Source organism: Oryzias latipes, chromosome 18 (genome assembly GCF_002234675.1).
Source record: "Oryzias latipes chromosome 18, ASM223467v1".
In the NCBI taxonomy this organism is placed as follows: Eukaryota; Metazoa; Chordata; class Actinopteri; order Beloniformes; family Adrianichthyidae; genus Oryzias; species Oryzias latipes.
Genome location: NC_019876.2, coordinates 8,529,268 through 8,601,356, shown reverse-complemented (window position 1 = coordinate 8,601,356; position 72,089 = coordinate 8,529,268). Strand labels below are relative to the sequence as shown.

General features: G+C 41.7%; 1 long non-coding RNA gene across 1 annotated transcript; it reads right to left on the bottom strand.

Moving 5' to 3' along the window:
- Positions 1 to 34,807: 34,807 nt before the first annotated feature.
- Positions 34,808 to 42,290, bottom strand: LOC110017026. The gene is made up of 3 exons (XR_002292323.1): positions 41,773 to 42,290; positions 36,298 to 36,400; positions 34,808 to 35,109 (listed from the first exon to the last, which is right to left on the bottom strand). It is a non-coding gene; the product is annotated as an uncharacterized LOC110017026 (long non-coding RNA).
- Between the last annotated feature and the right edge of the window lie 29,799 nt (positions 42,291 to 72,089).

Here is a 72,089-nt window from a genome sequence, read left to right as displayed (position 1 = left end):
AATCAAAGAATCACCTGGACCATGTCATGAATGGTTTTAAATGATGACCTCTCACGGAGCTTGAAGTCCTCTAGTATTGACCTCTGAGCGGAGCTTCCTTCACTCATGAGGATCTTCCAAAGAGCATCAGGGCTGCAGAGACCGCTCGTGTTTTTTTAAGAGAAAACACTGACATTTAAGCCATAGTCACAAGTAACCGTATGACCGGTTGACCAGTACCGTGTTGCCGGTTTTTGGGTTGTCCGTGCCCATGAAGGGTCATAGAAAATGGGAGAGCTGGTATACAATATATAGACAATTTTATTTGTCCACTTTTATTTTGAGCAATACCCTCAGTTCTAGCAACAATCGCAACACCCTGTAAGGCTGATTTAAATAAATTACAGAAGTATCAATAAAAGAAAATGTTTTTGTGTCATCAAAAAGACTTCCTGTGGTACTGCTGTGCCCTAGTATTTACTTTGAAGGGCTCCCATTTGACACAATGTTTAAAAACAACCATATACTACCATCTGCTCTTATTATAGATTTATTCCCAAAAGCTACAATTAGAATGAAGAAGGGGTAAATAAGGTTTGGATGAAATCAAACTAGTGGTAAATGCACTGGAAGCTTTTTTTGGTTGCAGGAATACACTTGCATTAATTGTATTTGTCTAAGTAGATAAATCATATATATTGAGCTTGTCTCTCACGCTTTGTCAATGTTTCAGGCCTGATTCAATTTACCATTTTCGGGCGCAGCCAAGGAAACAATGCTTATACCAAGAATTTTCTGAAGGTTGAACCCTTTCAGCATTTTAATTAGCCCGAACAGAGCTCCTCTCATTTGTAGTTTTCAGCTGGTTGAACTGCAACCCAAAGAAATATTATTTTTCATCCGTTTAATTACATTTCGGATCCTTTTGTCACTTGAGTGTTGCTTTTAGGTTTCAGAAACACTTCAGTCTGGAGTATTTGTTTGATTGATAATCCTTTTTTTTTTCCTCTTGAAGGTTTGACCATGCCCTTTCAAACCGATCAGCGAAGATATCTAGACGCTTTAGTTAAAGGACGCTGCTGAAAAGCTTGTGCAAATTTGTTGGGTTTGAAGGGTTCAAGTTTGCCAGATGGGAGATCAATTGTGTTCGAGTCACTCTTCTGGTGCTCTGCAAAAGGGTTGGAGGGGCGGGTGTCATGTCTGACAAGTGGAGAGAAGCAAAGGATGATGACGGATAAGGCATTTGTGCCCACGATTGAAAGCTATATACTTTTTTTTAAACTGTTGCTATTCAACCAAATTGCTTTTGTGCGTCGGGGTTGGCTTTTTAAATAATGCAATCTGTTAAAAGCTCTCTGTAAATGCTATGCTTGTGCAGCGTGGGCGCCTGGAATGGAATTGAGTGCATTTTTAGGGAAGAAGGTTATAATTTATGCACCATTGAAATACAGCCACTCTATTTTTTTTTTTTTTTTTAACCCTGACTTTGGTTCAATAGGGTTCAACATGTACGTGAACCGTCTGAAGATCAGTTCAGATCCAGACACCCTTTGGTCTCATGCCTTTTAATTAAACAAGTCATTTGAATTGGACCGGGCTGTTTGGATGGAGGAGTTTTTAAGGGCATTATGATATAATGAAAACACGCCTTTGTTCCATTTAGCTCCCCTTTCCCTTTAAACACAACTCAAACCACTAGTAATGCGCTGTGCGCTTCGGGAGTTTGCATAATATTGTGGATGAGAGCTGCTCATGAGCCCCCCACCACCACCCCCACCTCCGCTCGTATGTTGCAATTAAAAGCTATAAGTGGCAGTTGTTAGCAGGCACCTTAATTCATCAGGGGGGTGTACGTTGTTGACCCCTACCTAAACACTTCTACAGCTCACTGTATACCCTGTGGACATCCACTGACATGAAAATGACGGATCGGTTCTTTCATTATGGGTTGTTGATGCCCTTGCCCCCCAAAGTGAATATTGGCATTTGCCACTCAAACTACTGCATCCTTGGGCTCCATAATTGCTGATTAGCCTATAGAGGTCTATGTGCGATTATCCTGGCCTTCTTGCATGATGGGGCAAAAAACAAAATTTCCAGTAATCCTCAAAAACTTACCAAGATTTGCAGACACCTAGTACCTGGTAAGAAAAGGAGTAACCGTCAAAAACCAAAATAGATGAGGCCAAAAATCTTTCAGCTCGGGAAAAAAAAAATCAAAATCAAGTAATAAAACTAATATGGGGATATCCAAAGGAAATTTCAAAATGTTCATGGGATGGTCACAGGTAGGTAGGCTAATACTACAATAACTATAGGATTAGCCTACCAACTTTTATTTCAAGACTATCCAGTATCCCATTTATATTTTGCAATGCAAAAAAACTCAGTGCGGTCAAATTTTCATAAATTTCTGCTTGATAGCCTGTTAGCAAAAATTCCACAGACTTTTGAAATTAATGCTAAAAGATGGAATTTTCCACTTGGAAGATGAGACATTTTAGATAATTAGAAATGGGTTCATTCAAAGTTGTCATTTGTGGACACCTGGAGATTAATTGCTTTTGCTTAAATGTAAAGCTTTTAGTTTGTAATGACAGGTAAATTAATCAGCATTTTGTTTGTCCCTTAAAATTATACTAGTTAATTTAGTGGCAATGTCCAGCTGGTGACCAGAATTGGATGATTTTCTGCTTGAGCAGCATGACCGGTGATTGGCAAAGCAGGCGCTTAGAAAACCAATATTTCTCTGGTCAAGGGATAAATAGCAGCTCAGAGCTTCACTTTGCTTTGGTATGCCATGGCCTTTGTGCAAGTTTTAACAGAAATTAGAAAGGAAAAAGGGGCCAGAATAAGCAGAAAGCAGTATTGAGCAGTCCAACGAGCGTTGGCCACGAGATAGCAGAAGTTGTCTACTGAAAATACCCTGACCATTGCTTGAACTTTAAGGGTTTATTTTTAACTACAGCATTTTTAGATTTACGTCATCACTCATAGAGGCTCCTAGCTGATGATAGATTTTTTTGTATTCAGCCAAGAACAAACTCCAGGAAACATTTTCAGGATTTTTTAGCATCTTAGTAAAAAATTCATTTATATATATTTTTCTGCCAGAATGACAATTTGAGGATGAAGTTCTCTGTGTATGTTGATGAAAACATATAAACTAGTTTTCTACACAACACTGAGGATCTCTTGAAATGTCTTGGTGCAAAAAAGTACTTTTCCAAAGAGAAAATATGAAAACATTTGTTGTAAATGAAGAATTATACTGATTGTGTTGTGTAAAAAAAACACCAATGCCTCTTCTAATTACTTTACATGACGTTAGTGAGTGAACGTGACTACATTTTCTTTATGGGCCTCATTGTCTTCACAGCAGAGCCTTCCATGCCGGTGTAGTTTCTGAATTAAAAGTAATGTGATCAAGCAAAGCATGCAGTCACTTTGTAAGAACTTTGTAAAAAAGAGAAAAGGTCACTGCGTTTTAATTTTTTGCATAAAAGTGAGCATGCTGTAATGCTTCTATGGAGGTGTATTTTAAGTAAACGTCTCTGCCCAGAACACTTTTTATTTCAATTTCCAGAGAAACAAGCCCCTCTATAATTTGCTACAAGACAAAAGAAGAAAAAAAAGGAAAGCAACATCTTCTGAGTTTTGTCTTATAATTGCAGCTGACAACTTCTTGTGGTGCCATAAGTTTGATTTCCCAATAGATTTGATTCCGTTCAAAAGCAGGGAGGCTTAGAGGCGGAGCAGAAAAGTCCACTACGGGTGCTATTTACAAAAATTAAAAGGGGAGAACTATGTCTCTACATCAGTTTGAGACCCGTTTTCATTAAAATATCGTTGTGTTAAAAATTAGCTCATCAGATACTATTAGGACTAAAGACACAACTCTTTATTTATAAAAAAAAAACATGACAGCAGCACGTCTAAAATATGAGAACAATATTTTTAATCCAGTTGACCTAAGACTGATGGAGTTCAATTGTAGTAGGAACAGGCTTTTAGATGTTTTGATTTTTGGCTCATTGACTGTATATTCAGAACTGCACCCCCTCATGTTTCAAACAGGAAGTACCCGCTGGTTCCAAGAAGCTATTAAATCTCTATAGAGAAATAAACAGCTATTACTCAGTCATTCTGTTTGTTTGAATAACCGGTCTTGCTGTGCTACCTTTTTTATTTATTATTTTGTTGCTAATCTTTTTTTTACATCTGCAGTCCAAGTTATAAACTGACCAATTAGATGCCCCAGTGTACTGTAAGTATGTGGTGCACACTGGCCCTCGTACACAGATTTAGCCCATGTTCAAGTGGTAGGGGTGTGGCCTTTCAACAAGTTCAATCCTGATTGATGCTGCAAAAAAAAATCGCGACTTAATTGACTACTTTTCGTTGAAGTTGGAAGTAATCTGTTTTCTTGTATGTAGTCAGGCCTGGCTCCAGGGTGGTCCCTGTGAATATATCAGTAAGTGGTTGTTCTTTGTTGCAATGCTTACAAATCGCCTAGCTTTGGAGGTCTCTGAAGACAAGTAACTGAAACGGGTTATCTTCATAGGCTGAGGAGGCACCCTCTAAAAAATCGAGTGAGGGGCTCAGTCACCTGGAGGGAGCTTGGAGTGGACTCACTGCTCCTCCACATCGAGAAAAACAAGCCGAGGTGGCTCAGGCATCTGGTTCAGATCCTTGTGGACACCTCCCTGGAGAGGTGTTCATGGTGTGTCCCACTGGGGAGAGGTGAGACACACTGGAGATACTAGATTCCTGGCTAGCCTGGAGAAGCTAGAGGCTGGGGAGAAGAAAATTTGGGCAACTTCGCTTAGACTCCTGGCCTAGAACATAGAATAATATGACAGGAAGTACAACAAACAAAAGAAATTAGACTACATTTTCCAGTGCTGTTGTGATATGCTTTATTTACTTCACTCTGGACACACTCACAATAATGTAGACTTATGCAATTAAGTCTGCGTGTAACCCTTGTGCTATCCTAGGCACTTTAACATTGGGAGTGGGTCATCTAGACCCACTAGACAGTGATCTGAACCTTTTTTCTTCAATGATTTGTGATCTTCACCGGTGTCCATGGATTACATGAAATCTTTCCACCTTTATCCACCTTTGTCATGGTAGGGAGAACACGTCAATGCAAGGGTGGGGTCATCTAAGATAGCACAAGGGTTAAAATACTCAAAAGTACATTATTTGTAAGGGTTTATCAAATTTCAAAACTTTATTAAAGTAAATAAACTACTTTTTTTTTGCTACCATGAGCGGGAGAATGAAAAGCCTGTAAGAGCACTAGGTATGTAATTTTCACATACAGCTCAAAGAAAATTGCATGTTCTATTTAACAGGAGCTTGTCATGCAGGGATACTAAAGATTTTTGTGAATTTATCCCTGTATTTATCCCTGTTCTATTCCTCTTTACTGTAACCCTTCTGATGTACACCCTTCTAAATGAACATTTCTCTAATTTTGAGATATCCCCTTTGTTCCGATAGTGAATGACATCTCCCTTTTATGATTGTGGAGCAACACAAACTCATAAAAATGGTATAGATTCAATGAAACAAAATAAGGGAAACTCAGCCCTGCTTATAATCTCAACACTGGACCCTGAAGCCTGTTTGAATGACTCGCAGGCATGTTAGAATTGGGTGGACTATTTTTCATTTCGAAGTAATGAAATATTTAAGAGTCCAACAGAAGCCAGTACTACGAGCTTGACCTTCAACGTCCCAACTGTGCCCAGTTATTACAGTATTTATACGGCTGCACTCACCCGTGTGAGGAGCCATATAAAAATATTTAATTACTCAATTAACTGAGGTGGAATGTGACCCTGTAGAAAACAGATGAGTGAGGGAATAGTGTCCACGGTTCGACCATAAATTCCTGCAGCAAAGAGGAATGTGCCTTTTCAGGTGTTTTGTTTGGGTGAAGTCATGCACTGACATGGAGTTAAACCGACCACAGGTGTGAATTTCCTTGGGTGGAGAAACTTCTGTTACTTTCTTAAACCTGAGAGAGTAACGCCTTATTTATAGTGGTCAATCTGTGGCCCGTCTTCCTTGCTTTGTTCGTCTTGTGACCGAAAATCGAGCTTTGTTTTTGCTGAGTGATGGGGTTTGGTTCGGTCTGGTATTTTGAGCGTCACCATTATGAAATGAACTCATTAAGCTGGGCAAAACTGTGCAATTTAGGCCACCACTGGTTGTAGGTCCATAGAAAAATGGAACAGACTGGTTAGGGCTGGTTGATTGGCAGGTCATTCCTTCAAAAGAAGGCGCCAATTTAGCACCAGCCTATTCCTCTTCACCCTTCGCATTCTTCTCTTAAACAACATGAAATGACTTATATATATACAAAGTACCAAAGGTCAAGCCCCAAAAAGAAAGACCTGCGTGATGACACCCATTGTTGTTATTGATAGCTTCACCTTTGCTCTAGTGGCACTGCCATGATGCAAAGCTAGGTCTACACATGTGCCATGAAGGTGAGTGGAAACACCCGCCTGAATTGCCTGGACCATTCTAAATCGTACCGTGCCGTACTTTATGAAGCTTTAGTGTACACTGTCTCAGTTGTGTCTCCGGTCCGCCCTGCCTGGCTTCTGGAGGAGTAGTTTATCCTTCCACCCCTGTTGTAGTTTGTCTACCTCCCTTCGCTCATGGCCGTCTAAGCTCAATGCTGCTTTGTCAACGGATTTTTTTCCTTTTACTAATCAATTTGTGCAAAATGTTGTCGTATTAAAATCCAAAACTTTGGCAATCTCCTTCGTCACTGAGTCTTTGTAAAATACATAATTTCCTAAAGTTTTGCTGACCACGGCAAAAATGGACGTTGGTGTTGAGATGTGCTATCCTGTTGGTACGTCACCTTGAACATAAAATTAAATTTTACAAATTTTTATTTTGAAAGTACAACAGAAGTTTTTCTTTTGAAATCTAAACCTATTTTTTGTCACAAAATCGACATCGACAGACTGCAACACAAGCAGGTACTCTATTTCCAAAGGGATGGACGTCGGATGGAGATGTGAGGGAGTTGATATAAGCATTCCGATTGATTAATGAGTGTTGTATATTTTGCGTCAATGCAAGGGAGACACACCACAGACGAACAAGTGTGAATCCTCTCCCTATAAACAGGAAGAAGAAGGTATGTCCAATGAATGGGAAAAAATACACGTTCACGACAGCAGTTAAGTTGACAAAATTGCTTTTAAATTTGTTCATCATCCTAAGACAGTTCCACTTTAAGGTGACATCTTTGAATGGCACTGATGGAAGGAAAAGAGTGGTTTCAGCAGATGGATACCAATAGATTTCTAAATGGAGAAAAGTGCCACATTATTTTCAGAAGGGCAAGGAAAATTCTGTAAAGAAATGTTCCCCCTTAGCTTTGTTGTGGTGTTTCACCTTTGATGATATAGATTGTTGGAGGAAATCAGCCTCCAAATCCCAGGTGGGGGGCAGCCTTCTAATGTGCCCAGATTCAGTTCATCATCGATTGTTCTCCTTTTAACTGCACCAAAAGCGGCCAGAAAAGGATTACTGTCAGCAGCTTGAAATGAAACTTTCATATTACCCGTCTGCAATTCCGAAAAAGCCCAAAGCTATTTTAAAAGGGAAATCACAAATGTAAATTTCATGTTGCTGCAGAAACTGGTCTAATACCACCCAGACGGCATTAGCTTATCTAACTTTGAGAGGTACCCAACAGTAAGCTTTTGGTTAATTCGGGAGCTTTTGTAGATTTACTGATTGGATGTGTCATCATACAACAACATTATAGGCCAATAGAATGACCTTTAAAGATAAAATATATCTAATCATATGCAGACGATCAATTAAAACACATTTTATTCATCCTGCCTACCTACTATAATTCCTCTGAGTTGCAAGGTCAGACGCTCTGGTGTAATGCAATTTCTATTGCATTTTACGCCAGTATTTAAAAGAATAAATCTGTCCCTCAGACTTTAAAGTGAATTACAACAAAAGTTAGAAGAAAAAGAAACAAGTAAATGAAAAGAAAAAAAAGCTTTAACCTTCTGTTCTGCAGAGAAAAGTCCCAGTTTTCCTCAGAAAGTCTCCAGCAGACAATGATTAATCATCTTATGATGAGCCTCAAAGTCCTTTAATAAAACAGAAGCTCTGTTCCATAGAATTTATGGAAGAGACAAATCATATTTTGATTTGATGAAAGATTTGCAGTCACCTCCACCCACATAGTTTTACACACACACACGCACACACACACAAGAACTGGCCCAAGAGTTCTTATTGGGATTTTTTTTTTTATCAACATGGAACAATATGAGTATTCTCTTATTTCTACACAAGGTTCAACCCTGAAACTAAATCAGGATCCTATAAACGGTGGTCCTTTATTTAGGAGTTTGCTAAATATCCTTATTAAACCCAGTGGTGCCCACAAGGTCAGTGATTATTTGGTAAAAGGCTCCCACAAGATAACAAATACAAGTACACACACACAAACTTTATGTATCATTTTTAGTTAAAAAATATGGGAAGATGAATGAACTGAGTTTGTTCAATTGTTAGTGAACACATCCTTATGATGGTGGACGGCAGGCGTCTCCAACCGTGTTCCTTGTGAGCCACTGCAATGTTAGTTTTGCAGCTAAAGGCCCGTACACACCGGGACAAATTTTGCGCGCGATATTCGCCGACGTTTAACGCCTCGTGACTAAACAAAGGGCACCAATGTGAGTGTGCACACGGATGCAAAAAAACGCCACGCGTCAAAGCGTCACTTTTTAAAAAACGCCTCGCGTTCGTTTTTTTGGTTTGATGCGCCGCGTCAAAAACTATACGACCAATGAGAATGGCGCTTTTGCACACGTGTCTGGAGCTTCTGAAGTTACAGTAAAACACAACGTGGGGGCGCTCAAACACAAAACTGCCTTTCTGAGCACATATACCAGCGAAAAAGATAGACGCCAAGTAGCGTCTACACTGCCGCAAAGAAATAATGACGGACATTCTAAAATATCCCCGAAAACGCTCATGATACATTTTCAGCTCTTGTACCAGTCGATAAAACTCCCCATGTTCTTCTCTTCTCGTAACCATGGGATGTACCCAAAATTGGCGTCTTTTCCGGCGTCTTTCGAGTGTCAGTCGAGTGTTTTAAAGCTCAAGTTAAGACTTTTTTATTTAGGAAAGCTTTTAGCTGACTTTTACTTGTGTTCACTTTTGCCCGTTTGTTTATTTCTATGCCTGTGTGCGTTTTATTGGGTATCGCTACTTATTTTATATTGTTTTTACTTTGTGAAGCACTTTGTGAGTCGCTCTCTGTGAAAAGATTACTAAAAAAAATTACTTACTTACTTACTTACTTTCATCATTCAACAGAACAATAATTTCTTCATCGCTGGAACTGGAGCTACTGGTGCTGGAAATATTCATGTTTTCTTTGTATGATTCTGACAAGCGTGTAAATATTTGCTCTCTTCTTCTGAGTGAAAAGCGACTTTAAGAAGCGTGAAGTTGTGCAGCGCCACCTTGTGTACAGGCGTATTTCTGTTTACATTAAGCGCCATCTAATGTCAGGGAATGAACATGCATGTTCGCTCGGCTCATCGTCAGCGAAAATCGCCTGGGTGTGAACACAAAAAACATGTTGGAAAAACGCTGGCAAAAAACGGCTGGCGAATATTCGTCCCGGTGTGTACGGGCCTTTACCCTGCTTCAGTCATTACTGAATAGCTGGATTGACTGAGCCCAGTTTCTTATTGACTGAACACTCCTGATCCAGGTGACCTGTAAGTACTGAAGCGGGTTTAGTTGCAAAATAAGCAGGGCAGTAGTTCACGGGGAACAGGGTTGGAGACCACTGGTTGGAGACCACTCCAGCAACCCCATAACCCCAAAAGGGATTCAGCCGGTTCTGGAGATGGATGACAGTGTAATAGGAGATTAGGCCCAACTCAACTGCAATGTTTGTACAATTTATTCCAACTGCATCATTTAACCCCTGAGCACCGTCGCTGGGTGATTTTCTTTTTTCACCCGGGCAAAACTATTTTACATGAATTTCAAAATGTCGCGTGTCGAGGAGTTTGTGTTTTCACCAAGGAAGGGCCATGGAAGGACCAGGGAAATCTCACGTCCCAGGAATGGGTGGACCAAAACTTCCAGTATCATTTATTATTTTTTGGGAATTTTTTGTTCTAAATTCCTAATTTTTCAGTCATTTTTGAGCATGTTTTTAGGAATTTCCTGTTTTTCTTTTGTTTGAAATAAAACGAAACCACTCTGATTCAATATGTATTGTTCATTACAAGTACTTCTTGTTGGGTATATAATATCAGGTAAAAACGACCAGGCAAAAATGATGGTGCAACTTTTTTTTAGAGAAGGCGTTGATGCAGAAAATGCCTTGTTTAAAAGCACCAACCTTCAAAGTTTTCTTATGTAATTTGCTGTTAAGGTTGGTTTAAAAAAAAAAAAAAAAAAAAAAGAAGAAAACTTTTCTTTATTGAGTTGTGTCTTAATGAAATGATTGAACACTGCTTTTTATGAGAACAAACTGGGGATCCAAGATGATTGATTTAACAAAACAATGTCAAATAAAAACTGTCAACTTTTCTATTTCTTGATACAGAAAGTTTTTTCTGATGGATGTTTTGTTTGTTTGTGTCAGAGACATTTGAAGATGGTGAAAGAAACATAACCTAATAAAAAAAAGGCTTAAATCTTTGCAGTCTTTCTTTTATTGCTGCAGTAAATGCATCGTAATAAATCTCATGCAGAAAATCATTCGATAAATCACATGCTTATAATACATCCCCCAGTTTAGCACTCAGCCCTTAGGGATCCATAACATATACATGGCGGCGTTAGTGGATGTGTTTCCCTCAGTTGCTTTTATGTACTTCTCGACGTATGAAAATTGGAAATAGCTGCTTAAAGGTTTCCTGTTTGAGAATATTTGTTAAAGATGAATAATACAGCAGCAGAAGTGAGAGCTGGGAAACTTTTTAAGAAGAAAGCACAATAGTGTTTTGCTGAAAGCAGATTATTCGTGGGTAAGGTTTCAGATCACTGCGGTCTGTATGTCCGACTGGGCGGACATCATTGTATTTTGAGCTAAAACTTTACATAAACCAGTAGTGAAGCAACAGTCCAATTTATGTCCTACTTATGAGTCCTGCTATGGAAATGTAATGGCGTTTTTGGTAAACGTGTGTGACAACTGCATTAGCTATGGAGGCAGTTTACTATACAATACAGGAAAAAATAAATCATAGGTGTGACTTGTAAGGTTTTTTATTAGATCTGCATGACTCCAGCTAAATTGATTGATTCAAACCCTGTTATTTAAAAAAAAAAATTTGGTTACCGTTTTGTTTTGGTTTGATACTTGATTTGTGTGTAGTAAAACAAAAGTAAAAAACTAAAAGACTATTTATTTATTCATTTATTTGGATGGTTGGATTTTTTTTATCCCCCAAGGGGACATTCAGTTAACCCTTGTGCTATTCTAGCCTCTTTAACATTGGGAGTTGGGTCATCTAGACCCACTAGACAGTGCTCTGAACTTTTTTTCTTCAATGATTTTTGATCTTCACTGGTGTCCATGGATTACAAGAAATCTTTCCACCTTTATCCACCTTTGTCATGGTAGGGAAAACACGTCAGTGTAAGGGGGGGGTCATAGGATAGCACAAGGGTTAAAACAGTTCTACAGCAAGAACAGATAAAAGACATGACGGTTAAAACAGTGTGCGAAACAATAAATGAAATATGCAATGAAATGAATGAATATATATATATATATATATATATATATATATATATATATATATATATATATATAAAGACACTACATGGGCACGCATCAAGACACAAACAGGAGCTCTCTAAGGATGTCGCACGGCAGAAGGCACGATCCATCAAAGATAAACACTGTCATTGCCCTCTTCAACAGTAAAGAAAACAGCATGACGTCTAAACTCCAGTCTTGGATGAAAAGCCGACGTTTACAAGGTGACAGACATGCCTCACCTTGACGAGTCGCCGAAAAACTTACTCTTGTGTTGTGACCTTTACTCTGCGATCGCATAATCTCACCCAAAGTCTTGATTCACAATTGTAAAAAGCTGACTTTTTTGCAGTTTAAGACAAAAAAAAGCAAGAAGCTGCGGCACAGGCAGTCTAAGCTCACCCAGTTTGTTTCGACTGTGTCACACAGCCACTATGTACATTTTGCGGATTTGCCGCGTATTAATGTTCTGCCTTTTGTGATACGAGAGAGATATACGTAATTCAAAAGTGTTTCTTGCGTTCGTCATTCGTTGATGTGCGTAGATGTTCAAAATTTTTGGCCAGCAGAGAATTACGCAGTCTATGCATATTTTACGTTGTTTCTAAGCAATCATTACATAAATGTTGCGCAACTGTGCCAGATTTCTGCGAGATGCATACGCAAATTTGTGGCTTTCCACAATCATTCCACGTATGTCTGACGGACTTTTCATTAATGTACCACCGATGTATAACTTTTATATCAAACACGCCAGTCGTCTCCAACCTTTTTCAGGCCACAGGCCGAATTAATGTCAGACAATGTTTTCATTGTCCAAACGGGACCTTAGTTTGTCTTTAATATTTTTAAGCTACAGGTTTCTTAAAATCATATGTGTGAAATTTTAAGTCTACTACAAGAAATTTTGTATTTAAAAAAAAAATCTTTTTTTTTTTTTTTTTTTTTTTACAGATGATGAAGATGAATGACACAGTGTTGATGATTTGTAGAAGTTTGAAGAAGAAGTTCTAAATAGTAAAAAAATTAATAAAAGCAACATTGCAGTTTTTTTTTCATAGAACTGCATTATAGCACTGAGAACTCAACCAAGTCTCAAATCAAAAAGATGTATGATTTATTTTTACACAAATCCTGATTCCTTGTGTATTTTTTTTAACACAGGATCATTTTTCGTGCTAAAGTTTCTTAACAGATGCCTACCTAATTCACCCTTGCTGTAGGAATATTCATAAATGTCCCTTTTACAAGTTTACATAAATCAGAAAAAAACTTCATTTGATTGATTCTCTGTGAAATGTTTGTGGCTGCTATTAACTTTAACTTTGTGATGAAGATTTCCCCTGTAACATCAAAGTAGATGCTAATTTCAGCCGTGTTGAACTTTGAAGGTGTGACAGATAAATAAAGCCGCTGTAAAACTGGTCCATTCTGAATGTGATTATAAACATGAATCAGGCAAGCGATCAGCTTCTGGTTCGTGGGAACAACTGTCTCAATAAATCCGTACGTGGAGGAAAACTCCTGGTTTAGTCTGTAAATAGCAATTTTTTTTTACTACTTTGGTTTCCTCACTGACTCTTTTCTCCCCAAAGGTACTTTCCAAATGTGTTTTATTATTTGGATTTTATCAGCTTTTAAGCAACCAACTTTAAGGCCATGTCACATGTCAAAACAGATGCATGTGAACAGAATCCGGTAGTTTTTTCAAAATAAAACTTCCTTTAGTTTTAGTAACTAAAGGAACTGGTTGGGGACCAGTGGCACATAGGGTGCACTTATCTCGTTCAAATTAATGTAATTGATCTACGTGTCATTTGCCTGGCTTATTCGCACTTCCTCCCTGGTTTTAACGTAGTTCATTTGTGAACATTTCAGGTAAAGACCACAAGTTTTCTCACTTTTTCCAACTATATTCACATATGACCAATTTTCATCCGTGCAATATACGCAAACTATACGTAGTGGCTGTGTGACACGGCCTTAAGTGAGGACTAAAGCCAGACAGCTGCAAAATTACATCTCAGCGCAGAGCTAAGCCAATGTAGTAAAGACCGTAATGGCTCGCCTTGATATGCCGCCATCTGCCTGAACGCCACCCGTACAATGGGTTGTCAACATAATGTCACAGTCACATCTCAGGTTGAGCGGCAAACTACACTTATATTTATTTATTTCTTTTTTTTTGCCTTTTCTTCCGCGCTTGTTACTTGGTAATGAAAGCGAGCTGATGGAAGGGAAATGTGGCCACATTAATCTCTCAGCATTTCCCACCATGACAGGACAATTTTCAGTGCCTCTGCAAACAATCAGCCGGCTCAGTGTTTTTGTCCCTCAGAGCAGATGCAGACTATGCCTGCGTCTCCCAGATCCAATTTGGATATAATGTTAAATGTCTACCATTGTGAAAAGGTAGAGAGATGGGATATTGCTTATATGACGTAAACTTCAGGAAACGTTGGAGATTTCTGCACACAGAAATGTGAGTATCGACTTTTGCGTCTTTTGGAGTCAAATTTGTTCTTAGACGCTCTGATACTTGTTCCTCTTCCCTTCACACCGTATGTTGCTGATTCGCAATGTACCATTTAATCCAGGACTCCACTTTGTTAAAATATTAAGTGAGATAATTTCATAAATTAAAAACGATTTGTGTGAATCAAAGTTGCATTTCCTGTTGCACAGAAATATGTCCTTGAACAGAAATAGTTTAAAGAAGATCCCACAAATGATAGAAAAACATCATCTAACTGTCTCCTGCAGGGATTACAACCACACTTAGGGGGGTGTCACAAAAAAACATTCATAGGGTTTGTCCTGTCTGACCACACCCATAACAACAAGCTAAAAGTGACACGTGTGTGTGAGGAAAAACCAAATATTAGTAATGACCATTTTGTTTTCAGTCATTTCATTTTCCAATTACTTATCAGCCCATGAAATGAAGGGATTGTGTTTAAAAAATGCTTTAGTTTTTCACATTTTTATGCAATCTTTTTGTTCAACCCATGAAATAAAAGCTGAAAGTCTGCACTTCAATGCCATCTGAGCTATTTAAAATTCACTGTGGTAATGTACAGAAAAAAATGTAGAAAGATTTGTCTCTGTTCAAATATTTATGGTCCTGACTGTAATTGGCAGGACACACCTGAAGCAGGTAATCAGTAATGAGTAGGGCTCGAAAATGCTGAAATCATGCAGTCATGGCAGCCCTCGAGGCCTGGAGTTGCCCATAGTCCATAGTTCTGTACTGGCACGCAGCTCTTGCACGCACAGGGTGTGCACTTGATACGTAAGTGCCCATAGGACACTCGTGAAATGCCACACAAACGACGCCCTAATTTCACACAGGGAGCGCACACTTAACCCTTCAACAGCGCTAATGAGCTCCTGGACAGAGGTTGGGGACGTTGGGAAAAGAAATTAAGAATGCGTATGACACACCTGCGTCTCACCTACTCCCCCCCTTACTTGCCTTTATGTGTTGTATTAGTGTTTGTTGCAACCTGATGCCTGCAGCAGACTGTAGAAAGTGTGGATTAACATTTTTGCGCTACGGGTTGACTGAGCGGTCTAACCCTAACTCATCTTTTGATCATACACAGCCCGTATTTACCAATAAAGGGCACTTATTTCTTAACAGATTACTATCTCTCTTCTTTCTGACTGAAACGGGCAAAAACTCACCTTTTTTGAATGTTCAGCTTCAAGAAAATGTTAAAAAAAAGATAACATATCAGGCAGAGGTACCTATAAGGCCTGCATTGTGGTTCTTTGGGAAAGGACAAGGCTACGACACATCCCATAAAGGTTGCCAGCTTTGTCTGCTATCACCTCTCCCTCATTCTCATGTTTATTCCCTACTTTCAATACAGCTCTCTTTTACTTCCCTCTACCCCACTTCCACACTTTCTTGACAGGTAACATTAGCATCATTATAGCTTGCTAGATAGCATTTTACTGGATGTCAAAGGAACCGCATTGATCCTATGGCACAAAGGAAGAGTTGCACTGTGGCAGAGGGGGCAGTCAAATGGCAGAAAATAATAGGGTACTTGCTAGGCCTGACAGATAACTTGGAGAGAGCCAGACAATAGGTGAGCAACATGGCTGCTCTGCACAATGGAACAAGCAGGAAATGGCTTTGCATCTCAGCACTCTTCTCATTTAGGCTGACAGCAAATACGGTAGTGTATATCACACTGTAGAGAGAGAGAAAGAAAGCATCTATGCAAAGATGCTGTGGATCACGGTCTGCAAACTCTTAAATTAGTGTGAGAGATGCTTGAGATTCAATTGTGTTACCTGATTTATTCCCAATTGGCTTTTAATGAGAAATCAATCTTATTTGAATAAAATAATTGATCCTCATTATAAAAAAAAAAGTCATTTGTTTGCAATCCCAAAAACCTATTAAATCACACAACTAATCCCCGTCTAGATAAAACAAAGGCAATTCTGTTTTCTTTAAGCCCAGCGAATGCGTGGTGTCCTCTTCAGAACATTGGAAGATTGATGGTAAATTTTTCTTTTTGTAATTGTTAGACTTTTATTTACCTCAAAGGAACTTCAAACCCTGCTAAAAATGTGAAAGCTTGTTGCAAGATTTGGGAGATTGACACTGTATCAGTAGGGGTCAGCAACGGTTATGACATGAAGTGCCAATTCGAGATTTCCTCCTTTACGACTGTGCCATCACCAACTTTCATGCCGATTCTAACACAAAGAAATACAAAAACATTCACAATTTATCTGGAATGTTATCCAATTCACAAACAGCTTTCTTAACCCGAGCGCACGATCGCCGGGTGATTTTCACCCGAGGAAAACTGAAGGAGTCTGAGCCTTTACCAGGGAAATCTCACATGTCCCAGGAATGGGTGGACCAAAACTTCCAGTATCATTTATTATTTTTTGGGAATTTTTTGTTCTCAAATTCCTAATTTCTTCAGACATTTTTGAGCATGTTTTTAGGAACTCCCTATGTTTTTCTTTTATTACACATACCACAGTTGAAATAAAAGTAAAACACTCTAATTCAATATGTATTGTTCACGACAAGTACTTTTTGTCGGGTATATTATATCGAGTAAACATTACCCGACAAATGTAATGGTGCAACTTTTTATAGAGAAAGCGTTAACTCAAGACAGTGCTTTCATTACAATTATGCACCAGGAAAATAGGTCAAAGTTCAAATACTTTTGCAACTATGTTTGTTTAGAACAAAAAGTACTGCATTTGTGGTTTGTCATATCTACAGCTATAGGATTGGATACATCAGAACAAAATACCATCAAAATTTCTAAGAACTTCACAACCATTAACATAAAAAAAAGCAAATTTTGCCGTATTCATCTTTTGTCGCATTATGAGTAACTCCATTTTCAGCTAGCGCAATCTGCGGTTACTTTGGCAACGGCCTCTTGCACGTTTCTCAGGTTTCCAAAAGTGATTGCCCAGAAAATGGGTGGGGGGTCTAAGGTAGCGGCCGTTGACATGACACAAATGTTTTCCACTTGTTTGTGTTGCAAGTTCAACTGCGGCTGGATTGCTCCAATTGCTCCAAATTGCTCCAATGGATTGCTCCAAACCCCGACCCATTCAAAGTTCCAGCGACCTCACCCTGTGGACCTGATGTGAGAAAATGGAGGGATGGGAAAAGTAGAGTGAGAATCCTCGCCACACACGGAAATTTGTTCTGTTTCAAATCAAAATAAAATTTGAAATGCAAATACTTTGGGCTCTGCAAGGCTTAGATCAAACGACCCAACTTATTGTGAAGAGCTGAAGCTGCAGATTACCTAGCATTGAAAGAAGGAAAAAGGAAAAAACCCTCCTCCTTGAAGATTTGGGCGTAGCTGCTCTCCCTCCCGCCTCCCTCTGTCATAAAAAACTCTCTGCCAACACCGTTTAACCTTGAGCTCCTGCTGCGTGGGCACATATCACCTTTGCAGCCCCCTCGGCTACTCGGATCAATCAACATGTCCTTTGTGGTTTTTGGATGACTCAGCAGTTTAGAGGGGGAGATTGATTGAATTTTATCTTGATTTCATAAAACATTTAGACAAACCAATTAAGGCGGGGACTGCCTGCGGCCACCGGCACTTAATCCGTCATCCTGTCAGGGGGATAAAATCTGATTGATGCTAATGTAGTTGACTTGTCCGTGTATTTTCAATCTGGTCCAACAAAGTGGAAGTTAATTAGGCCAACCAGAGCAAAGAGTCGTAATTATTGTAATGGCTGTGATTTCGAGAATGGGCTGTTTGTTATAGGGGCATGGCGTGTAAACGGTCAACTGCTGACCTGTCAAGCTTTTACCCAGTTGAATCCGTTCACTCAAATACAGACAGACCTCTCGCAGGCTAATTTTTTCATCCCACAAATGCTATATATAAACTGGTTCCTGGTTTCCTCATTGATGTCTAACACCTGCAGGTAGAAGCCCATTAACATTCCCCAGCTTTCCCGAGAGTCAACTGAAAACTTTAGCATAAATTATTCTCTCATTGTTTTCTCAGAGCGGTTCCTAATTACTTGCTGCTCATTCCGGCTTTAAAATTGACCTTTTATTAGATTTATCACATCAGAATAAATCTACACTGTACGGATGTCCTCCGTACTGGTTTGCAAATGGTCTGTGTATTATTTATTGAATGTTTTTTATTTTTTTGTGGCATTTTACCTCATTATAGGCGCTATCTAGAGGGAAAGGGCACCTCGCTGCAGTGTTATCACACTTAACAGACTTTCTGCTGAATTCTCTCAAAGGTTTGTTTTCAGATGGGCTGTGTTGATAGCAATAACAAAAATGAAGTCAGTGTAGTGGTATCAATGCTTTTGCCTGCAGCTAACAAAGACAACATCGCCTTTTATCTGTAGGTTCCCTTTTATAACGGCAAAAGGACATGGTGACATGACTTCTAAGCAGAGAATCCTAGCTTGGTAATGCTTTATTTCTTTCTTCTACCAAATTTAGCAGAGAACAAAAGATTTTCTCCCAGGAGAGGTGCAAAGTCTGCAAGACATTTCAATTAATTTACTGTATTTTGTCCGTTTTGTAAACGTTAAGCGTCAGAATGTAACCAAGCAAAAGCAATGAAGCTTATTGACCAACCGATCCAAAAAAAAATACCAATAATATTTGATTCCAACTTCCATCTTGAACAAAGATAGTGGGCATTTCTATTTGGGGCATTTTTGGACCCCAAAAACAAGTAAACAAAGTCGATGTTCACAGATTTGCTTCGTTGATGAGCCTGTAACACTGGCTGGGATTGACATCATTTAATAACTTTTTACTGCTGTCTGTGGGAGGGGTTGAGTTACCAGCTGCAGGATTAGCTAATTGTGGCAAGGAGTTAATAGAGAGAGAACCATTTGAACATTTGAATCTGCGAACTATTATTTTCCCTTTATCAATCTTTATTCTTATTTTTATAGTTTTTCACTCCTGGTTCATCCTCATTGAGCCCAAGAGACGCGGGGAAATCTTTGACTTTTTAACGCTTTTAAAAGAATCGTAAAATAAGAAAGAAAAGGCCTTCATGTCTTGACCCGTGGGCACGTTACCTTTTAAATAAAATACAATTTTATGGGATTTTGTTTTGAACGTACAAAGGAAGTTTTTCATTCTGAAACCGGCACCTGTTTTCAGTCTCTTACCGTGAATTGACAAGTCAATTGGGGAAATAGGTCTCCTGCATTTAAAGCTTGCGCTGCAGAGAGACGGGCGTCAGACACAGACATGACGGAGGCGATGTAAACATTCCTATTAATTATTGAACTTTCTCTTTTTTAGTGTCAGTGCAGCAGACCAGTGGAAATCTGCCTTCAGGCATAAATGAAGCTCACGGCCGTTATTGCAGAAATACAAAGATTTCCTGAAACCCCTGAACCCGCCAGATGCAAGAGTTGAATAAGGTGTCTGTATTGACCCTTCAGTTTTACATTATTGCCTAAAATGAGATTGTTAGAAAGACTATTTCTGATCAATGGCTCAGTGGAGCACTGAAATTAATAAAAGTCATGACAGTATCGACTACGCCTATGGCAGATAAAAGCCGTCTCCAAAATGGTTTTGTGTCAGAGTCTTTTAACATACTCCCCGGGCTTCATGCACTGTATTCTGAATCACTGTATAGAATAGAAGTTTCACAAAATCGCCTGCCAGCTGGGATTATTTCAGCCCACAGACTCCATTCAACTTCCAGAATCGTTATTAGCGATTTTTGCCCGTTAGATAACACTAAGGAAGGGGGTTGGGGAAAAGTTCATGTTGAATTTCTCCAAACTTGAAGGAAGCCTCTGCAGAAAATTGATGTGGCAACAATTGGAGTGTTTCACATGACTTATCGAGGAGTGAAATTGCTGCAATCTTAGGGTAAAAAAGCCACCAGAGCATCTATCCTCCATGTTTAATGCTCTCAGTTTGTTTTCTCACACAAATAAAATCTCAGGAAGTGAATGCAGTTGTGAATTCTAACGAAGACAGAGCCTCAACACCCCTCTTCTGCTTTAATTACTACATCAGATTGCCTTTGAAGGCTGAGTCTCAGCTCGAGCAGTTAATTCCAGTCATCATTGTGAAGATGGGTGCGGTATGCATTAGCTCGTTCATTACTGCTCGCAACACTGTATTGTGCAGGAAAAGTGTATAAAAGCGTCACCTGCAGCCATGCTCCTCTTTGTCGTTTGTTTAATATTGCACGCCACATCCTGGCGCCGCTCAAACAATGAATAACAAAGAGGGCTCAAGGAACTTTTACGCATGAAGAGCAGGGAGCAAAATCACTTTACATATCCGCGATCTGTCAGGGAAATAAATAAATAAATTACCCCAACGCTTCTGCTAAAACAAACAACTGTCAAAAAGTCACTCAGGGGCTCCTGACACGAACCTCCCCTCCTCCTCTTTTCCGAAATCAAATCTGTTCTAGGATATATATTGTACTTGTGGTGTTGTTGTTTTTTTTATATATTTTATTGCTTAGCTGCTTTGTGTGTTTTCATCTTCCAAGCAAATCAAGCAAATAAACATCCTTGGAGCCGTCTGCGCTTTAATGTGATGACTGCTGTGCCGTGTGTCACTACAGAGTAATCCTGCCGTTGCTCTAGGAAGCGCCTATGATCTCTGCTTTTAGAAAGCCACGGAGACTTGGCAATATAAATGTCATTATTATCATGTAGCACCTTGCACTAAATGCAAATAACATGAATTAGGGGAGGAAGCAGACAGTAAACAAAGAGGACGGAACAAGATGAAAGCCTGAGAATGGGCTGGGGTTTTATTTAGCAGCTAAAGTCAGAGGAATTTAATAGCCTCCTGCTTTTAAATGAACTTACCAAAACAAACCATGGAAACTATTGTTTAAGATGGTGGACTGTAGAAATATTGAAATTCATTATGGTAAATAAATAGATCATTTTGCCTTTGTGGGATCAATAAAGTTATATTTAATTCTGTTCTATTCTGAAACAAAACACCTTCAATCAATCTAATTTGTAATGCTAACATTAGCTAGCTTAATTGTACCGGTTGTGTTCAGTTTGATATTGGAATTTTATCAAACATGAGTCCTCCTGTCACAAAACAGGCAGACAGCTGGTTCCAACTGCCTTCAACATGACTCAACCTGACCCGACCTGACTCTTGTACCACACACACTTCAAGGGACAATTTGATCCCATTGCAACCACACGAATATTTTCAAGGGACCTCCAGATAACACCTGCACTACCACCTATCCACGACTGTACCCAAAGACTACTGCTTCCAGATTCCAGTTGGCTCGTCCGTGCACCTGTACCTGGCCATGTACCTCATCTCTACTACTACTCCTACAATTGGCTGTGGATCCTGCCTCTGGCTCGTCTCGCGCCCCCCAGCCGCCCCCCGATTCCATCTGGATGAAGTTCATCTGTTGGACTTTATATATGTAGTTGTAGATTTAGATAAGTTAATTATTTCCTATGAGGTCTGGTGCATCACCTGTCCATCCTGGGGGAGGATCCCTCCTTCATGTGGACACCCCTGAGGTTTCTTTGTTTTTTCCGAAATCCATTTTAGAGGTTTTTCCTTACTGCATAGAAGGGTCTTAGGGCAGGGATGCCCAGTTTAGTTTAGTTAGTTCAATTTAGATTTTTCTGCAGAATTGTATGTATTCATGATCCTTTTTATTTTATGTTTTACCCTACATTTATCCACACAAAGGCCATCGAGACCACTGTTATGATTTTTTGGCTATACAAATAAAATGGAATTGAATTGAATTGAATTGCAGCAGGTTTTATTTTTTCAGGACTTTTAGCTAAAAGTCCTGAAAACTAAATCAGGGTCAGACAGGCAGGGGTTGATAACGAGCAAAGGAGCATCAAAGAAACATCGAGAACAGTCAGGATCCAGACAAGAGTCGGGGCAGGCGGCAGGCAGAGACAAAACAGGGTCAGGAAATCAGAACATCATGTCAGGTCATGCAGGCAGAGTGGCACAAACAGTATGTTGCACTGAGACACAGTGCAGTGCTTAGGTGTACTGTTGATGATCACAAAGGAAAGTCAGGTGTGAGGCATCCAGAAACTGTGCGCCAGGGTTGCTGGGAGACGTGGTGCACTCAGTACTTCGGAGACGGTTCCCTCTGGTGAAACAGAGTTCTGACTTCTGACAGAGTCAGAGTCACAGAGTTATGACCAGAGCAGGACCTCTAAGTAAGTTGGACCTGTTCCCAGTGCATGTTCGGCTACTGCAGGGCTGCCCTTTATCACCGGTTCTGTTCATAGTCTTTATGTACAGAATTTCTAGGCACAGCCAGGGGCCAGAGAGGGTCTGATTTGGGGACAGCAAGATTTCCTCTCTGCTCTTTGCAGAACAATGTTGTCCTGTTGGCGTCATCAAACGCTCCTTCAGCATGCATTGGAGCGGTTTGCAGCAGTGTGAAGTGGCTGGGATGAGGGTCAGCACCGCCAACTCTGAGGCCGTGGTTCTTGACCGGAGAAAGGTAGTTTGGCCTCTCTGGGTGGGTGGAGTGCTCCTGCCCCAGGTGGAGAAGTTTAAATATCTTGGGGCCTTGTTCACAAGTGAGGGAACATTGGAGATTGACAGGCGGATTGGAGCGGCATCCGTCGTTATGCAGTTGTTGTACCGGTCCGTTGAGGTAAAGAGAGGGCTGAACCAGAAAGCAAAGCTCTCAATTTATCGGTCGACCTTCGTTCCAATACTCACCAATGGTTATGAGCTCTGAGTCATGAACAAAAGAACAAGATATCAAATAAAAGCAGCTAAAATGAGCTACCTCCGTAGGGGGGCTGGGCGCTCCCTTAAGCCTTGTTTCCACTGAGCAGTCCGGTCCGGTTTAGGATGGTTCAGGCAAATCAGGTGAGCGTTTCCACTCAAAGTTGGACCGTCATGGTACATGCAGGGTGAAGCTAACAACAACAATAGAGGTCATCCAGCAGCAGATTTTTTTCGGCTTGGCTTTTGTACTTCGTACTGTATCTAAAAACATTTAATGTTGTTTGAGGGAAGACAAGAAAAGGAATACAGGTGCTTTCTTGGAGCTTTCTTTTGTCGTGATGATCTTTAGCTAATCAACGGGTTTCAACAGTATCTCCGACCTAACCGGTCCGTTTCATTTTCCTATGAACCTACAACTAACAGGGGCCCAAAAATGGTACAGTTCGGTCCGTCTCGGGTCCATTTTATAATGGAACTGCTCAAAATACCGGCCTGGTCTGGACTGTACCACCCAGTGGAAACAAGTCATTAGAGATAGGGTGAGAAACTCGGTCACCTGGAGACACCTTGGACTAGAGCCGCTGCTCCTTCACTGCGAGGAGCCAGTTGAGGTGGCTCAGACATCCCGTAAGGATGCCTCCCAGGAGAGGTGTTCTGGGCATGTCCCACTGGGCAGAGGTCCAGATGACCCAGTCCACACTGGAGAGACTACGTCTCTCGGTTGGCCTGGGAACACCTCGAGGTCCCCCAAGAGGAGCTGGAGGAAATGGCCAGGGAGAGGGGAGTCTGAGCTTCTTTGCTTAGACTGCTGCCCCCGTGACCCAGTCCTGGATGAGCAGAAGAAGATGGATAGATGAATGGATGGATGACAGGGTGAACCAGTGAAACTCAGACAACTATTTGCTAGCAAATACATTGGTGCTAAAGAAGCTAGTGTAATATTGATGAGTTGGGACGACTTACGTTGTTTGAACAGGCTTTAATTATAATACAGACTCCCCATTAACCTTGTACTTCAGCCACATGTACAACACAGCCTCCTAGTGTGTATCTCGTGATAACAAACAACTCACATACGTCACAGCTAGGAAAAATTCCTCAGCATACCAGTTTTGTTTTGTTCATTTTGGATTTTTTCAAACATGATTCATGGAAGAGATAAATCTTAGAGACTTATATTTAAAATCTATCGAGAAGTTTTGGATTTACTCGATTTTTTTCGAGAAGAAACACAAGTAGCTCTTTGCTAGCAGATACATCGATACTGAAGAAGCTAGGAGAAAATTCTCCAACATGTCACTGTTGTTTTTTCGAATTATATTTTGTTTCTCAGAAAAGGAAGCAAACTTATTCTTCTCTGCAAGTTTCAGCTCAGCATGCAGTGCAAAACAGTTCTGTGTCATTCAGTCATGCTGTTTTCCTCGCTCCGTTCTCCGTACAGACCCGGAAAAATGAGCTCATGCAGTGGACTTCTGTAGCTTTTTCTCAAGATTTCTCCCAACTGATGAGCGGTTGTGGAGGGAGGAAGGCGTATTGATGGATGGATTTTCACAATGAGAGCCCATTTTGCTCATTTACTGTAGTGACCTAAAAGTAAAATACAATTTGCATTTTGCTTCCAGATATCAGTGAATAGCTGGCTGCAAGGTTAGAAAGCTCTCATGGGGATTGCCTCTTTTTTTGTTTTTTTACCCTGTAGAGCAGCTTTGATTACGCAAAATTCACAGGTGAATACATGAAAAACACATCAACGGCAGACACCAAGTATCGCGGGTGATGCTGTAGTATCGCGAGACCCAGCGAGACGAGTGTGGTGAGTCGACTTGGCGGCGCGTAAGCATTTGAACAAACATTTTCGATCTTGTTTCATTTTTCCGCCATATTAAAATATTTCCTGCTAACTAACACAACCTGTTAAGAGTATTAAGCTTCTGTCAGCCTGGAGGACCTGGAGAATTTCATTGACGAGTGTTTTAATACCTGCAACATGGTGAAGCCCAGAACCGCCACCACCACCCCCTCCGCCAAGCGTGAACGGCCTGAGGACTCTCCCGGGGCTGTGTCCTCTCCGGGCAGCGGAATGAGCGATATCCTGGATTCGATTGACAAAAAGCTCTCCAGCTTTGATGGCCGCCTCAATTTGCTGGAGATCCTCCATAGAGAATTTCAAGGTCTGCGGGAGTCTCTGGAATTCAGCCAGCAGCAGGTGCGGGAGCTCGCAGCGGAGAACCAGGCCCTCAGAGAGACCGTGAAGACCCTGAGCAATGACACCGCCCGTCTCTCAGAGGAGAACCGATCCATAAAGGAAACCCTCCTGGATCTTCAGTCGAGGAGCATGAGGGACAATCTAGTGGTCGCGGGGGTTCCAGAGGAGGTAGGAGAAGACCCCGAGGCCACCGTCAGATCCTTTTTACAGGTCCACCTGAAGCTCCCCAAGGAGGAGGTGCAGAAGATCTCCTTCCACAGGGTTCACCGCCTCGGAGGAAGAAGGTCCGACCACCAGCGCCCGCGTCCTATTGTGGCTAAATTCGAACATTTCAAACAGAAGGAGTTGGTGAAGGGCCGCGGACGGGAACTGAGAGGCACGCATTACAGCGTTAATGACCAGTTCCCGGCAGAAATCCTCCGTAGAAGGAAGATCCTGTTCCCGCTGAGGAGGAAGCATCTTGCTGCTGGTTCGAGAGCGATTGTGGCCGTTGACAAACTTTACGTGGACGGCCGGCTGTTCCGGGACCCGGAGATCACCCCCTGGCTGTGCTGAAGGCTTTCAGATCCGCGCTGAGAACATCTGCGCTGCCCAGAAGAAACCCGCTAAACTAACTTCAATGAATGGAAAACCGGATCATCAATAATCCACACCTCGATCGCAGGAAAACAGTCTTTTTTTTTTCTTCGTCACCTCAGTCCCACTGATGTTTCTATTGTTGTTTTGTTGTTGTTTTCGTTTTCCCTTCTATCTCTTTTTTTCTTTCCTTTACTCTCCCCCCCCCTCTCCCCCCTCATTATATGTAAATCACCTGGAAGCAACTCATCCTCGGTAAGTATTTATTTATGCACGGAACGGGCGCGCGCACACACAAGCGCACACAGGGGCGTGCACATGCGATCCCGCACACACACGCCGACATACTGCAATCACCTCACACAGGCTCTCATAGGACGCACGCGACACGCAGCTCACATAGCCAGAAAACGTTCACGCGCACAGCGCTTCTCAATGCGGGCACGCGCACACGGACTGGTACACAAGCACTACTTAGCTTTACACCTTTTCAGTCAGAGCAGTTATGAACAGTCTTAACATCGTTAGCTGGAATGTGCGTGGACTTGGCTCTGAGCCAAAGAGACTGAAAGTGTTAAATCACCTGGATGGTCTAAAAGCAGATATAGCTCTACTGCAGGAGACCCATTTATCAAATTCTTTGGATCACCTTATGTGCTGCTTACAATTTCCAGTTATATACTCTGCCAGTTACAACTCCAAACAACGAGGAGTTGCTGTTTTAATTAATAAAAATCTTAATTTTACTCATAAGGATACGGTTACTGACCCAGAAGGCAGATTTGTAATCATTAATATATCCATTCAGAATAAGGACTTTTGTATAGTGAGTATTTATGGTCCTAATGTTGACGACTCTTCCTTCTTTCACAGATTCTTCACCTCACTCTCAGTTCACTCTGACTCCACAATCATTATAGGAGGAGACTTCAACCTTGTTTTGGACCCTGAACTTGACAGACTCAGCACAGCAGCAAATCAGCGTACATGGCGATCTGCAAGTATTCTAAAGCAGTACATGAATGATCTGGGTCTCTGCGACGCGTGGCGCTCATGTCACCCAAACACTAAAGGGTTCACCTTTTTTTCTCCAGTTCACTATTCACACTCCCGTTTAGACTATTTATTAATCAGTAACTCTCTTTTAAAAAATATTCAAAGCTCCAATATCCATCCAATTATTATCAGTGATCATGCACCAGTCTCTGTAAACATTTCTAGGGAAAAATCCACACCCTCTGGTACAACCTGGAGGTTTAATACGTCTCTGTTAAAGGACCAGGAATTTCTTGAATTCTTTAAAAAAGAGTGGGCAACCTTCTTAGACTTCAACAATACTCCAGACATCCCACCGTGCGTTCTTTGGGAAACAGCAAAGGCAGTCATGAGAGGGAAAATCATTTCTTATTCAACGCACAAAAAACGCAAAGAGAAAGCAGATTTATTAGAATTAGAAAATAAAATCAAAACCCTGGAGACTGCTTATGCTGCTTCTGCACAGGAACACATTCTGAGAGATCTGAAAAATTTAAAGCTGCAGTTAAATGACATCATTAATAAACAAACACAATTTCAAATACAAAGGCTACGACTTGAAAGATTTGAAAACTCTAAATCTGGCAAATTTCTGGCTAATCAGCTTAAAATTAACAGAGAAAAATCATCAATCACCTCTATTATGGACCAAACAGGAAATGTCACCCATGACCCGGTCAAAATTAATAACGCATTTGAAAACTTTTATAAAAACCTGTACACACCGCAGATCAATCCGTCAGAGCAAAGTATTGACTCATTTCTTAATAATGTAAACCTACCCAGGCTAAATGAGGATCAAATCACAAACTTAGATTCTCCGCTCTCGCCGTCTGAACTTCATGAAGCTCTGTTACTTATGCCCAATGGTAAAGCACCAGGGCCTGACGGCTTTCCTGCTGAGTTTTATAAAGAATTCTGGGAACAACTGGCACCAACATTTTATAAAACTGTCACATCTATTAATGAGAGCCAATCAATGCCACCTAACATGAACTCAGCCAACATAATTCTTCTTCTAAAACCAGACAAAGATCCCACTAGTCCTTCAAGCTATCGCCCTATTTCTCTAATCAATGCAGATGTAAAAATTATCTGCAAAGCACTAGCACAGAGAATAGAAAAAATCACTCCTCACATAATTCACTTCGACCAGACTGGATTCATCAAAGGCAGACACTCGGATGATAATGTCCGTAGACTAGTTAATATAATAGACTTTGCCACCATTAAAAACCAGGAAATGACGGTACTATCGCTGGATGCTGAAAAAGCCTTTGACAGAGTTAATTGGAAGTTCCTTATTGCTGCCCTCCAGAAGTTTGGTTTTGGAGAAGCATTCATCAATTGGATCAAAATATTATATCACAACCCCAATGCATCAGTTAGAACTAATAAACAGACTTCAAACAGGTTTTTTCTTGGAAGAGGAACCAGACAGGGCTGCCCACTCTCTCCTTCTCTTTTTGCTATATTCATTGAGCCTTTAGCTGCAGCAATAAGACAGAATGAGAGCATTATAGGAATAAAAACCAAACACAGCCATCATAAAATTAGTCTTTATGCGGATGACATATTACTGTTTTTAAGGAATTTACATTCTGTAAATGAAACAGCAATGATCATAAATGAATTCTCCTCCATATCAGACTATTCCATTAATTGGAATAAGTCTGTTTTATTACCACTCAACAGGAATATGGAACAAAGACTCACAATTCCAGTTAAAACAGGAAATATCAAATATCTGGGTATCTACTTTTCCCCCAAACTATCAGAACTGGTGCAGCTAAACCACACCCCATTACTGAAAAGCATACAGGATGATCTAACACGCTGGACCAACCTGCCTTTGTCCCTTATGGGCAAGGTAGCCACGGTTAAAATGAAAATCTTACCCAAGGTTAATTATCTCTTCTCAATGATTCCCACACAACCGCCATTAAAATGGTTCAAAACATTAGACTCATCCATATCAAGCTTTCTATGGAACAACAAACCTGCAAGAATTAGTTTAAAAACTTTAAAATCTGCAAAAAACTGTGGAGGATTAGAATTACCTAACTTCCACAAATACTTTCTTGCAAATAGATTACAATACATCTTAAAATGGTTAAAAAATAATCCAGAAACCAACTCATGGTTAGACTTGGAACAGGCGTTATGTGGAAAGATCAACCTGTCACAGCTACCATTTATTAGCCAAACAGTTAAAAAACAGGATTGTTTCAAAAGCATTAATATAAATGCCACCTTAACAGCCTGGTGGGAATTTCTCAAAATATCAAAATCATCAATTCAACCGTGCAAAATGACACCCATCTGGAACAACCCGGACATCCTTATTAACAAAAAAATGATTCACTTCCCAGCTTGGCAAGCAGGGGGCATAAAACAACTAGAGCACGTAATTATTGATAGAAGATTCATAACCCCCCAGGAACTTCAAGACAAACATGGAATAAATAACTTCTTGGAATATCAGCAACTTAAATCAAGTATTACTAAAAAGTATAAAATTAAAGACGACGATTTAAAGCTACCAGATGTAGTTACCACTCTGATTAATTTTTCAATGAATAGAACTCTCTCCAAAATATACAAACTTTTATGTAATTTAGATAACAATATTGCCCTTCCAACAAAAAAATGGGATGCAGATTTGAGCATCAGCACAGATGAAAGCTTCTGGTCAGAACTTTGTCTTAACACCTTTAAACTGACAAAAAGTCCAAATCTGCAGCTAATCCATCTCAAAACTCTTCACAGAATTTACTACACTGGACAGAGGATGTTCAAGATGGGTCTCAGTAACTCAGACATTTGCGAGCACTGTGATAATAATCTACCCGACAGTTACATGCATGCACTGTGGTTCTGCACTCCTGTCCAGGCTCTCTGGCAGCAGGTATGTGCCGATTTATCAGTCTGGCTTAAGGTTTCAATCACTGCCTCACCGTCACTTTGTGTGCTTGGTGACATGAGTGCCATCGATATAGAAGAAGGATTAGCATCTATCATTTTCATAACTCTTTGTATTGCCAAAAAAACTATTTTAATAAATTGGAAAAACAAGAAAAATATAAACATAAGTCAACACAGAAATCTGCTGTTTGATCATATCAGCTTGGAAAAAATGTCAGCCCAAAGCTCACGTAACTTTGAAAGAATTCAGTCTCTCTGGTCTCCTGTGGTTGACTCCATGACTTAGGGGGTGGGGGGCTTGGTCGTCGCTGCTCCTTGCCCTTCTGCCGTGGTTTGGGGTGGGGGTCGGGGCTTCCGGTGCCTGGCGGGGGCGGTGGGGGGCTCCGTTGGTCGGGGGGTCGGGTCCGGTGCCTGGGTGGGGCGGGCTGGGGCGCTGCGTGGTCCTCTGGGCTTGGGTGTGGGGGTGCGTGGTGGGGGGGTGGGGTGGTGGTCTGGCTTGGCTTGGGGGGGTGGTCCCTTTGCCTGTGCTGGGGGGGGTTGGCGGGGGGCCCTGCTCGGGTGGGGGGGGCCCAGCGGCGCCGGATGGGCTGCCCATCTGCACCTGGGGCTGGGATCGGCCCTTCCCTGGCTCTGGGACGGGACGGGACAACCCTCTCGGGGCCCCCGGTCGCTCTGGGTGTCACCCGCTTCGGCTGCGGGGTCTGGGGTGGGGTGGGGTGGGGGGCTTGTCGGCCCTCTCCTGTGGGGGGGCGTTCTGGGGGGGAGGGGGGGCCCATTATTAGTACGGGTCGGGGGGGCTAGCGGGTCGGGGTCTCCGCTGACGCAATCAGTGGTTGCCTCGGCCGGTTGGCCTCCTCGGTCCCGTCGAGGCCTGACCAGAGCTCTTCTAGGGCCGGCGTCTGGGGGTGGGGGCCTGGGCTTGCTCCGGGGGCGGGCGACGCTTTCTGGCTCCTCTCTCTCTGTGTGGGGTGGGTGGTGCCGGGCCTGGGGTGTCGGCGCCTCCGGGGGTGGGCCCCTGGGCTGGGTGGCCCTGGCCCCTTTGCTGGGGGTGGGCTGGGGGACGGCTGTTTGACCACCGGGGGACAGTCTACCAGCTGTCCCCAACTTACCCCCTTCCTTATATAACCTCATATTAGGGTGAGGGGGTGGGGGGTCTAGCCTGCGATGCGCCTTGGGGGGGGGCTACTTGGGAGTGGCCCCCCTCCTATGGTTGCCGTATGGAGTGGGCCCCCCCTCTTTCGGTTTTATTTGCACCTTAGACATGTAGGGTCCTTGGTAGGGGGGGTGCTTGGACATCACTGCAAGCAAGCAGCAGATGTCCTCCTGGCACCCTACCCGCCAATTTTAACCGCACCTTAGACATTTAGGGCCCCTTGGTGTGGAGGGTGAGGGGACATCACTGTGAGTAATCAGGAGATGTCCCCTTAGTGCCCTACTCGCCAATTTTAACTGCACCCCCCTTAGTACACACACCCCTCCCCCTTCAATATATACATTCAAACATAAACACACACACATGCACACAAACACCCTCTCAAACACGCACACACATTTTACAAGGAAGGTGGGACCTGGGTCCATCTGTCCCCTACCCCTTCCCTGGTGGGGGGTGCGGGCCCCTTGGCGATGGCGGCCGTGTCCCTTGGGTGCCGGCTCCCTGGGCCCGGCGGTGCTCTCTCCGCACGGTGGGGGGGTTCATATTACACCTGAGCCGGGGGTGTTCGTGTCCCTGGGGGGTGGGTCCTGGTCCTTGCCCCTGGGCGCTGGGCCCCGCCAAACTTCCAACATGGCCGAGCCTGGTCGGGCCATATTTATAACATCCCTTGTGGGCCGCCCTTTTTTCCCCGGGGTTCCCCCCTCCTGGGCGGGGGCGGCGGGCCCCTGCCTTGCTCCTACCTGGACCAACCGTGGGCCGGGTGGGTGGCTGCCTGGAGTGCGGAGCGGGTCTCCCTTGGGGGGTCCTGGCTCGTACCTGGGGTCGGGGCGGGGGGATGCCCGGAACTCCTGGGTGGTGGTGGGGTGCTCGTCTGGGGCTGTGGGCGTCCCTCTCCGGTGGGGCCCTGCGTTGGGCTCTTCCGGCGCGGCGGGGGGCTGCTTTCCTGGCTGGGCTGGGGCGGCGCTCTCTTTCCCTCTGCGCCTCCCTGCTCTCTGGCTCTGGGGGCCTCGCGGCGGTCCGGCTGGCCCTGGCCTGGGTGGCGGTCTTGGTCGCCCGGGGGGCGGTTGTTCCCTGCCTGTTCCCGTGTGGCGTTGGGGGAATTCCGGCTGCCGCTGCTGCTGCGGCGGGGTAATGGGTGTGGGGGTGGCTGGGCGCTCCTCCTCCTTCTTTTCACATTCCACCATCCATTTTAGAAGAACATAAACACTCACCTGAGCACAGGTGTTAGCTCACCTTTGCACTAATAGTTTGCATGATTGAATGAATGAAAGATTTCACACTAGTTGGTTTAAAGGCATAGGTATGCGTTCGTGAACACTATCTGTTTTGTGTGCATGTTGACATGTGGACATTTTTGCGGCTAGCAGGTGTGTTGATAATATTTGAGTGTGTGTGAACAGGCCCCGCCCTTTTTGTACTACATTTGAACCGTACCGTAACGATAAACAACCAGTAAACCTGTCTGCTCTATGCTGCTTCATGGTCTTACCCCCCTTCCCCTCCTATTATCACCCTCCTACCCCCCCCTCTCTCTAACGTCCCTCTCTCTTCTTCCCCTCTTTCCTTTTCCGTCCGGTCCAACACCAAAGATTTTCAAACATGATTGAAATTAATAAATTTTGGCCTCAATTACAAAAGGGGTTTATTCAGACATACCTTTGGTTTGTCTGAAGATGAATAACCCCTCTTGTTAAAATAAAATGTCCAACACAAGAGGCCCTCAGCTCTCATCTGTTTGCCTAGCTGTTGGACAGGACAAGTTAAAAAAAGGGAGAAAAAAAAAAAAAAAAAAAAAAATAGAAAAACACATCAACCCAGAAGCCTTCTGGAGTGGTTTAATGTTTGCCATTTGAAATCCTCTAGTCAAAGCCTTTTTTACACCTCTCTGACCTTGAAGTATGTCAACATTTATCACTGTATTATAAGACTTTGGGAAAGCATTAAAAGCATCGACTTAAGAAGCTGCACGGGCTCTGATCATTTTAATAATTCTAGTATTTTAGGTACTTAAGGAAAAAATATGAGTGTGATCATTTTGCAGCAAGAACTTTCTTAAATTGTGCACTTTAGTTCAATACTTCTACCTCTGATCCAGTTTTTTGGATAGGGAGGTAGTTGTATATAGTATTTTACACGTAATGATCTCACAGTGTACAGTATGTCTTAGCTATTGGAGCCAAAACCTAAAAAAGTTCTAAAAGCAAACCCTTTTCAATGTGACATCAGTTTCAACATTCTGTGGTTGTAAATAGCTGATTTCGCCACAAGTCGTTCCAAGTTCTTCATTCCAAAAGCCATAGACACACAACATGGCTTAACGGTCTTAGAGTTGGTAGTAGGCATTCAGATGTTGCAGGTGAACTTGCCTCAAAGTGTCATCAGCAGGCTTGCATCTAGAGACAGAACTACTGGGAGAGTTTGTGACAGACAAAGGAGTGACGGACTGAGCAGTTTGGGGGCAATAACCCGGGGCCCTCTGCTCACCGTCCTTATCTACCAAAACGTCAAATATCTTCCTTACTGGTCCACCTTTAGACACCATCAATGACAAGAATCCAAATGTTTTGATAAGAAGTTGAAAACTTCAAATGCTAGAGAAACATATTTTATTTTGTATGACACCTGACTCACTCCCGCCATCTGCATTCATGACCACGCCAACGATCTTCAGATAAATCGGGCGGCGGCAGCTAATCAGTAAGATTCTGCCAATGCCTGCCCAGTTGTATATGTGACGGCAGCTTTATCCGATTTTCAAAGTACTTGGGTTTTTAGACAAACCATTCCAAACCTACTCCTTTGATTTGAATGCCAGACGACTGTTGCAGGAGACTCCGTTGACACCAAGACACCGCCATGAACGTTTGGGCCCAAGACCATGTGACCTGGACAATGCAGCAATCGTCTACTGTCCTGTTCACCAATGAGTGTTTGCTGGACTATGAAATGGAAACTTCTTCTTATCGGAATGGATATTGGAAATGTCCAACCAAAAGGCCAAAGATGCCGTTTGTAATGCAATCCAGATATCTTAGATTATCATATGTCAAAATTTTGGCAAAATAATCCCGTCAGTTGACCGTCTTTTCATTTGTATGTTTTGCTGAGTGGTAAGACAAGAATGTCATGAAAAAAGAAATGTCTAAAGAAAAAAAGAACATTTTCCTCCAAAAAAAATTATTCCTCATTCCAGCAACCGTCGGAAGGTGGGTGTCCCTCTTCCATTTTAAATCCTGTCAATCATCCGCCCTTCACTCTTTACCACCTGCTGACGTGGCATCGTCCGCCCGCGCTTTTCTCAGCCTGCTCAGGGTCCAGGAAAGTTCTCATTTATCTTTCCACCAGCCGAGGATCAGAAACATTTAAAGGAAAATCACAGCCATAACGACTCCTGCCATTTCCCATAATGTCCTCATCCATCAATTAAGAGCCTTCCAGGAAGCGGGAGATGAATGTGGCAGGATAAAGCGGGACATTCTGATGACGATGGGTCATGGGGAATAAAACCCTACACTTACCCCAAGTGCTGGCCTGTAATCATTGCCAGAGACTAGAGGCACTTTGTGACAAGACAACACCTACCAGTGATCACAAGGCGTGGATACATTCTCCACATTTTGAAGTTGAAGATCCAGTATTATCCGTCATATTTGAATTTGCTGACTAGCCCGACTGATACGCAGGGGATGGCGCTTATTAAAATTAAACAGTACGTTTTTTTCTTGAAACATTTGACTTAATCAAAGCCAGAAAAACCCTCAAATGACTTTATTTGAAGTTAGAAAATATTGTACATCTCGTTAGATATCATCCTTGCTACACCTGGAATTTGCTGACCAGTATTTAATGAATGATTGTGCAAAAGGTGCCTAAACGGTGCTCAAACCAGTGCTTCCATTTTTTCTTATTAACATTTAAGTGGGATGAAGTAGCATTACAGGGTAAAGGAGAGTGCTTTATTTCACTCTTTCTGACAGTCGTCACTGGAGTGCTGCAGACAGTCAACATGTAGTTAACCGCTCATCGCCATGACGACAATCTTCTCTCCACACATTGTCCACGTCACTCTTGTCCAGCAGGTTGGTGAAGTAGTATATTTTGCTGTATAGTGGAGCTGGTTCACCTTCAGCATTTTTGATTGCAGCTCCCCCACAGCCCCACCCAGCCTTATGAAGGCTCGTCCACAGTCCCTGGGAAAGTAAAATGGTTGGTTGGAATCGTTAGCAAAACTGAATAGATAACAAGTGACCGACATTTATGAAATGAACATTTACATTTTTTTTTCATCTTCAAGGTAGCATCATACACCTTTAGGCTAGGTTCACACCGCTCTCTGCAACGCCTAATGAAGTGACACTTCCCATGAACAGCTTATATGAACACGCTCATATGCCCATTTCGGGTTTTTGCGTTCAAGTGTAGCTACGCAAATTTTTAAGTCAGATTTGTTGGCTCTTCGTACAAAACATGTGGCCAGTGATTGCACGATGAAAGTTAAACCAGTTGAACTTTGACTAATCAGAATGTCAGAAGTCTCCCCCGCTGGTCACCGACTGGAGCCGTCCCCAAATTTCTAGCCACGCTACAACTCCCAGCGACGCCCAGCGCACGCTTCCTGGATGCCGCACACCTGTCCCGACTTTTGCCTGGATCCTGACTGCCCCGTCTCTCCTCTGATGATCTTATGCCTGTTATTGATCCCTGCCTGCCTGACCCTGATTTAGCTTTGTGGACTTTAACTGAGCTAATAAACCTGCTGCATTTAGATCCAGCGCTCTGCCTGTTCTTGTAACACAGGGACTCCGATTTGGTAGTGATGTATGGATGGTGTCTCTTTTCAATTACTGAAGTGCCAACTATTTGAAAATTAATCATGGAGAATTTAATAATTGCGTTTTTTTTTTTCCCGATGGAACTTTATGACACCAATTCTTTCATATTTCCGAGTAGAGCTTTACAAGAAAGATTAGTACATGCACTAGTATCAGGTAGCAACAGTCCGTTGTGTACACTGTATGCTAAAAGCGCGTTCAGGAACCTGCGTTAATCATGTACTTGAACGTGTATTACACGCCCTGTGTGTATGTAGCATTAATCTTGTAAAATGACTGAAATGTGCCTCTCAGACATCTTTCTATAAATCTGCAAGTAGAAACACTACCAAGTTCAGCCTTTTTTTTTCGTAACTAATACCAACCCCCCCCCCCCCGTCACTCCACCAAACTCCTCCGCGGTCATGTGTTTATTCGCCACTCGTTGAGGTTCCGCGTCAGGCTGCTCCTCGATCTGCCGAGCCCTCTGAAGCTCAACAGATGCACATCACAGGCGGCAAAAAGGCGGCAGTTTTCAATCTTTTTAAGTGGAGAGTGACAAAAAACCTGGAGGCTGACTCTGTGTGAGGCGCTCCTTCCACATCCCAGACGCTCCTCCTCGCTCCTCTGGCTTTCATCTCCGTCCAGTGTTGCTCCTCCACTTGTTTGCCTGTGGAACTCAGTGGAGTAAGAAATACATAAATAAATAAATAAAACCCAGACAAAAGTAAAAAAAAAAAAAAAAGGAAAGAGCTGAGGAGAGCAGGAGAGAAGCTGGGTAACAGAGTCTGTGGATAATTAGATCTTTTGGGATAAACAAGCTGTTCCAGTTCATTTGGTGTTTTGCTCATTTCAGTCCTTGAAAGTGTAAATACGAGTTGAGAGGCTATTATCTGAATAAACGGGAGTATTCTATTGTTTCTCAGAGAATCTTCAGAAAAAAACATTACTTTAGCTTTTCCTTCATTTCTTGACGGTTGGTAGAGATAAATAAATGAACCAATGAGGAGAAACAATCAGCCATTTTCAAAATTCTGCTGAGTCATCCAAACCCCTTTGCTTGTTTTTCATATCTCAGATCAGTCCTGGACCACAATTCTGTGCAAATCTTCCTTTTTATTGCATCTTTGAGCAAACATTTCACCCCAGCCACATACTCAAAAAGTTACCCAAATTAGCTCAGGATCTGGTGAAAATTAATTTTAACAGATTAAAAAAACTAATATCACTGCGGGAGAAACCATAAATAAAAAAAAGTATGGGACCAAAATCTCTTAAATATTTCAACTTCCACTAATGAAACCAATACATGTTTGTGACAGCCAAGGGAAGTCCTGAAATTATTATGGGATGGCTATAGGACCCACGGCGTGGCAGCCATTTTGCGGCAAGTTTAATGATTTTTATTTTATTTTTTTCATATTTTCTCACACGAGAAAATAAATCTTTTCTTCAAGCCATTTTTATAAAATTTTTGTTTTGTTAATATTTAACCTCGAGAAGAGGGCGCCATCTTGAAATTTTTCCCCCCAAAATAATCATGTTTAGTATCAGCTACAAATGTAAACTCTCCTCCGGGATATCACCACCCAACGCCGTCATTAGAAAGTTACTTTGGGGGGTATGTGTAAAAATTGGAAGTTTTAGATTTTGCACAGCATTAGCATGGCGAGCTAGCAAAAGTGGCGTTACTTTCTGACTCGCACTTTTTTTGTGGAGTAGTATGAAAATTTTAGACATGAATACTTGGCTTCAACTGAACAAAGTGATGAGACACATGATATGAACATATTAGGTGTGTGGGCGTGGTTAACAAAAATCACCGTTGCTAAGGAAATCCAAAATCGCAGTTTTGCCAATCTTTCTAAAAATTACATAGACCTGTTTATCACTCCCAGGCAACCCAAAAATGAAATGGTTGCTATGGAGATAAAACCAACAGAAAAGTTGCCATTTCTCTGATTTGTTATGCACAGGCTAGCAGAGGTAGAGGGAGGAGTGAGGGGTGTGCAACACAACAGTCACTCCTTCAGTGACCTGTGTCAGCTTTGGATATTCCCAGTAGCTTTGCTTTGTAACGCACATGTGACCATTTTTGGCTCACAATGTTGCCCTTAAACAAACAAGTGGGTCAATAGGCAGCCCTTTCTGTTTTTCATTTAACTCCGACGCAACTGAGTTTCAATAGAGCTGAAAAGTTCCAAAAACAAACTCCATGCAGAAGTTCTTAATCGTTGATAAAATGTGTCTGATTTATTTTTTTCCAGTCTTCCTGCAGAATCGAAATACTCAAATGTGTAACTTTTAAGATATTCACGGAGGTCGTGTCCTTCCCAAATTAGTATGTAAACCATTTGTTTCCTTTCATATTGACAGAACCATGATGGTTTAGTAATCCTAGCAAATCCGGGGATATTATCTACCTTCAACTGAATTGAAGAAAGTAGAACATAGGAGGACTGGGGGGAAAATCTGGGATTTTTAGCTGCCAATAGTGTATTTTTCCTGAGTACTTTGAGTCTTGTGGACTGAAAATAACCCTCTAAGTTATTTGAATAAGACACAAAAAAAGGGAAAATAGAGAATAGATTTCTGATGTTTTGTCCTTTTGTGTTTTCAATTAAATACAATGCGTTAATATTTTTTTATTTTAATTAAGTCCTTCAAAAAGGTGCTTTTTTTAATCAAATAAGCTTTAATACTGTTGAGCAGACACATGATGTAATAGATTTTACTGCACATATTACAAAAATAAACTGACGTTTAAACTGGGCAATTTAGTGTTAGAGTTGGTAATCTAAAGCAAATATTAAACGGACAGAAAACTCTAAAATTGAAAAAATAAAATCTCCATTAATGGTAAAAATGGAAAAGAAATGGCAGATCAAAATAATACATTTTTAAAAAGTCTGCCTCAGGCAAACAAATAATTTGGAAAACGTGGTTTCAAGTTTTACATAACATGCATTATTGACAGTAAATGTAAAAAAGCACAAAAAAGCAGATCTGTTCGTTAATTTATTTCCCATAGAAATGTTATTACAGAGCAACAATTAATGAAATATATATATATATATATATCTACAATTGTCCAAAAACGTAAGTTTCCACAAAATACAAGTGGATTTTAATTTGTGTGTATTCACTTTTTAATTTATATTATTGTGCTGTATTATATTTGTTGCTGCTTTAATTTTGGACCCAAAAAACATGTCTTTTTATAATTGTGGCTGTAAACATAAATAAATGGAGATTCTTTTGATTTTAATTGTGTGAAAGAGCCACCAAAGAGTACATTTTCTTCATTTCGTTTTAATTCTTTACGTGTTTTAATAGCAACGTCCTTAGCAGTGGAATTACTCTGGATGTGAAGCCTCAGCTGGGACACTGGGCTCTTATATTAGATTTTAAGTCGAGATAATTTTCCCTTAAGTTTCAGAGAAAGATAATTTTTTCCCCATTTTCGACTCCCTCAGCGCTAAAGATGCTCTCATTTTCTGCAACACTGCTCTTCTTGATTTTGTCTTCTCTGAGGAGGTCTGGGATCTTCTTTTTACACCTTTTTAGCATCTTCTGCATAACAGTGGAATACCTGCTCTTGCCTTCTGAGCTTTTAGCTTGAAAGTTCTTTGATCGGCGTTGGGCGGACTTGACTAAATTCCCAACACTCAACGATGCTAATTGGCTTCCAAAACATAAAATTTCTTTCTTTAAAATAAAAGGTTTATTGGTTTGTTTTTGCGGCAAACGCAATAATATTACTTAACAAAATCCAATGTATTGATGGCCCAAAAATTTTTTCATGTATGTCTCATTCCTTAGCATTTCTAAAGTCCCACACCGATATTCTAAAAGTGTTACCAGAGGTCTTTAGTTTTGATGAACCTGTGTTGTTTTCTTGGACATGGTTTCTGCAGAGCGGCAGTAGCACATTAGAAATTCTGAATACTCCAAAATGCGTGAATGGATCAAAATACCGCTTAGGGGTTGTTGTTTTGTTTTAAGGAATTAACATTATAATACACTTAAAAGCTAAAAAAAAAAAAGGTGATTTTTGATGATATTGGCCATTTACACACTGGAGCTGTCAGCATGTAACACCTAAATAACACATACTCTTTTACCAACCAAAACTCCTCAACATTATATGCGAAAAAAGTGAATCAGCTGATTCTGATACGTAAAAATGCAGTTTTTCATATCGGCATTGAAGCCGTTTTTCTCCGTGACAAAATTTCTGTTAATTGCTTCAACAGTTGAAGAGTTACGGTAGTCGAAAGAATGTCACATTGGAGCTAAAGCTCAGTTGGTAAAGGGTTAAAAGACACAACCCTGCCTGAAGCTTGAATCATTTCACAGAAAACCCATCAAACTCATTCAATGGTCACATCTGGCTTTGTCCTTTTCTCTTTGCCCTGAAGAGCCAACACCAGGACCATGATAGACTTCCTTCATCACACGACCGAGGGACTCCAACCCTCAATCACACAACGTAAACACTTCACAGCCATGTTGGATTCTTCCAAACAAAGCGTCTGCATTCTTTGAGTGAGATGATAGTGTTCCTTCACGTCTTCAGCATCCCTTTATGTGAGATCGAGTGTTTTGCACATCCAGTTTTACAAACCAAAGCACAGGTGGGTTCCTGGTTACCCCCCACACAGCCACCAGGAGGTTACTGGTTCAAATCTGCGAGTGGTTTGTGGATAAAAATGCAAACAGAGAATCAAGAAACAGCAAGCTTTTTTTTTTTTTTTTTCCTCTGGATTGAGCGATGAACATAAAGAAATATGGCAGCCTTTAACAGTCCGCACACACAAACCCTGTGCATGCTGTTGGAGTTGTACCACCCGCTGGAACGCTGCAGTCACATATGGAAAGAAAAGGCTGTCCTCTTCAAGGCAGGGAAAAGAAAAAGGAGCTTAAAAATATCAGGGAGGTTCTGTGAACCTGAGGCTCAACCCTGACAGGTTTTAAAGGCAAAGCTGGATGAAACAAAAGAGGAATTATGGGGAAAAAAAATACATTTTGATTCAATATATAGCTTAAAAAAAGCTCTAAAGTAAAACATGTGAGTGTCCAGCTGCACTTTAAAGATAAATTATAGTGTTTTGAAAGACAGTGACCTAGTTATTTAGACAGAAAACAAAATTAAATTAGAATTTTCTATTAAGATGGCATAGGCGACACATACTGCCTGCTGATTGGTTGAAAGTAGCGGGGTCATTTTTTGTCAGGAAGCTCTATAAAAACAAAGGAATACAAAAAGAAAACTAATTTGTCTTGTACATTCCTTGGACATGATGTTTTTTTGTAGCTAAGCGGCAGCCGTAGTGTTGAGGTAGAGCGGTCGACCTCTGATCAGAAAATCTGAGGTTTGGTTACTGCCTTGCCCACCCCTGTGTCGAAGGACAAGACACTAAATCCCACAATGCTCCTGGTGGTTACAGGGTAGCGCCAGTGTAAAGCTACGTTCGTACTGAACACGGTTCGTGTGTCAGTGGCGTCCAGTTTCAAAGTTAGAAATTAGAAGTCTGGCAGCTTATTTTGAGCATCAGGCGCATTTCAGGGACTGTTGTGATGTACCCGCAGGTAAAATATCAGAACTTTGCCAAAGAATCTACTTTGCATCAACCAGAGAGTCAAGTCTGGTCCGTCACGTTTTTGTGTGATCAGCAGATGGAGTCAAGAACCTACACATGTAGGGAGCGTCCAGTTTCTGAAAGCATTTTTTGGATAGCAGCAACTTTGACGTGCGAATCGCATTTGGTATGAAGTCGCCACCAGCGGGCCTAAAAGTAATGTAGAAAAGCGCTATATGAGTATACGCCATTTAATGATGACGATCAAACTCACTGGGTTTGGGAAACATTACCCAGAAAATCCCTCAGTACTTCTGCTGAGAACTCCGGCCTTTCTGGATGAATGGGACATTTTTTTGGAACAAATGTTCTGCTGAGTTAATGAAGGGAAGCTGTGAAAAATGCTTCATGACTTTCCACGTTTGGCTAAGCCAACATTGAAAGCTTAGTCAATACTCACAGCGACGCATCGATCTCCTCCGTCTTCCAGAAGATCCAAAGTGTTGCAACTTATTGACTGCTTATGCAGATTGGCCGGATCAGCTGTCTCTGTACCACTCATCCATTCCTTTGACCGGTGTGAATTTCAAAGAAGGTTTTCTCGATCGCCAAACCATGACTGGAAGTCCAATAAATGGAGTTCACACAATTCTGGTTTGAACGTAACAGCAAATCAAAGGTTTTAGTGGTTGGGAATGGATTCCCGGCTTTCCGTTAAGTAATGCAGGTGTAAAAAAAAAAAAGAAAAAAAAAGGATGGATTAGGGAGTGAAGTAAATTGCTCCTTCACCCTGTGATGGGGACTGAGGACGTATTTCTAAGTGACATTTCTGCTACACAGAGTCACTTTAAACAGATGACAAGGTGTTGCTATGGAGACCTCGGCGAAGTAGCGGCAGCAGTTTGTCGGTGAACAGTTAGTGCAAACAGCAGGATGGGAGTATCTTTAAAAGTGTGTTGTGGAAAGCATCGAATGACAGCGGGGTCAAGTGTTTGTTTCTTTTTTTTTTTACCCCCAAACACAACACAAGGATTCCAGTTTGTGTTGCAGCTGTAGGTATCCAGAAATATTCAAATATATAGAGTAAGAGTCAAATTTGTCACTGAAAACCATCAGAAATGAATGAGTCATGTACAAGAGACGTGTCTAAAGGGAAAGTTAAACTATTTAAGAAAGAAAACAAAACTTGATTGACATCAAGCAAAAACAGGATTGTAAAAACTAATAAATTCCTTTTTACATTCATTTGAATTACACGTCCTTAGCCATACGCATCCATACGTTGGGTGACCTGTACGGGAACTACAGGTTTTTGGGTTGTCCGGCCCATGGAAGGTCGTACAGTGGAGCCATCGCATCTAAAGGGGAGCACAGGTGTGTCTTGGAGATTACCTTAAGGTTTGGAATGGCCACCTCAAGAGATGCTGTTATGTCCACAAGATCTAGTGCTTGAAGGGGGTGTAGCATAAAACAAAAAATTGATTTTTACGGTTAAAAAGATAAACAAAAACAAAAAAGAGGAGGAAGTGGGAACCAAGGTTGGGCCAAAGAAGTGAAATAGTGAAATAAATAGTACAAAATGTCCCCTAACTTATCTACAAAAAGAAATATATAACATAGAGTGGTCGACCACTGATCGGAAGATCCTTGGTCAAGACACTGAACCCCACATTGCTCCTGGTGGTTAAAGGTTGGCATCAGTGTTAGTCGGCACAGCTGCCATGACTGTGTGTGTGTTCGTGCGTGGGTGAATGGAATTGTTACTTTAAAGCACTTAAGGTCTTTTAAGAAGGTAGTGAAAGTGCTATATAAGTATATGCCATTTACCATAACATGCAATAGGTGGCAGCAACCAACTTACGTAACCCTTGTGCTATCCTAGGCACTTTACCATTGGGAGTTGGGTCATCCAGACCCACTAGACCAGGGGTCGGTAACTCATGGCTCCGGAGCCATATGTGGCTCTTTCATCCTTCTGTTGTGGCTCCCTGTGACTTTGGAAAATAATAAGTATTTTATAATAATTAAATTTTATTTTAGTTTGTGTATCTGCTGGCTCCGTACGAAGCGCGTCCCACGTCAAAACCAGCTTCCTAAATGAGCTTGTATTTATCGGGCGAGAACTGCAGAGCTGATAGCAGGAGGACACACGTGGTCCGGAGTGATCTTCTGCCGGGAACTTGACGTGCTACGTGGCAGAGAGCAACTCGCTGATGACAGACTGAGAGTTCGCGCCAGTGTTGCCAGATAGTCACAGTTTTCCAGCCTAAAAGTCATCTGGAAACCGCCAGACCCAGCCAAAAACCGCCCAACATAACTTTGTTGATGTTTTTTTTCCGCACTGGACTGATTTAGCAAAATAAAAGATTTTTTTTAAATAAAAGATAGTTCAGACTAATAATAAAATGTGTACAATATTGAATATTTCTTCAGCGGGCCACCTTCTTCCATTCATTTGCTTAACCCGCTCTATCCCCGCTATAACCTGCGTCCTGCTCTTTCATCCGTGTGCTGCGCTGGAGCGCCCCGACTATCGCATTTTGCGCTCTCTGTGTAGGACACACTGAGGAGCGCGGGGCAACCAACTCTCAGCTGCAGAGGATGTGAACAGGTGAACAGGTAGAGAGGAAAAGCAGGTAGAGAGGCGGGGGAGGGGCTTTGGCTTCAAACTCTGTCAGAGAGATGGAAACACGGGCGTCAGATTGAGACGCAGCTTTCCCTGCGGGAGTTGAAGCAGAGACTTTCCCTGGGATGATTTATGAACTCAAACATGGAAACATGATTACCAAGTAGAACTCTTCAAAACAATAAACCTGATCTCTCCACATTCTCAGTTTCCACCATGCATTGATAAACGCATCGCTCCATGCAGCGATCAGACCAGAACTTCAGCTGGTGGCTCCTCCCAACGCGACCGCGGTATCATCCTTTACAGAACACAAGGTGCATTTGCAGTGATGTATGTTTCAGAGGATGTCTGATTGGCCAATCTACATGTCAATCAAGTCCCGTACTTCTCAGTGAGGATTTTGATTGGCTGGTGAATTTTTTAGAAGTACTTTTTTTTAATCTTTTCTGGCCCGCGATCTACACTCATGTCCTTGAAGATCGACGTAATGAGCACCCTTGATATAATATATACATGCATAATATATACAATGATGTCAAAACGGGTTGTGGCTCCGGGTTCTTTTCATTAGGGGCGGTCCCAAATGGCTCTTTGAGTAAAAAAGGTTGCCGACCCCTGCACTAGACAGTGCTCTGAACCTTTTGTCTTCAGTGATTTGTGATCTTCACTGGTGTCCATGGATTACATGAAATCTTTCCGCCTTTATCCACCTTTGTCATGGTAGGGAAAACACGTCAATGTAAGGGTGGGGTCATCTAAGATAGCACAAGGGTTAATTAATGCGTATAAGAAAACTTACAGGGTAACTGTCCACAACCCTACCACACTCTCCAGCACATAGAGGACTTTGTACTTGTAAGCAGTCAACTAGAGCATCAGTGTGATAAACCATAAAGCAGGCCAGGACCAGAATTGTAAGTTCGTCCTATAGGAAGCATTGTGCTCAATGAAAACAGTCAAAAACTGAGATGCAGAGAGTGAGTAAATACCGTAAATTCCGGACTACAAAGCGCACCCGATTACAAGCCGCACCCACCCATTTTCACGTGTGTAATTAGTTTTATACATACACAAGCCGCGTCAGAGTACAAGCCGCGCATGTGTTGGGCGATATTGTCATCCTGACAGATCACGGCCAGCATCCCAGAGTGAGTGCAATTCATTAGCACATTGGGGGTGGCGCCAGTTTTGCCTCTGGCTCATGTATTTGAGTGTATCGACATCTGTCAAACAGCATGGACCTCTAATTCTGTTCACAAGTTCCTCAGTTATGGTGTTTTTATTTCATTTTTTTTTTTTTACTTATTGACAATCTAGGTATCATACATAAAATTACAAACAGTAACCATATAATCAACATTACATCCCTCAGTTATGATGAAGAAATTTACATCCGCGATTCCACATTTCCCATGAGTCTTAGGGGCTAAAGGCGGGGCCAATGCCCGGCTCGCCATTCTGTTGTACGTGTTTAAGAATGAGTATCAGCAGTGCATGGAGGGGTGAACGGGTACAGCTCTCCTTCCGCTTGTGTCGCAGCAGCGTTATAGGAGTAACAGGACTGGTTAGAAAACACAACGGTAAAATACAGCAGCGGCGACTGAAAAGCGCGCGCCTCAGCGCGATAGGCGCGCCTCAGTGCTGCGCGTGCGTCAGAATTCAGAAGCCTCTGCACTCCGCGGACGCCTCTGCGCTCCGCTCCCGCCCCGCGCGCTCCTTGTCTCCCCTTCCTATCTACTCCGACACCTCTGGCCAGGGCGGCTTCAAGGAGGAGCACTTCGTCCCCGTTGCGCCGGTGGATGGAGCAAATCGTTTCTGTGCAAAGCAATCGGACTTAATACTGTACGTTTTGTGTATGAAGGGCGGGTGCGTTGTTACGTGTGGGAGCCTTCAGACTACCATCGGCCCCGCAGCTCAATCAGCAGGAGATGTCTCCAGCTCACACGGAGGCTGTGAGTTTTTCAAAGCAAAATTCAGCTTTTACGGTTTCCTTAGAAACCGTAAATGGAGTGTAAATTCACTCCATGCGCTGTTCTCTCCGTCACGCTGCAAACCGGCTTTTCCAAACCCGTTGGTGATGGTGGACTTTTTTACGCTGCTTTTAACGATTGCTTTTAACTTGAAAGCTTCATCATATTGTAGCGGCGATCTGGTGCACGTTGGGTCTAATGGCACCAAAGGATTCTGGGATGCGGCCGGGCATGCGTGTTTCATTTTGTTGAACCATGACTGAAGTGTCTAAGACCTGAAGTCAAGTCCATGCTGTTTGGCTGCTTAGAGGTGTGTTGAATATAAATGCCTTGTGCTTGGTGTTAGATAAAGAATTCAAACTATTCACTGAGTACGAAAGTACGTACATGGCGGCCGCTAATTAAATCCATAAATTAGCCGCGTAACTGAATAAGCCGCAGGGCTGTAAGTGCAGGAAAAAAGTAGCGGCTTGTAGTCCGGAAGTTACGGTATTTACAATCTGATTAACAAAAAAGTCATGGTCTGTTTAATGAAATGCATTTGTTGGCCATCCTCCAAATGTAGTTCAGTGCAAGTAAAGTTAATAGAGTAATCCAGACAGGATTCCACAGAAGCGACATATGGATATGCCTCCTACTGTCCAGTCCAAGGTTGCCGAGTCACAGTTGTGCAGCGTGAGTTAAACCTTAAGTCGAGGCCTAGCAGCTTCAGACCCGTAGGAACCTGGCCTGCACAGAACAGGACCAACAATGACCCACAGGTATAGACACAACAGAAGGGTGGGTTCATATGTAGGAAACACATCCTTCTCAGTTACTCTTCAGGAGCTTATATGTGATCCAGGTGGATGTCTCAGGGGTATGATGGGATAGTTTGTCTGGCCCCCACCAAATGTGTTCACTTTTATCAAGGTTATCAGATCATTCTACATTCAAACCAGGCTCAGAAACATGCCTTTGTGCGACTACTTTCGATGAAAAGTCTATGTAAATGCACATATATATGCGTTTCGGGCTTCCAGGTTCAAAAATCTTGCATTCACACGTCACCAGTTTTCAGGATCTACGTGAGTGTGTATTGAAATCTGTGCCAGTTGAACAAAGTATTTGTAAAGATAATGTAAGTTTTACGTACTTATGATGTATTTGTGCCTTTGCACAACACTCTAGTCATTAGTGGGGGGGGGTAAAGTACTGTCCCCTTACTGACCATTGTCAAATGCCACATGCATGGAGCGTGCAGGTGATACGTATGTGCCCGTAGGACACCCACACAACTAGACTCCAACTGGCTAGTTCTTAACAGCCAGGCAGCAAAGACTAAGAACTTATGGGTTCCTTGCAAAGGAATGCAATTAAAAAAGATGACCCAACTCCCAATGTTAAAGTGCCTAGGATAGCACAAGGGTTAAAAATCTGAAAAATCAAAAAGGGTAAGAAATGTCTGCATAAATAAAAATGCTCACATTTCAGACGAATCAAAGGCACGCCGACTCAACAAGTCAATCCAGTCAGAAATCCCAGCATGCTCAGCTTTCTCTGACATCATGTCAACAGCCGTGATAGGTGAATAAATAACTCTTCAATCAAAAGAGAACAAAAAAAATTAATTATAGATCCAAGGTTGACTACATGTCAAGAGCAAGACTTGAAAAATAAAAAAATCTTGACAGGATTGTCCCTGTCAATCAGAACTTAAACGTAATTTTAGGAAACACCACGAGACTAAAATGGCACCCTGGAAGGTTAAGCAGACATTAGAAAAGTTTACAACTTTTATGTTTTCCTCGTACACAAACAGGAAAAATAACCTCCAAATGGCTTGTGTTTGTATCGGCACTAAGCGTTATCTAATGATGTGTTATCCTGACCCATATAAAAATATTTCTCCTGTTGGTAAAATGACCTAAAAGCAGCATAGTTCTGGCAAAATATGCAAATGAGATAAGAAAATTACCATTATTATTATGCGTCATTGAAATTCAGGTGAAAAAGATGAAGCCCTTATTTTGTAACATCCATCAATATGATAATTTTAACATTTACTCCCTCCTGTCCTCCACTTCTTGGATTCTGTACTTTTTTAGTCTGAGACTTGAAAGCACTGCAGCTACACACACACACACACACACACACACACACACAGACACACACATTACAAAGGCAGCACTCCTTTCAGCTTAAGATGACACTTTTTTTATCCTCCTCACCTGTTTTTATTGGATCATTTCTGTAAAAAGAAATTAAAATTGAAAATGTATCAGTGACTCAAATGTTGTTTTACTTTCCTTTGTAATGAATCATAGAGTTTAGACAAACATGAAAACCGCTCTTTTTTTCAAAAGCTGGGGATTTTTTTATTTTTTCATTTTGAAAAGTTAAAAATAATGAGAAGTAAGTTAGTTCAGAAATTGAGTTGTCAACAGAAAAACCAGTGTAAACATCTCTCTCGTGTCTTTCTTGACCATTATAGAAATAACACGATGAGAAAAACACTTTGGATTAGCTGGCACATTTAAGATAGTATGTTTTCTGGCAGATTGTGTATCACATTCTCCGGCGCAACGGATTACAAGGCAAATTAAGGGGGACAAAAGAGTCAAAGATGAGTTACTTAGACCAACTGCATTCACAGTAACTCTGGAACTTATTTGTTCCATGCAACACATTAGCCTCGTTACAAGCCGTGTTAGTGTAGTAACATTACCTGTAACTACCAACTTTGTTTGTAACATGTAAAAAAATAGACTCATACTGCTAAAACAAACGTTACTGTGACTACACTATTCCAACCTTGTTGGTAACACAGAAAAAAAAAACAGTCTGATGCTGCTAAAATCAATCTTACTGTGACTGCGCTAGCTGCAAACCTTGCTAGTAACACATAAAAACACAAACTAATACCATTAAAATAAATGTTACTGTGACTGCGCTAGCTGCAAACCTTGCTAGTAACACATAAAAACACAAACTAATACCATTAAAATAAATTTTACTGTGACTGCGCTAGCTGCAAACCTTGCTAGTAACACATAAAAACACAAACTAATACCATTAAAATAAATGTTACTGTGACTATGCTAGCTGCAAACCTTGCCAGTAACATGTAAGAAATTGGATCGATACACTAAAACATATGTTACTGTGACTACGCTAGCAGCAAATACCTGGCTAGTAAAACATAAAAAACAGACTAATACCGCAAAAAGAAAAGTTATTGTGACTAAGCCAGTAAAGAAATGTCAGTATTCTGGATCTCAAGGTCCTTATCAATACAAAAGTTGAATGCTGCGGGGAGAATTGCTGCAGTCGGTGGAGTCTGCACCAACAACACGTGGTTCAGTTTGTCCTCTTCGACTCAACTAAAAATAAAGCTGAACTGCAGCCAGGCCAGGAAAGGTCAGTATGGATTATGGAGCGGGGCGCTCCCGCTGGAGAAGACTTGTTTGTTGTTTGTCCCAATGTCAGCTCGAGAATCGGGGGGAAGAGTGCCTCCCTCAGCAGGTTCGGGCTTCCTGTCAATGATAATCCGATTGAAGAGACGACCTGGGCTAGATGGTCCAACACCAAGCACGGAGAAGACGAGCTAGAGTTTGTTTACACAGAGATCCAGCCTGGGGTACCTGTTAAGACTTTTAGTTAAGCAGCAGAGCTGCTGTCAGGAAATTTCTACACCCTTCCTGCTGTTCAACCCCTTAGACAAATGATTTCTGGGACCGGAAATTAATTAGCTATCAAATCGTTTTAAAGTTGCTTCCCAGTCAAACGACAAAGTTAATCTTTAACCCGGCATGATGGAGTACTTTTGACTGAAGGTCATATTTGCCTTGTTGACATGATGGAAGAGTAAAATCTCAAGGTTGTTTGAGGTGAAGCTCAATCACAACACCTTTCAGCTCTAACCCATTTGCATGAAAACATTAAAAACCCAACATCCAGGCAAATGATCTCCTTGCTTTGCTAACTAAGTGACTCTTCATGCATGTTTACAGACAATAAGGTTTGACTGTGGCTTTCGGCCTTTCGGTCCAGGTGTCCCTTGAAGAAGAGATTTTATCTCAATGGTTAAGTACAGCATATCAGTTTCTTTTCTGTTATGGAGTTCCCTCGCTTTTGTGGTTTACCTTCGCTGTCTCGCTGGTTAGCAGCTTTTTTAATTAATATTTTGCATCCTGTTTTTTTACTCCCAACACTGCTTATATTCTCTGATAATGTAATAATTGCTGTAATTTTAAATATTTAGATTGTATAAAAAAGTTGGTTAGTATGTTCAAAATACCCAGGAAAAGTCTTGACATTTTGCAAAGCTAGGCAATCGCCTGGGGTCCCCCTATTCTGTAGGGGCCCTGAGCTGAACACTTAATAAAAATGTCTAAAATAAATTCAAGGTGCATCGTTATTTAAGTTTGATCATGTATAATTATTTGGTCCTTCCCCTTCTTTCTGCAATAGAGAGAGACTCCCAAGTTAGCGAACAGAGGCGACGTTGCCAGAATGGGTGGGTTTCCGCTCAATAGGGCGGTTTTTATTCTGACTGCGGGTAAAAATTGCTCTAGGTGGATGGACATCATTTGGAGTTGGGTCGGTAGTTTTTAGTTCCTGGTTGAAACCTGTTTAAACAGGGAAGTGTGGTCTGGGGAGAGGCAGGTGACAGGCAGTGCTTCACCTGTTGTCTTCCTCACCTGCCATCATGAGATGTAAAGCCCACTGATAATAAAATAAACATGTATTCACACTAACCTGTTCCATAAATGCAATTTACAAGTTTGATTCTAATTATTTTATCATTTTGTCCTCAAAACCGCTATTTTGGGTATTTCCTGTTTAATTTTTTTTGATAACATGTAGTTCTTCATTTATAATTCTAATACGATCATAAAACTTGTCGTTGGTACAAAAACTATTTGTGTAATTTGCAAACAGAAAAAGTTTTAGTAATTTAGTGACTAAAAATCTCATGAATGTACATAGTAAAGAGGGTAGGTCCTAAAACAGAGCCCTGAGGGACACCACATGTAATTTCAACATTACTGGAAATATATTGATCAATGTTAACATTCTGCACCATCCCCGTTGAAAAACTTTTAAACTTTTTATCTGTTCCATGCCAAACCTCCTATTCCAAACCTTACTAATTTAGTAATTAACAATTAATGGTATATAGCAGGGAGGAAAACACTCTTTTGGCATGCAAGCTACTTTTGACACGACAATCTCCAAAAGATGTACCATATATATATATATATATATATATATATATATATATATATATATATATATATATATATATATATATATAAAAAAAGAAAAAACCCCTGTCACCCTCCGCGGGTGGTTTCTCCTCCAAGCTCGGGTCCTCTACCAGAGGCCTGGGAGCTTGAGGGTCCTACGCAGTATCTTAGCTGTTCTTAGCACTGCGCTTTTCTGGACTGAGAGGTCTGAGGTCTTTCCAGGTATCTGTTGTAGCCACTCCTCCAGCTTGGGGGTTACTGCCCCGAGTGCTCCAATTACCACAGGCACCACTGTCACCTTCACTTTACAGGCTTTCTCCAGTTCTTCTCTGAGTCCCTGGTATTTCTCCAGTTTCTCATTTTCCTTCTTCCTGATGTTCCCATCGCTTGGCACTGCCACATCCACCACAACGGCTTTCCTCTGTTCTTTATCCACCACTACAATGTCTGGTTGGTTCGCCATTACCATCCTATCAGTCTGGATCTGGAAGTCCCACAGGATCTTTGCCCTCTCATTCTCTACCACCTTCGGAGGTGTTTCCCATTTTGACCTTGGGGTTTCCAGTTCATATTCTGCACACATGTTCCTGTATATTATTCCAGCCACTTGATTGTGGCGCTCCATGTATCCTTTCCCTGCCACTATCTTACACCCTGCAGTTATGTGCTGGATTTTTTCAGGCGCTTCTTTGCACAGCCTACACCTTGGGTCTTGTCTGGTGTGGTAGATCTGAGCCTCTATCGCTCTGGTGCTCAGGGCTTGTTCCTGGGCTGCCAGGATGAGCGCTTCTGTGCTGTCCTGTAGGCCAGCCCTTTCTAGCCATTGGTAGGACTTCTTGATATCAGCCACTTCAGTTATGGTCCGGTGGTACATCCCATGCAGGGGTTTGTCCTCCCATGAGGATCTGTCCTCCAGCACTGCATCCTCTGCTCTCCATTGCCTGAGACATTCACTGAGCACACTGTCATTTGGGGCCTTGAGCTTGATGTACTCATGCATCTTGGATGTTTCATCCTGGATAGTGGCTTCTACACTCACTAGTCCTCGGCCTCCTTCCTTGCGGCTAGCATACAGTCTCCGGGTGCTGGATTTGGGATGGAACCCTCCATGCATGGTGAGGAGCTTTCGTGTTTTAACATCCATGGTCTGTATCTCTTAATTTGGCCATCTTATTATTCCTGCAGGGTATCTGATAACTGGCAGTGCGTAGCTGTTAATTGCCCGGGTCTTATTTTTGCCATTGAGCTGGCTTCTCAGGACTTGCCTTACTCGTTGGAGGTATTTAGCTGTTGCAGCTTTCCTTGTTGCCTCCTCCAGGTTGCCATTTGCCTGTGGAATTCCAAGGTACTTGTAACTGTCCTCGATGTCTGCTATTGTTCCTTCTGGGAGTGAGACCCCTCCTGTGTGGACTACCTTGCCTCTCTTTGTCACCATCCGGCTGCATTTCTCGAGCCCGAATTACATCCCAATGTCAGTGCTGTAGATCCTGGTGGTGTGGATCAGGGAGTCAATGTCACGCTCGCTCTTAGCACATAGCTTGATGTCATCCATGTAGAGGATATATATATATATATATATATATATATATATGTATATATATATATATATATATGTATATATATATATATATATATATATATATATATATATATGTTCATTATTCAACTTTCAAATTCAACTTTAAAGTTTTTCTCAGTCTAGAATGCTATGTTCACGTACTCTTAACTCAAAAACTACAAACTACACAGTAAAAGTGCAAAAATCTTCATCAGGTGACAAGCAGGACGTGTAGAACAAGGATATACTAGTCCAGACAAATTACGCACCAAAGTCACTTTATACAACTTCAAAGTTCACTTCTGCGATGTTTCTGTACTAATAACACACAACCTGAACGGTGAGAGCACACAAATCTTTGTGAAGAGATGTCTTTGTTATGTGAGTTACTTACAATAAAAATGTCTAAAGCGAACAGTGGCCCCTGCCATGTGGGCAGCACTTGGGAAGCGCATGCTCCCAGAGAACACTGAGTGGGCTCGGATCCCTTCATCTTTGATGGCCTGCGATCTACCCACATGTCCTTTACGATCGGTGTAACGAGTACCACTGGTCTATAGTATCAAATTTGTTTTTGAAATCAATAAATGTCCCAGCTGCATGTTTTTTGACGTCTAAAGCCTTTTGTAATTTCATCTACGACACTGATTACAGCCAGTGTTGAAAATGTTGACTCAGAGATTTTAGGCTTGACTTGTCACTTAAAGTAAGTTGAAAATGTGACAAGAACTTGAATTTTAAATTGGACTCGTGACAAGAAACTTGGAACTGAACTTATTTGGCCATTTAAGGCTTTAAAAAGATTTCTGATACTTGAGCTTAGAGATCTCAGGCCTGGCAGGAAAGATTTGTGAACATTTCTAAGGTGCAAAGCTATGTCGAGTGCCTTGAAGATGCTTTAACTCCACACTTCTTTTAAAAGCTTGTAGTGGGCTCGGCTCACTCTTACCACTCTTGCCCTTTCTCCCTTTTCTGTTCCTGGAGTTTCGCAGAGTCGGGCCAGAACATTTCCTGTGTTGATGCACAGGCTCATGTAATTGTGCCAAATCTGAGGAGTACAAGTGAGTCATTGAATAAATCACAAGATGAACCCATCGCTCGACCACATAAATACACCTCTTAAACTCACCTCATTTTCTGGATCATTGCTTGTCCTCCTCTTTATCACTTACGTCGAATTATCCGACTCCTCGGCATGACGGAGCATTAATGTCTAAAGTTACTAAACCTGAGGTGATGGGAGCCCATTTGCCTTCACCTCTGTGTAATTTGCCCACTTATGCAGCTGCAAACTATTTTCTTGGAGGAGGAAGGAGCGTGCGTTCTTTTTTGTCCCTCTGTAATGCCTTTCTGCAGAAATCAATATGTTCCATTGAATCAAAACATTGCGGCCTTAAAGGTTTGTTTCACACTAATGAGGTCATGATGATCCTGATGTAAAGTTTATAAAAAAAGTTGGTTCAAAGCTGAAGTTTAAATTGTTTAGATTGTGTTTCGCCGTAATTTAGGTCAATTGATTGAACATTGTTACTTCTCTGGCTGAATCTGATTTATTTTTGCAGTTAACTTTGAAGAAAAATATGAGCTTAGTTCATATTTTTTGCTGGAAAATGGCAAGTGTGTAAATCCAGTAAGCAGCGTCAGAGCACTAAATCATCATATATGACTCAGATTCCTGTGTGGATAAAACTGTACACACTAAGGTTCCCAATCTGTTAAAACTCTCAGTTTCTCTTTAGAGGAAATGAATAATAATGTTCAGAAAAGTCGACCTTGTTTACATTGAATTAAAATGTGTTTTCTTATCAATTTTTTTATTTGTTGTTCTTCTTTTTTTGGCTATTTGGTGATTTTTAATGTGACATCTTATTCTTTTAAGTTGCCATTGTGGGTTGATTTTTCCTCTGTGAAATCAATAAAATTCAAATCAACTCAGTTTTAGTTCTTTAACCCTTGTGCTATCCTAGGCAAATTAACATTGGGAGTTGGGTCATCTAGACCCACTAGACAGTGCGCTGAACCTTCAATCCAAAACTCTTCATGTCTGGGTGCATATTTTTCTTTCCTTTTGAATTGGTTCTTTTAGTTGCATTAGAGCTTAAATAATGTAGATATGTTTCATTGGCAGTCTATGGACTGTAGGCGTTCTGTACTGAAGACACGCCACAGAGGAGGATGTTTGACAGTGGTCTTCAGCCAATCAGAATGCAAAACACAATGTGTTGTAAAAAAATAAATAAATAACTAATGACTGTGAAAGATGAACCGCGATTATTTCATTCATTTCAGTGAATAAAAGTGTGTATGTTAGCATGACTAAATGACGTTAGCCGCAATTTGTTATTTATCTTATACAGAAACTTTGCTTTATGATTCTTACTAAAAGTGTCAAACAAAATGTGTCTGTGTTAGTGAATCTTTCAAGCAGAGTGTGGTCGGTGCACACACACACACACACACACACACACATTAGAGCTGCTCTCGCTGTGGTATTGCGATGAGAAAGAGGTTCAACATTATGACAGCTAGCATAACTACGCCAGACAGCTCTTACTGTTTAACCCCTCTGCTATGATGAGGATTGGAATCCCACTTAGCAAAAACAAATCCCTTTCTGTTTGCAGTTAGTGAGCATCCACGCAGCTCAGGTGGTGGGTTTTAATTGTAGACTAAGAAGAAGCGGAAGGAAAGAAAAAAAAACAGAGGACAAAAGTTGATTCATTTTTAGAAGGCAGGCTGTTAATCATGATGTGCTGTAATTGAAGATCTTCGGGGCCAAGCAATTATAAAAGTGAAATAGAAGTTGGCAGATACAGTCGCCGTGTTTTGAAAATAATTGACAATATTAAGTGCTGGGTTGCCACAGCCGTGACGGGGTCGGATCAGATCGGATTCGCTCAAAGAGGATCCTGGGATTGGAACTGTTCATGTACTGAACCTGATCTCATGACCGTAAACTCCAGTGATTCTTTTTTACACTTTGCATAAAAGGCAAACAACACGTTTTTTTGTTTTTGTTTTTTTAAATGCAAATTTTATACACACTATCGATTTCTTGAGCTTACATTTATTATTTTCGCTAAAAAATGTTTTTGCTTTGAATTTAAACAAAACAAAAAAACATTTAAATTATAATTTTGAGGAAATATTAGTGTAAAAATATATATATATATATATATATATATATATATATATATATATAAAAAAAATGGCAAAAATAAACTGCATCCACTGCTGCCTAAACAAAGAATTAGATGCAATCCGAATTCATTCCCTACCCCAACGGCTTATCCCTGCCACTACATTTACCCCTCCAATTAAAGAGTTATGGAAAAATAGTGTCTTCAAATCCGGACATCACTACCACTTGATGATGTCACCGATCATCTACGTCAGTGCATAGCCGCCAGCGCTCGGAAAATACACAACACAGTTTTTAGGACTTTAAAAAGTTTTGCAAAAACAAAAACTCAATACTTACATTTAAATATAAACTTCTGGGCTTCAGAACACACCCATATGCAGAAATTTGTTTTTTTCCTCCGCATCACGAGCTATGCGGCTCGCACCACCTGCGGAGGGATACCCAGCCCTAAGTCTTTTCCCGGGCCTCGATAAACACTCCAGTGGGCCGGAGTGGTCTTCTGCCGGGGACTCGATGTGCTTCAGGGCAGGTACTTTCTGATGACAGACAGAATTTGCGCTAAGTGAATTTAAACACGCATGTGCAGTGACGTACGTATCAGATATAATCGATTGGCCATTCTGCATGTCAATCAAGTCCCATACTTCTAGGTGAGGATTCTGATTCGCTGACGGATTTTTTAGAAGTAATTTTTTAGTTTATTTGGTTATTTATCTTTGCTGTCCTGCGATATACCCTCATGTCTTCGAAGATCGACCGGTCAATTGCGATCGACGTGATGAGCACCCCTGCTTTAGCTTATACAAATATTGTTTTATTTCCAATTGTAATTTAGGATCTGTTCATATCAGACTTTGTAGCTTTAAATAACATACTTTTTTTTTCTTTCAGATTATGTTTGCAAATGCTAAAGTCTTCAAGTAGAAAGAAAACCCTTCCAATGGTGGCTCTAAATTTGAGTTTAGAAAATAAGCATTGTGTGACCATTATTTGATTCAAAGGCCACACGTTACCTAATGACATCGCTAATGCTACATTATCTAAGAATGGAAGGCGTACCTTCCCGGGTGGCTGACTTAAACACACTTGCCCTTTCAGCCCCACTTACCTAATAGCTGTTGGCACATTGATCAACCCCCACGGTGTGTGTCACCTCCTACCCACCACCCTGAGCACTGATGAGCTCAGGCAGACAGCATCTTATGTCAGGCCCTACTTGTAAGGTGCCGTGATCCATAACCTTTTCAAGTTTGGACCACAATTTACTGAAGATTAGCTGAGTCGAGCATGTAAATTAAAAGCACAAAAGGGCAGGGAGACCAGCTTCTTTACAGACCATGTACCATGGAATTTCAAAAGAACAAAGGCTTTTGGAGCAACAGAGATGTGACACCGTTAATTATGGAGCTTTTGATATTCAAATTCCCTAAGAAAAACTACCAAGTTTCAACTGTTAAATGACCAAAAATACTTCTAAATCCTACAAGAAATATTGTTCACATTGTTTTTTTTCTCAAATTAGGTTTGCTTTTTTACACATATGCAAGCTGGATTTATCTCCACATGCAGCACAGCATTGTTTTGTTGACCTGTACCATATACTAGTCATCATGGATACTTTTTCCTTAAATCCTCTTATTATATTAGATACCAAGCATTAGTACCTCCATTCCACAAGGAAAACAATAATTGACCTCCCAGGACATCACCTTCGACAAATGGCCAATGCAAGAGATAGACCCCTACCCTCCTACAAGAGCGGGACTTAGCGCTGTTTGTCTTTGGGATGTCATATTTTCAAACACATATCTGCAAAGATTGCCATCAGCGAAGTTTTAAGCTTTAATTACCCCTCTGTGATGATGGCTTCAGTATAACACATGACTGGTCTTAAGGACATTACTTCAGTGGTAATGTTTCTCAAAGATGGTGACCAGTCTGCCGTCCCGTGCCAGCATCTGAGAACACCTTGACCCTCTATCACACAATCACTGTGCATCAGCTTTATTGGTTTATCCATCTACCTTGACAGCCCCCCCCCCCCCTTCCCATCTGAGGAGGATGAAACCATTCCAGCTGGGGAAGTCATCACCACACATCTTCTTGAACGGGACTCTATGTTCCTGTAATGTTTTTTCGAATCTCTGAATAGCTGGGGTTGTATTTTTGACCTCAGAAATGCAATAAGGGGCTGTGACGGACCTCCCAAGGAGAGGTCACAAAAGAATTATTATCGAGCCGACACGCCTTTAATCAGTGAAATCTGAAGGAGTTTATGGGATGCCACATCTTTAACGCTAAATAGTTTATTTCTTAACCCTTTAGTACTGAAGCTTTAGCTCCAGTGTTGACATTCTTTTGACTACTGTAACTCTTCAACCGTTTAGGCAAATTAACGTAATTCCAGAGGATTCTGAAGCGGAGAAAAATCAGCTTTGGGCTGATATGCAACACTTTACAGCAGTGAAGTGTTTACGCAATCAACGTAAACCAGCTGAGACTGACCCGGAGAATCCTTTGAGTTATTTGCATAAATGGTCAAAGGATTATAGTAGTTCAAAGAGTGAGTTATTTTGTTGTCATCTGCAAAAAGGGTTAATCATAAAGTTTTATTTTGATTCTATTTTTTTGTTTTAAAAAAATGACATGTTCCGTATTTTTAAAACAAAAAGGCGCCTTTAATTTAAGGCTCAATATCGACGAATGCCCGATGGACATTACATATTCATTTAAGGTGCAACAGATTACAAGGGGGAATTAAGCAAAACAAAACAGTCAGATAAAGTCGTATCACAACACTACCCAGAATGCCTAGAGGGGCCAAGAAGCAGTTGATTGGTCAAAAGGGTTGATGGGAAGTTTTGATTTATTTTTGTTATGCAAATGATATCTTCTGCAGTGGTCCGAGCTTCTGTCTCCGTCACACTCCGATGTGGCGTACGATAGTAAAAAGTTTGGTACAGCAAAGGAGGGATGACACAAGCGCCGTCAACAAAACACACTGTTCTGGAGCGGAAATCATGTCACCATAACCTTTTTTACCCAATGTCAGTCATGGTTACCGGGCTGTAAAATCTAGTTTGTCTTAATTTAATGGTGTTGTCACCAGAGCACACGCACAGAGGGCTCAGTTGCTTGTATGAAAAAAAGAGGATGGGGTTCGATGCTTCATTAGATTTGAAGAGCTTCGGATGGACGTCAGTAATGTGGCGACAGTGGCTCAGGTGGTTGAGCGGGTCGTCCAATGATCGAAGGGTTGGCGGTTCAATCCCCGCTCCCACCAGCCAAAATGTCGTTGTGTCCTTGGGCAAGACACTTCACCCTCCTTGCCTCCAGTGTGGCTCCACTGGTGTATGAATGCGCATGAATGATCCCGGTGATGGTCAGAGGGGCCGTAGGCGCGAAATGGCAGCCACGCCTCTGTCAGTCTGCCCCAGGGCAGCTGTGGCTACAACACTAGCTTATCATCACCAAGTATGAATGAGGAGTGAATGAATAATGGACACAATGTAAGCGCTTTGAGTGTCTTGAAAAGCGCAGATATATCCAATCCATTATTTTTATTATTAATGTCTTTGTTCCGTGACACGACGGGAATTTCACGCAAACATTTCTTCCTTTTGGTTAGAGTTAAGGAAAAGTGTCGATATTTCCAATCTTTGTTGCCTGCTACTTGCGGGCAAAGGCAGGGGACATCCTGGAAAGGTCGCCAGTCTGTCGCAGAAAAAAAAACCTGAATTGAAACTGCAAATGGAGGACTGAAAGTGAAGAGTGAGAAGAACAAAAAAACACAAAACATCAGGTGTTACAAAAAACAAGTTTCATTTTCATCTGGTAACCATTTAAAGCAATAGTCACAAATTTTTGATAAAGTACTCCCGCTCTGTAGAACCCGTCCTGGAAAATGACATAGGATTTTGGATTTTAGCATATTCATAAGTAAAAATACTTATACTTTGAATTTAGAATCTGATTTTTGATTCATCTTAAGCTGATCCTGCTTTAACCCCATACAGTTGAAGGTCATTTCAGAAATGTACTTTCATCGCTTTTGGCAGGACTGACTTCTCTCCAACGTTCCATCGTCGACAAAACTCTTCTGCGTCTGTTCCTGGAAAATCTCCACCTTTTTATTTACTTCCAGGCCTCCTGTCATATTATTTTCCTCTTTCAATATCCTTCCAAAATAAAGGACACCGATCTTTAAGATGCGCCTTTTGATCCCAAGTTGTCAGGAAATGTCAAGTTTGTAATTTGGCTTTGCGTCTCCTTGGTCACTCCTGCCCTTTAGAGGAGGCGGCAGCGCAGACTCATCACATCACATGAAAAGATGTCAAGAGATGCTATCGCAAACGATTCAACCTTTTTGAAGTATCAAAAGGCTGCCTAAACATGTCTGAACATGTGGTTGAATTACTTAAGCTACTGATGTCTTTGATGGGATTTGATATCCATATAATCAATGCGGAACTGTTGCTCCCAATGTGCCTCGCATGTTAATTTCTATTGGTATGTAGTCGGGGTGACAGTGGGATGCCGGGAAAGATAGATGCTTTTCGTCTCCAGTTTTGTTCTTTTCAAATATCGGCTTTGTAAATAAAAGTCTTTCTTATCGGCGGCGGATGCTGTGATAACAATGTGATGTTGAACCGGTTTGATAAAGCACTATGGGGGCCTTTAAGGCTGAAGGCATACGTGTAATAGGGTGGATTAGGTTGACTGACAGGTATTTGAAGACAACAACAAAAACGGAGACAGAGGAGACACTTTTTTCCCTTTTAAAGGGCCCATGTCATGCAAAATCAACTTTTTGAGCTTTCAAGTAGGGCTGGGTATCACCAACAATTTTCAAAATCAATATGATTCGATTCACCAGACCCTGGATCAATTTGATTTACGATTTACCGATTCTTTCAATCCCCTTGATTCAATTTGATTCAATTTTGAATCGACACGGTTTACACATTTAGATATACAGTATATGTAAACAAATACAAAATGATCTATGTATGTACTGAAGGTACCCATATTAGTCTGGTACAGTTCATATACTGTAAAATATAATATTGAAATGATAAACCAATGAAATGGTTAACAGCATACAGTGATACATGGTTTCTAAAAAATAAATCTCCAACAAAAATGTGCAGTTCTTTACGTTCCGCCTCTCCTGGAGGGAGTTTCCGATTGGCCTGTAGGTGGCGCTAGTGCTAAATCAATACACTTTATTCCAGAAGATTAAAGCAATAAACCTTGCTTTAGACCACAAATGGCTACTTATAAAAACCTTGGATTCCTTAAAATAGTGCCTGTGAGTACATAAAGCTGTTCATTTAGTCAGCAATGTATGTTTAGGTTGAAAGAGCGTTAGCATTAACCGTCCTATGGGAAATTCTATTATACGTTAGCATCAAGCTAAGGCTTTACTGCTGTTGTGCGTTAGGTCACCAGAAAAAGTAAAGGCATAAAAGATCGATCTCTACTTTTATGGATCGATCATTTATTTATTAAGCTTGGATCAATTCAGATCGATTAATCCATTCTTTTTCAACCCAGCCCTACTTTTAAGTGTGTTATTATGTCACTTCCTCATGAAAAAAAATCCCAAAGCGGTAGTTTGATCAATTAATACATTAATGAGAATTCCTCTAAAAACCTGCTCTCTGAGCATCTGCAATGAACTGTGACAATAACTAATATTTCATTAAAAATAAATCATTCTTTATATCTAGATCTAGTTTACTCTGAAATGCTTAAGAAAAGCCTGATATGGACCCTTTGAGGGATATGTTGAGGTGCGCAAAGATGTGAACTTGTCCTTGATATTTGATTCCAGGTTGATCATAATGTTCCAGCCTCATATGAAAAAGCTCAGGTACAGTCCCACCGAGATAAACCGCAGACAACCACTTTAAACCTTCAGTTTTAGTCCCATAATCACATAGAAAGGGCTTCTCTGCAACACAGGAAAGGGCATGTTGCTCTGCAACTGACAGAAGAACCAAAGGAGGGAAAGAAAAATCTTTTCAAAACAGCAAGAGTCATATGGTAACTTTCAAGGTATCAGTATCGGCGAGAACGGCTGGATCCCATCATCTCTGGCTCCTCATTTAATTCTAACTAGTCACGTAAGGTGCGTGGGCGAGGAGAGGCTCTGGTTTCCATCTCTTCGCCGGCCTGTTGGTTTCATCAGCGGGTGCAGCGCTCTGTTACTAGACATCCTCCTCCAGAGAAGACACCTGCTGTTTTCATCTTGAAATCTCATGTCGGCTCTGTGATCAATCTCTGCCTGTCAAGAGAAAGCAATATTGATCCAAAGATATGGTGTTTGGCCGTTTCCAGAGAGCCGGCTTCGCACAGTCCTACAGTTTTCAGTCTTTTTATTTACCACGTAGCAGGATAAAAAACTTTAATATACCCATCGTTGGGTTATTTCATTCAACCCTATTTATGTTTTAAGATAAAATAGCAAAAAGCTTGACTCCGGCTGTTGCCGAGCTTCAAAAAACGCCAGAGGAAATTACAAGAAAGTCAACGTGGAGAACCACAAAAGAGGGTGACTTACAGAGCTAATGGTGCTGTCAGTGCCTAATCACACTGTCAGCTGGCATTAGTGTTAACGTAATTAGGTATCTTGTCTCTATTCTGCTTCAACCAAATCTGGGAAAACAAAATCCACTGGAATATTTGGTGGGTAGAAGCACACGTACTTGAATAGAATCCCTTTCCAGTGTCTTATTTTGTCATATTCTGTGTTGACCAACATTCTGCTTACTTGACAAAATGGTTTGGATACTTTTCTTAACCCTAAAAAAAAGAAACCCTTTGGTATCTATCTATCTATCTATCTATCTATCTATCTATCTATCTATCTATCTATCTATCTATCTATCTATCTATCTATCTATCTATCTATCTATCTATCTATCTATCTATCTATCTATCTATCTATCTATCTATCTATCTATCTATCTATCTATCTATCTATCTATCTATCTATCTATCTATCTATCTATCTATCCTTTTTGCTGGTGCAAAAAAAACATAAAGCAAATTAGTTTTTAAGACCCAGAAGAAAATTGTTCTTGGGTTCTTCAGGGCTCAAGACCCAACTGAGTTATTTATTAGAGCCACTTTCTTCAATTAAAACATAAAACATGTGCCGTATTAACTACAGCCCTAAAGAGGATTTTTTGGTTTTGTGTTTTGGGGCCGACGCTGAGGTTAGGATATAATAAAGGAACAGAAATGTTTGTAGGTGACTGTCAAGTGTAAAAAAATAATAATAATAAAATAAAAAAGGAATAGGGAAGGAGCTTCCTAACGCTGCTGATCCAGTGACTCTGCATCCGTGTTTCCCTCAGGATGGTTTGCAATAATAATGAAAGGCCTCTTCATTTTTTTCCAGGCAGGTCAGCCAAAGAAACAGCCAAATCGAATGGATTTGGCCAGAAACATGCATCAGTTTGATTGAAAAGCAAACTCTACAGAAAACCGTCCAGAGTGTCGTAAAAACGGCTCGTAAATGTATTCTCCCTTAAATGCAAACAAATCAAACATGGCTGCTGTTTTCTGTCACCGTGTAAGCATTTGCGTGCCCCGATTAATCTCTTTGATTTCAGCAGACGTCAAGGGGGATGCTATCGTTTTTGTGTCACCCGCTGAGCACTGGAATATCGGCTTATTGGTTATGCTTGAATTATTCATTTGAAGCACAGTATTTGCTGTTTGGCTATGTGTTCCGTGTCGATGACTGTCGGGGGGGTGCAACGGGGAACAAGTGTATGGATGCTGTCAGTGCAGGCAGAGTGAAAATGATCCGCTCTCTCTGCTAACTTTTTCCTCATCAGCACAAACGCCGCACTTGTTTTTGCCAGTTTAATGGATCTTGGCCTTGACCCAGCATTGCTCATCGGCCATATTGCTGGATAAAACATTTCCCAGTGCTCAGACGGCTGCTGATAAATTGATTCCCCGCTGCTGCAGCAACACAGCAGTGTGTTATGATGATACATGATTTTGGTGGAACTGATCGTATTGGGTGCGTACGGAAATTTATGCCACCTGCTTGACGGTAGCAGATATCCAAAAGGTCTTCTTCGCGTTGGTAGAGCAATGCAGCTCTATCAACGTCAATGACATGAAACTGCTTTCAATCTTTTTTAGTCATCTGGGGCCAGTGATGATAGTACGGGACCTCATAAAGAGTCTAAAACATCAACACATGACGAGCTCTTTCTAATTAAACACATCTATTAACCACACTTTCTTTTTCTTTCTATTTATACTTGATCTGTGGCTTGTCCTCCCATGAAGATCTGTCCTCCAGCACTGTATCCTCTGCTCTGTATTGCCTCATTCACTGAGCGCATTGTCAGTTGCGCCTTAAGCTTGCTGGATTTGTGCATCTTGGATGATTCACCCTGGATAGGAGCTTCCATGCTCACTCTACAGTCTCAGGGTGCTGGACCAGTCTATGCTGTCTTAACATATATACATTATCCTTCTCACCCTCAACAGCTGGTTTCTCTTCCAAGCTCGGGTCCTGTACCAGAGGCCTGGGAGCTTGAGGGTCCTGCAGTATTTTAGCTGTTCCTAGCACTGCGCTTTTCTGGACTGAGAGGTCTGAGGTCTTTCCAGGGATCTGTTGTAGCCACTCCTCCAGCTTGGGGGTTACTGCCCCGAGTGCTCCAATTACCACAGGGACCACCGTCACCTTCACCCTCCAAGCTTTTCTTCCTGGAGTTTGTGGTTTCTTCAGTTTCTCTTGTTCTTTCATCCTGAAGCTGCCATCACTTGGTTCTGCCACATCCACCACAATGGCCTTTTTCTATTCGTTATCCAGTACTACAATGTCTGCTTGGTTTTTGCGGTTTTGTGGTTTTTACCACTTCTGCAAGTGTTTTCTACTTTGACTTTGGGGTTTCCTGTCCATATTCCTTTGGTTATATATGTAATCATTACTCGCTCACAGCCATTTCTACAAAGGGGCTGCTTCTCAACGATGCATCATCTGGCATCTGAGTTCAAACTAGCTTGAAATGTTGACTCTGGTTGAGTGACTGAAAGCCGGGTCTATAAGCCAGTCGACGACGAATTTGCCAAATGAATTGCAGTGGCTCCAGATCTTATGATTCCTTCTCTTTACGCCTGCAGCCGCATTAAACAAGCATTGATCGTCCCCCGACGCCCACCCCTAATCCTAATGCAAAAAATAAATACCGTGTAAATTCCCCCAGCAGATATTCCCTCACACTCTCTGAGAGACTGTGCAGAGTGCGTACGATCAATACCCGCTTTTTGGGTGTAAAATAACCTTTTGATGACCAGCGAGGATACGCAAGCCACTCAGACCATTCTTCACGCGCCCTCATCGATTCCCCCGTCCGCACTTTTCTCCCTCTTTTCTGCTTCTTGCTCCAAACATGGTTTCCTTTTTCTTCTTCTCTGTATGTACAGCACATGTTGTGCAATGGACTGTGGTTTTGAACGCCATCGCAGTGACGGGGAGTCCCGACACACCACGTTTATTTGCCACCCCCCCAACAAAAAAAAGCTGCCCTACTGCGTCTACTCATGTGAGCAACCATTGCTGAAGCCTGACTTTTCCTTTATTGCACCGTTCCGTGTAGTTGGCGTGGTCACTTTCACCAGAGCCGTTTTTAATGGCGTGCAGCAGCCCTGCAAGTATCATATTGGTTTTTGCAAATCTTGTTTGAGTGAAAATGATGCCCCCACGCACCTAGTGTCCGAAAAAAATTGATTTTTGGTAAAGTAAACGATACCCCCCACCCCAAAAGATGACATAACAGAAGGAGAAACTGTCAAAAAATTTGAATGATGTTAAAATCTATCATAGACCTAAAAATATATTTCAAAATCCGCTAATAAAACCCAAACACACCTGTCTGGGATATCCAAAGGAGTTTTTGAAATTATTGTGGAATGTCCAAAGGATCTCTGACTCCATTTTTGGCAAAAACTCACCAATTTTCCCACACAATATGGAGGAGAAAAAAAACGTTTCTTCAAGCGATCTTTACAAAATTACACACTAGCTTAGTTCTACAACCACAACAGCCGCCAGCTCCAGACTCTGAGCCCGAGCCGCCAGCCATTTGCTGGTCGGACTCTCAATGGCGGACGGCGCGGCCTCCCGGCCGCTGTCCGGACCCGTCTCACCGGACTGCTGTTGGCCCTTGGGTTAACCTTTCGGGTCCCCTCCCTGTCTTTAGATGGAACCTCGGTGCGGTTCCTTGAGGGGGGGGGGTTATGTAACGGTTTCAGTTTCTTTGTTTGTTTTCTTTATTTCATTTATAGGTTTCAGTTACTTCCTGTTTTATTTTGTAGTATTTGCTGTCTTGTTGTTGTTTCGAGTTTTACCCTTCCCCATCAGTCCTGAGTGTTTCCACCTGTTTCTTGTTGATTTGTATGTATTTAAGTCTTGTCATTCCCTCCCTCCTGTGCTGGTCCATATTGTGTTGTTCCCTGGTTTAGAGTTTAGTGTGTTTTCAAGTTTCGAGTTTCTAGCCTGCCGTATGCAGTGGTTTTGGTTTTGTGTCTTTAGTTATATTAAAGCCCTGGTTTCCCTGCAAATCTACTGCCTCCTCATCCTCACTGCGCCTGGGTACTCTCCATTCCATTCCGTAACATTAAGTCCTCGAGCATCACTGAGAAGCTGTTTGGAAAAAACTGTTGTAATAAAGTTAGTAGATTTTGAACAGTGTTCGCATGGCTGGCAGTTCCCCTGCTGCTCACACATTTTTTTTAGCAGAATTTGGTGAAAAAAACCTTTTATGAATCGTTGGCTCAAGCTGCGCAAAATGACATAACTGTCATGGTGCTTCTGTCAGACTCCTCCCCCTCCAGCTCTGCTCTGCTCCTGATTGTCACCAGCTGTGGTCACTCAGCTCATCACCCTCTGCTGCTCAAAAGGAGACCCAGCTCCAGTATTCAACGCCAGTTCGTTGCCCCTTATGGAAAACCACTTCACGAGTGACGTCAGTGTGGACCCTCTGCCAAGCCTCCTCGGAAAACCTGAAGACCTCTCGGCCTACGCTAACCGCGCTAACACCTCCAGCCACGCCACAAGCCACTGTCCAGTCCGGACCTCTTCTAAACAAAGCCTTAACCATCCTGGAAGAAATAATAAATTATTGCTTACCTGCCACTTACCTGTCTTCATTCTGGGTTCCAGCATCTGGGTTCACCTCGTTGTGAAAATCATCACAATAATATTTGATATGAATATATCATGTGGTCATGGTTGACAAAAAAACTCTGTTGCCAAGGACATCACTTAGTTTACTTTTGACGATTTTTCTAAAAATTACATGGACCTGTTCGTCATCCCCAGGTGACCAAAAACCAAAATGGTTGCCATGAAGATAAAACCTACGGAAAAGCCGCTTTTATGAAGAAAGAGTTGTTTTTTTCTTCTTGTGCAGCTCTGACCAAGGTGGAAGGGGCAGAAGAGGAGAGTTATGGGCGTGTAGCTGCTGCTCAGCCAATGAGGGTGAGTCAGGAGGGGCGAGCAGTGCCTTAGCAGTAACTTAACAGATAATAGTCCACATTTTGTTTCTATGTGTAACAAAAGATTGATAGCATCCAAGAAACCAGACTTCTTTTAAATCGTTTCAATTTCATTTCCTCCTGAAAAAAGTATTTTCCTTCATTCAAATATTTAGATCCCATGCTACCCAGTAGCTCAATATATTTAATGAAGTCGGATAACAAACCTGCCCCCTTGCTCCGCAGTAAGCAGTCTGCTGCGGACTCAGCTTTCAATGTGGACTTTGGCGCCGGCCAAATAAGATTTGTGCCCCACATTGTGGGCATTTACTTTGTTCTGACGGCTTATTACTGTGGCCGTGCTGCAGCATCATTTGCAGTGAGATAAGAGGGCAAGAAAGTAATTTGCTGGAGTTGAGAGTGAACTTATCCCAGAGACAGGGAAATTGTATTCAAGATCAACCAGCAGAAACTGCAGTTTTCAGAGAATGGCTTTGGTCAGATTCTGTGTAAAATAGTGAAATGTTGACAGGTTCAGGTCATCAATTGGCAACATTTAACTACATTAACAAAGATCTTGGAATTCACGAAGGTGTTCCTTTGGCCTTACCTCCAAATATTTCATTGTTGTTTGCCTTTTTAAATTAAGATTACAGTAATAGTGAGGATTGTGCAGTGTAGTTTGGATTTTTAGTCATTTCAGTCTGTTTCAGGTTTTCCGTGTCAGCCACACCAGGTTTGGGGCTGCCAATCATCCACAGCTGTCTTGGTTTGTAGTAATGAGCCTCAGAGTATTTAAGTGATTGGTTTTCAGGTCATCTGCTTTGTCATATTTGTTTTTGTTTCTCTATGGGTTTTGTCATGTTTAAGTTCTTATTTTTTTTATGTTTAAGTTTCTGACACCAGTCCTTAGGGATGGGAATAGAAGCCCCATGAAGCCTTATTGGGGTTCATGTAATTGTGCCGGAAAAATGAACCACCCATTCAGGGCTTCGAAACCACACAGAACAGCGGGATCTGGTGGGGGACTGGATGTATATTGACATATGTTTCAACAAAGCTCCTTGTAACACTTTAATGTGGAAATTATGATGAAAAAACAGAAATTTTTTGTTAATGATGATAAAAAAAAATGTAAAACACAACATGACGCTTTCTGTGAGAAGTGCTTGACACAGCAAAATACATATCACATGAAGAAAGAAATACACGCAAAAAGAATATGCATAAGGCCAGCTTTGAACCCAGAATCTCTGGATGTATATGACATTGGCTGTTCCATTGAGCTACCTGTAATCACAAGAAAATGGCATACCGTCATAGATTCATTGTAGTGTTTTTTTTTTTTTTTTTAACTTGTCCTGTCCAACAGCTAGGCAAACAGATGAGAGCTGAGGGCCTCTTGTGTTGGACATATTTTATTTTAACAAGAGGGGTTATTAATCTTCAGACAAACCAAAGGTATGTCTGAATAAACCCCTTTTGTAATTGAGGCCAAACTTTATTAATTTCAATCATGTTTGAAAATCTTTGGTGTTGGACCGGACGGAAAAGGAAAGAGGGGAAGAAGAGAGAGGGACGTTAGAGAGAGGGGGGGGTAGGAGGGTGATAATAGGAGGGGAAGGGGGGTAAGACCATGAAGCAGCATAGAGCAGACAGGTTTACTGGTTGTTTATCGTTACGGTACGGTTCAAATGTAGTACAAAAAGGGCGGAGCCTGTTCACACACACTCAAATATTATCAACACACCTGCTAGCCGCAAAAATGTCCACATGTCAACATGCACACAAAACAGATAGTGTTCACGAACGCATACCTATGCCTTTAAACCAACTAGTGTGAAATCTTTCATTCATTCAATCATGCAAACTATTAGTGCAAAGGTGAGCTAACACCTGTGCTCAGGTGAGTGTTTATGTTCTTCTAAAATGGATGGTGGAATGTGAAAAGAAGGAGGAGGAGCGCCCAGCCACCCCCACACCCATACCCCCGCCTCAGCAGCAGCGGCAGCGGCAGCCGGAATTCCCCCAACGCCACACGGGAACAGGCAGGGAACAACCGCCCCCCGGGCGACCAAGACCGCCACCCAGGCCAGGGCCAGCAGGACCGCCGCGAGGCCCCCAGTGAACTGATGCTGATTCCAATACTGGGGAAACAATGGAACTGGTTTGGAAACGTTCAGGATTCATTTCGCATTTCTAGAGAATAGCGCACCCAACTGTTCAAAACACAAGTGACATCTGAAGCGTGGTTCGACCAAACGAAGCATTTGGCGCGTCATACGTCATCAACCATGTGATCTGCGCTAGTTGACACACGCCTCGAAACATTGTGCCGAAACACTCTGTTTCATGAAAGTGAACCGCGCGCCGAAGGGCCGCGTCAAACGGGCCATCCCTACCAGTCCTGGTTTCCTGCATATTGGGTTTTACACCCCCAGCAGTATTTTGACATAATGTAACTGCTTTATACTTAAAAAAATGATTTGAAGAAAAAATAATACAGAAACCACATGAAGTAGAGATCAGTGATATGTTGAGGAAACAAAAGTAGCCCTTCAGATGTGAAAAAAGACTTAAACTTTCTTTAGAAATGGTACGGTTGAAAATGTACTACAGTTTCAGATTCTAGTTTATGTGCAGCCTCTAGTGATGGCAAGATGAAGCCCCATGAAGCACTTTGATTCGATGCTTCAAATTGCTTTTTTTTCTCCACTGTGGCATCATCAAGAGAAGAAAAGAAGTACAGCTGGCAGAGTACAATAGAAAAACCATGATCAATGTGGTTCTATTAGACACCTTTTATGTTGAACAAATCCTTAAAATTTGAAAGAAAAAAACAGTCCTTGTTTTTTTTTTCTTTTTGAGAAAACATCATTTACAGCTGTATTTTTACATTAAAACAAAATTTCAAAAAGTGAGGAAAAAAATACAAAGACAATACACTCTCCTCCCTCTGTAAAAATAAAATGTATATTTAAAACATAAAAAGTAATGAATACATCAAAAAAACTAAAGGGGTTTATACAAATATACACCTTGGCAATCAGAAGATTCATAATCCCTTATTGTAATAGTAAACCCTGTCCCAAACAAATGGCCTCCGGTTCTCATCTGTTTGCTCAGTTGTTGGACAGAACTAGAGAAGTATGAATAGAATAATGCATGTCTAATCAATTCATAATATTTTACGGGGAAATCCATCAATTCCCTCTCCTCCTGGAAGTGATGGTAAGCATAACTGGGTCCTGTTGTTGACATCCAGGCCAATAAGAGCCATTGATCGTGCATGAGGAGAGTGCATGAACCCCTTTTTGAGTGAAGCAATGACATCCATAGGAAGTGGACAGCTGTAACCTGTGACACAGTTTAAAACTAATTAAAAAAAAAAAACTCCAACTTCCGGACTTTTGCTTCGGCTGCAGGATAATAAAGCTTTTGCACCTGGAGACTCAAGTTGGCAGTGCTTGGGATTGGAGCGGCGCTCGGATGAAAGAGGAGCTTTGCTCTTATGTCGAGGCGGCGCTGTCCCCGCGGCAGCTGCTGTAAGACATCGTCATCACTCTCCCCGTAATGAGCCCGGGGTGAGATGGGAAGGCTTGGCGGCAGGGGTGGGGGTGTGCCACTCAACGTTGAGGAAGAAACCCCGCAGTGACACAAGCTGTCTACACGGACACACGCCGGGGCCGAAACTTTCAGGTGAGCTGTTCAAGTGTCCTCATTAATAGAGTCCAATCTTGACTTACGTCTACAGATTCCATTCCTCCATTATCACATCCTGAAAGCCAATTTATTACCCTCCTAAAATTGCTAAGGGCATAAAAGTGCAATTAATAAACATTTATCATTTTTTAATTGTTTTCCACCCAATGCTTCTCAAGCCCCCACGCCCTTTGTCCTCACGTCGGCCGAAAATGTTAATCAGCACAAAAAAAGAAAATCCCCACAACTCCTGAACTCCAACACCTGCTTTTTTCTTCACTCCTGCCTCCATTCCTTTCGGCCCGAGAACCTGGGCAAAGAAAAAAAGCAATTAAGCTAATGCAGTGCGAGTGTCATGAGGTTGTAGATATTTCAAGAGCAGAGCAATTTACCACTTGGAGAAGGCGGAGAGGGCTTGCATAAAACATTCCACACTCCCTCAGATTTATTATGCTTTTAGTTGTGCTATATGTGATACAATTAGCGGTAGGTGCCAATAAGGCTCGCAGCTCAAGGACGTGGTCAGCTCCTGGCCATCTGTCATTAACTGCATTCTCCTGTTATGCACCAAGCAGGCGAGTGGGCTGGGCCCGAAGGGGGAGGGAGGGAGGGGGGTTGAGTGTCACAAAGCACATCGCACCACAGGTGGGGACCGGCCGTTTATGTCGCCGCTCCGGTGGATAAAAATAGGACAGTGGGCCGGACCTAGAAACAGCTCAAAAGGCTGAGAACTGAACTCTCAGCAGTCTTCTGACTGCAGCCCACCAGCGTCGCCATTAAACTGTTCAGCTCGGGATGAACTGAGGACAAATCCTTTATGCAACACTTAAAGCTAAAGCACTGTCGTCATGAATGTCTGCTGTTGGCTACGAAATTGAAAAGATACATACTTCATACAAAAGTCTCACCCAGTTTGAAGGATGATGACCCCTTGTGCTATCCTAGGCACTTTAACATGGGGAGTTGGGTCATCTTGACCCCACAAGATAGTGCGCTGAACCTTTTTTCTTCAGTGATTTGTGATCTTCACT